The sequence below is a fragment of the Pleurodeles waltl genome, chromosome 5 (assembly GCF_031143425.1).
Source record: "Pleurodeles waltl isolate 20211129_DDA chromosome 5, aPleWal1.hap1.20221129, whole genome shotgun sequence".
NCBI classification, from domain to species: Eukaryota; Metazoa; Chordata; class Amphibia; order Caudata; family Salamandridae; genus Pleurodeles; species Pleurodeles waltl.
This window is the reverse complement of record NC_090444.1, coordinates 1668509371-1668581459: the sequence shown is the minus strand read 5'-3', so window position 1 is coordinate 1668581459 and position 72089 is coordinate 1668509371.

The following is a 72089-nucleotide window of genomic DNA, read 5'->3' as shown; positions in this document are numbered from 1 at the left end:
GACAAAGATATAGGCAAGTCAAAAAGCCCTTTTTCAAAGGAAACTAGGCCCTGACTATAATTACCTACTGGTGATCGCCGTAGGTAATTAATATAGATATACAGGACTATATGTATGTATATATATATATATATATATATATATATATATGTATATATATATATATATATATATTCACTGAAAAAAACAAAGGTTACAGGGACATTATAGTTAGGAAATAGAATCGAAAAAACATAGAAATTCACTTAAAAAAACAAAGGTTCCAGGTACGTTATAGTTAGGCTCACATTTTAAACGTACAAAATCATAGAAATTCACCTGTTATAGTTAGAGTTATCTCAAGTAACTATAACTCGCGCCCCACCATGGACAGTTTTGCTGCAAATATTACATTGATATTATCAGTGTTGTTATCAAAGGTGTCATGAGTGCTGTAATTTGTGGGGTAATTAGCAGTGCAGGGTGAGGGTGTGAGTTATAGATACTTTAGAGCAGGAGTTATAGGGCCAGATGTTGCAATTTCCGACTCGCAAACAGGTATCCAACAAGAAAAAACAACTTCATTTTGCGACTCGCAAATGAAGTTGCACCGCAGATTGCGAGTCCACTGTTTGCGAGGTCGCTGTTTGCGACCTCGCTAAAAACTAACACGCAATTTGCGAGTGGGTGTCGCAAATTGCGACTGTGCCGCAAATTGCATGCAGGTGCAGCAAAACAGTCTGGAAAACACTTCCTGGCTCTTGCTGATGACATCACAGCCAGGAAGTTTACAAATACACCTGGGAGGAGGGAGGACCACACCCATTTCCAACTGCTGAACAACCACCAGGAGGAATAGCAGCAAGAATGGAGGACTCTGGCAGGAAGAGGAAACTAAAATTTTCAGAGAAGGAACTGGAGGTGCTGACAGATGAATGCTGCCAGCACCATGACCAGCTATTTGGAAGGGCTGCTCTCAGTGTGCCAGAGACTGACAAAAGGAGGATTTGGACTGACATACAGGAGAAGGTAAATGCAATCGGTTTGAGCCACAGGAGCATTGAAGAGCTGAAAAAGAGATGGTACAACCTGCGCTCCAGGACCAAGGAGAGGGTGGCAGAGCGCCTCCGGGAGATGAGGGGCACAGGAGGAGGCCCATCTACCGTCCCACCACCCACACCCATGGAGGAACGTGTGCAACAGACCCTGGAGCCAGAGGCAGTGGCTGGAATAGGAGAGCTGGACACGTCAGCTCCAGGAACATCAACAAGTGAGCACCATGAAACATGCATGTACACCCATATCTGCCATACCCCCACCGACCCAGTACACAGCAGCATGCACAACCAAATTAGCTCAATTTCAGAGTAGCAACCACCAGAATGGTGCATTATGGGCAATGTAGTCCAGTAGGCAGCTGATAGGCAACAGTTTATTAGGAAGCATACAACAGATGTTAGATAGTGACAGTGTATTCCCTATGTCCCACAGGTCTTCCACAAGACATCCCCACCAGCCAGTCCGTCCAGGGTGCAGAGGTCAGCCAACAGGCAGCACAAGACTCAGGAGCAGCCCACAGGGCCCAGCACCACCCGACCACAGTCCCCTCCAGATGCACCATTGGACATTGTAGAGATTGACCCAGCACCCGGTCCCAGCCACAGTGCCAGCCAACAGGACCCTGATGCTCCACCACGTCGCAGACGACGTGTCCATGTCCCTGCAGTGTCCCAGGGAGATGTAGGGGACTCCTCCATGTCCGCCGCAGAGGCAGCTCTCATCAGAGGTCAGCGCCTGCAAACAAGGCAGATGAGAGTCATTTCAGGGGCCATGCAGCGTATGGAGAGAAATGTCACAACAGGGCTGGCACAGGTGCACACAGACTTCCAAAGCCTGAACAGTCATGTTGGTGACCTTGCACTCTCCATCAGGCAACTAGTGACTGAACTTGTTTCAGAGAGAGAGAGTGCAAGGCGCCGTGAACGCCAACTAATCCACCGTTTGGACCGCATGGCTGCCTCAATCGTCCGCCTGGCTGTCAATACAACAGGGCTGTCACACCGGACAGTCAGTTTGCAAGTAGACTTGGGCCACTTTGCAGGGGATGTGGCTCATGGACTGGGACGGATAAGCCACGCTGTGGACATGATGGAGGCAAGACAGGTGGCTAGGGGCACGGCAGACACTCCTCAAGCTAGTGAGGAGGACTCCACTGTCAGTAGTGCATCTGCCACGGACACAAGGGTATTGAGGAGTGGCAGTGCACGTCAGGGATCTGCTGACACTCCAGGCACTAGCCATGCTGGGCGTCCCAGGCGTAGGAGTTGAGCTACGCACTGACGGATAATTGAGGCACATGAGGTAAATGTGCCCTCATTGCTGGTGGACATTTACAGCCCCTGACCAACAGTTCAGTTCTTTCGTTATTTGGGTCACTTAATAAAAGTTCTTGTTTGTTCCACTTCACACGCGGGCTCTTTGTGTGTGACATTCATGTGTGTGGTGAAAGGCAGCACATACCTTGCAAAGTATTGGTTTGCAATGTGGTCCCGTCTCTGTCTGCCTTGATTTGCAATGCTTCTATCCCCATGATGGCGATGTGGTAGCTCTTGCTCGTCATCCTCCTAATCTGGGTCTTCTGGGGTGAGATGTAGCCCACGTCTGGTAGCAATGTTGTGCAGTATAGCGCATGCGCCAACAATCTTGAATGCTGTCATTGGGGCATACTGGAGGGCACCTCCACTTCTGTGGAGGCATCTGAATCTTGCCTTCAACAGTCCAAAGGTCCTCTCTATAACATTTCGGGTCCTCCTATGTGCACTGTTGTATCGCCTCTCAGGCTCATTGCTGGGTGTTCAGTACAGGGTAAGTATCCATGGTTGTAGCGCATATGCACTGTCACCTGTTTGGCAAAAATGAACAATGTTAGGAGGGCATGGATGGTTTCCACATTGACCTGTGTGTATGTCTTCAGGGTGTATTCAGCAATACCTAGGAGATATCCGTCTCCAAACTCCCCACGTTCTAGGTCTGAATATGTAAGAGTCATGTGTACTCCCTGGAAATTTGGCTACCATGTCAGTGATAACATAATGGGCGTCACATACCACCTGGATGTTCAGTGAGTGGGTACACTTCCGTTTGCGGAACAGATATTCCAGATTTGCAGGAGGGCACATTTGTATATGTGTCCCGTCTACACACCCTATTACATGGGGGAAGTTGGCAATCCTGTAGAATTCCAACTTGGTGCTGTTGATTTCTGCCTCATTCCTGGGTAGGTATATGTATCTGGACATGTGTGTGAGTATGGCATCTAAGAAACATCTGAAGAAACCGTGAGAGTGCACTTTGGGATACCCCACCTGCCACAGCAATGACCCCCTGATAGCTACCTGAGGCCAAGAGGTGCAGTGAGCAGAGCACTTGCACATGTGTGGGGATGGCGCTGCCACGCACAGTCTGGCGTTGGAGCTGCGGATTGAGTAGATCTATTAACTCTAATATTGCTGCACTGCTGAGTCTGTATTTATCATATATCTCCTCCTCTGTTTGTTGGAAAAGTGTCTGCCTGGTTCTGTATACCCTCTCCTGTCTCTGCTCCTCCTCCTCCTCTGCTGTGCGGCGTGGACTCTCCTCCTCCTTGCTATCACATATATCTCCGCCATCTTGAGTAACCCAGGTGCCTTATGGGTCTCCTTTTATACTTTGGTTCTGGTTACCACCTGCTCTGAGTTAGTGGTAAATTGGGTGTGCAAAATGGGCTTTTTGCGACTAGTCGCAATTTGCGAGTGGCTTTTTCATATCGTTTGCGACTTCCTATTTGCGGGTCGCACAATGGGGTCGCAAATTTTGCGAGTCGGTAATGGCTCGCGTCGCTATTTGCGATTCGGAAATGGGTTTTTTGCTTCCCATTTCCGATTTTGCGGGGTCGCAAATAGCGATTCGGCCATTTGCGACTCGCAAAATTTGGCTACATCTGGCCCATAGTTACTTAACATAACTCTAACTACAACATGTGAATTTCTATGGTTTTGTATGTTTAAAATGTGTACCTAACTATAAGGTCCCTGTAACCTTTAGTTTTTTAAGTGAATTTCACAGTTTTTCGTTAAAATTCTGTTTCCTAACTATAACGTCTCTGTAACCTTCGTTTTTTTCAGTGAATTTCTATGGTATTTTTTTTATATAGTAATTTCCATTACTATACATTAATCCAACCACAGCCGTGCATGGCCTTTGGTTGTGTGCAGTGCCAGATGGCCACATCGTAAAGCCAGGCCCTGTGGTCAAATCCTATAACAACCCAACCTCACCTGTGTACCACAAGCCAGAGCAGGACAACCCCTATTACCACCCAACACTGTGCTGTGCACGGCCTTTGGCTGTGCACAGTGGAGTTTGGCCGCAGGACCTGGCTTTGGCCAGGACTTGCGGCCAACCCCTGATAACTACCTAAACCAGCACCTAACATGGCCTTTGGCCATGCACGGTGGGGATGGCTGCAGGGCCTGGCCTGCATCCAGGCCCTCAGTCAACCCCAATAAACACCTAAGTCCACACCATGCACAGCCGAAAAGTCTTTCTCTTTGTGTGGGAATATGTGTGAGAAGGTATCTCTGGGTGTGAGAAGTCCCATCTGGGAAGTAAAGTGGGTGCATGACTGTCTGAGTGGTTCTGTGAGTGGGTGCGTGAAGGTCTGAGTGGGTCTGTGAGTAGGTGCGTCAGTACCTGAGTGGGTCAATGAGTTTGTGCGTCAGTGTCTGAGCAGTTCTGTAAGTGGGTGTATGAGGGTCTAAGCGAGACTGTGAGTGGATACCTGGGTGTCTGAGTGGGTCTGTGACTGGGTGCATGAGGGTCTGAGTGTCTCTGTGAGTGGGTGCTTCAGTGTCTGAGTGGGTCTGTGAGATGGTGCTTCAGTGTCTGAGTGAGTCTGTGAGGGGGTGTGTAAGGGTCTGAGTGGGTTTGTGAGTGGGTGCATGAGTGTCCGAGTGGGTATGTGAGTGGGAGCAAGAGGGTCTGAGTAGGTCTGTGAGTGGGTGCATCAGTGTCTGAGTGGATCTGTGAGTTGGTACATGAGATCGTGAGTGGGTGCATGAGTGTAAGTGGGTCTCTGAGTGGGTGCATGAGGGTCTAAGAGGGGCTGTTAGAAGGTGCATCAGTGTCTGAGTGGGTGTGTCAGTGTCTGAGTGGGTCTGTGAGTAGGTGCATGAGGGTCCCTGTGGGTTTGTGAGTGGGTGCATGAGTGTCTCAGTGGGTCCGAAAGTGGGTGTGGGAGTCTATGAGTGGGTCTGAGTGTGTCTGTAAGTGTCTCAGTGGGTGTATGATTGGGGGCACAAGTGCCTGAGGGCATGCATGAATGAATGAATTAGTTTATGAATGAGTCTATGAATTTGTTTTAATTTTTTTTTTTTTGCATGTTCGTGATTAATCTCGATTAATCCCGAATATCGTGCATGGTGAAGAAAAATAATTTTAAACCCACAATTTGACCCTCAAATACCCCTATATCACACTCCTGGAGTCAACTTACCTCCACCCTGACCCCTTATGCTACTTTTCACTTTGTTTTTCAGCCCCAGGGACCATGTCCTGAGACCTTAAAATGGAATCTGCAACTTTCTGTTCAGGTTGTGGCTAGCCAATTACAGGACTTCTATTTACACACGCATTCAGGAAAAATTTGGGAATATTTGCGAATTATTCACAACCTCAGATATACAGATGTATTTTCCAGACACCCCAAAGCACAATCCGCGAACCCACAGCTAGCTTTCTGCCAAACTTGGTGTAATTCTGTCCAGTGGTTCGGGCTGTAGCCTTTTCAAAAGTCCTATGGGAATTTAAATGAGGAATACAACTTTTTTGACTTCCCCTTTTTCTCAACCTCTGCTTGACTGATCACCTCAAAACTTTCTGTGTGAAACAAGAATTAGGGGGGCACTTTTTTGGGAAAAGTTTGTGAAGATTCGTCAAATGGTGCCAAAGATATAGGCAAGTCAAAAAATGCTTTTACTATGGAAACATGGTCCTAACTATAACTACCTAGTGTTGAAGCCAGCAGAGACTGTGAAATGAAACCCTAACACAGATGCTTGCTCCAAACTTCCCTCAAGAAGGCTCAAATGTGATTACCAGATGTCAAAGTATAAAGTGACATCCCAGGCAACACAATCATTGGTTGAAGCATCCCAATGCTATGAAATGAAACCCCAAACACAAATGCCTATTTCTGCGCCCACCCCCCCACAAAGTGAGGCCTGTGAATAATTAGCATGCTGTAACAAATATAAAAGTCCCCCTCAGGGATCATATACACAACCACATTCACAAGCCGCTTTGAACTACTTATTTGAAGTTTACGGAGAGCAGGGCTGCCCCAAGGCATCAACAAGAAATGTATGGCTCAGAAGTGCAGGGCGCAAAGTGTTGGTGCAAGCCATCTTCTACTTAAGGTAAATAACTATGGCATGTTTTATATTTACAATGTAGGTTTGAGCCACCTGTGATTGTTAGAGTTGTTTTTAAATTTGTCTCTTCTGCATGCAGGATTTCCCAGAACTAACGTGGGCTCACGAGGAAATGGCTGCCTTTCAGCAACTTACATCTATTTAGGGCTCTATAGTTCGAACACCATTGTTAACCTACCAGTCTCAATAATGCTGTCTTATTTGTTAAATTAGTATTTTCTAAAAATGTTTTCCTGCGTATGTGTGTTTTTTACAGGTTATGATGCCGAAGTACAGATGGCAGTCGACGCCCTACAGCTAATCCTAGACTCAAGACGCAGCACCCATAGTGCAGCAGGATATGGCTCTTGCAGGTTAATAAAAATGGGCACTGGTGTAAACTCTATTTAAGCATCAACCCTGTCCAAAAACTGCATAGAGGACCTGTATGTGGGGCCCTCAGAGAGCATGCCAAGTCCGTGTATTATATTGTAAATGTGACATCTACAGTATTCCTTTTTTCTATACAGATCTCCTGGAGGCATACAAGGACAGCATACCGCTGCAAAAGGTAGAACAGCAAGCAAAAAAGGTGGTTCAAAAAAGGAAGTCTTCAGTGCCTAAAGACACTGCTCCTATAAAGAAAGGGACACTGCAAAGGAACCTATCAGGTGTGTTTTTACAAAATGCACAGTCAAAAGAATCCTAATGCCGTTCTCTCTCAAACAACTTGTTCCTCTAGCATATAGTAAGGGGACTAATATATATTATTTATGTTTACATTGTAGAGCTGCCACAAAAGATCTCTAGAGGAGTCCCATAAAAGGCTAAGCGGACGTTGATGACTCTAAAGGACATCACCAAGACCCTTCCAAACACCCAGCCACCAACAGACGGTGAGAGCTGCACTGTGCTTCAGAACAAAACAGGCAAGGCCTATACAAGCGTACCCCTTAAAGACATTCTTTCCAATAAACACTACAGCTTTTTACAAGTAAAGCCTATAACCACTACATTGAACACTCCTAAAGGAACTCCATTTGTGGAGACACCAAAGGGTGCGCACTTCCAGCCGCAGACACACAATAGCAGGGGCTGTGTAAAACCACTGAAGGGGATCTCAAGCCATGTAAATACTCAAAAGTGAATTGCCCTTCGTCAATGAATCGGAAGAAGAAGCCAGTGGTCCTGGAGCTACAAAGAGTTCCTTTAGATCTATCCATAAAAAATATTGTTATGCCTCAGGCAGGTCCCCATAATCCGCAGGTCTCTAAATGTTCAACGTCTTAAGTGTCTAATGTAGATGTGCTCCCCAGAGGACCATCCCTAAAACCATCTATCACTATCAAGCATAGTCTTTGGGACTCAGGGCTTAAATATGATCACCCCATAGCAGACCCTTGTTCTGCATGAATAGGGCTTCTCTGGGCACTGACAGGGATGATAGAGTGTTCTGAAACACCAGCAGCCTTGCGCACAGTGGTCCTTCTAGTATAGACCCCAAGGGGCCGCAACCACCTTTTCCGCAATCACCTGTTCCCAGTCCTTGTGCTTCCTACACCTTTGCAACCCTGAGCTATTACGACCAGCATTTAAATTTCCCATATCAGAGGTCACTGGTTACACCTCCTGGAACATATGATCCCACCAGCCCCTATCAAGTGTAAATCTACCATCACCCACCTCAACATACCACCACAGTAGTACAGGACAGAGCGGGTTTCAAAATCAGAGTTTTGAAACAGCGCCTAACGGGGAACCGTCCTCCGGAGCACCAGGGTGCTCGCATTGGGACCCTGTTTTTTTGACCTACCCAAGTCATGACCTTCAGAATGGAGGTATTGATGGTAACCAGAGAATTGTACTAGGTGTGCTTCATGGTAATATACACCCCACCTCAACTGCCACAGGTAGTGCCCCAGAATATGATGTTTTGGACAAAGAAAGACATACAGCAGGCTGTCAGAAAGCTAAAATCCAAGCTGAACTCTAAGACCTTAAAACTGGGTAAGGCAGGAAGCGAGAATAGTCCCTTGAAGGATGCCCAGAGGGAGATAATTCAGAGAGTGGAAATGTGTAGAAGAGAGGTGTTACAAGCTTGTGAATCAGCCTTTGCAGACATAGGTGTATTATTCCTGCATAACTAGGGCTACGGCACTCCCTAAAGAGTTGCGGATCCATATTTATTAATAAAGCTGTCCAGAGATCAAAATATAAAAAGACGATTCAAGATATACTTACTAAATCCCTTTGGTTCTTACGAGTCCTCAAGGACAAAAACCAGCTAGAACCCCTCAACCAAGGTCTAAAAGTTCCAGACACATTGACAGCACCATTTAAATCAGCCCGTGTTATGACTCAAAACATACATTTAGGACAGAACATCACAAGCTCCAGACATTTCATGCGTTCATGGGGTAAAGTTGAGAGACTCGAATACCCTGAAACTTAGAAGGTCCTGCAGCTGGGTCTGTAGTAGGGGAAGCTGCGAGGACACCGCTTTCAAATACAACCACTACCATTCAAATAGGCTGTGGGAGGTTGCCTAAAAACGGGTGATCCTGTAAGAAACAAAAGTGGACTAATATCGCTAAGCAGCGCAAGCTTTTAATAAGTAAATTAAAGAAAGCCAGAATATGTGCTACACAGAGGCTTAAAAATACGCCTGCTCAGAACCAAAGTCAGTCATCCCAAAATAATTCACCTGAGAGTTCACCATCCAACACCAATCCCCAATCTGAGGATTCAGAGCCTGTGTTTTTAGAGAGCGTTAGAAGGTACAGGCATACTATAGAGAGATTTAAAGAGTATATTGTGCAGTAAACTCATTGGATAGAAACAGCGTTGGTTGCTCAACTTTACAACGGAATGTCCAACATGTGTCTGGTGGCTAGCATCACCGGGTTACTGCTGGATCGCAGCACCCCGATGTGGATATTATGTCTAGATCGGGTGAAGCCCGTGCGGTGCTTAAAATACTGCACAACAGACTGGTCGGGTTTGGCGACCTAGGGCTTATTGAGAACTAATGTGCCGCACAATAAAAGTTCTTTATCACAACGGATCTTGGAAGTACTTCACAACCCGGGAGCATGTGAAAAATAAGACAGTTTATGTTCTTCACCATAAAATCAATTTTATGGCATCTAGGAGCCAAGTATGTGTGCACCCATTGCGAGCACATCTACAACACTCAATCAACTCACCATTGTGAAATGCACTGTAAAATGTGTCAAAGGGACAACTGCGTTGTAGTCGCCGATCAGAAGGTGAGATGTTGCACATGTAATCTGTTTTGTTATTTACAAAACTGTTTGAGCAAACACAGGTTTGTTCAGCGCATCCTTAAAACAGAATGTAGGGGTGTGGGTGCTAGGTAGCCGAAGATCACAAAGGCAAAGGCATGAAATGTCCCAGGTGTAAGGCGTCTTTTTAGGTGGGAACAGAGCATGTGTTACATGGTGAAAGGGCGGCCCAGACCTAAACAGAAGACTACATAGTGTTCGATATAGAGTGTACACAAGAGACAGGTGTACACCAACCTAACTATATTTATGCTCATCATAACATGATGACATCTGAGAGTTTGAAGGCTGTTCATGTGTGAACAATTTCCTCAGCCCTTTCATTCAGTCAGAATTCAAATAGTATACCCTGATGGCCCATAACTCAAAAGCGTATGACTCATTCTTTATTTTGCAAAACATGATTTGTGAAAAGATGCCTGTAGAACTTATCAGCCAGAGCTCCAAACTGATGCTGTTAACAGCTGTGCCTTTACAAATAAGGTTCATTGATACCCTGAATTTTCTCCCCATGAAATTGAGCAAGTTGTCAAAAACCTTTGGTTTTCCAGGATGTAAAGGTTATGTCCCCCACTTTTTTAACACCTGGGCGAATAAGAATTATGAGGGTCCCATGCCTCTGCCTGACAGCTACTGTGTTGCATATATGACGCCTTTAGAGAAAGAGAGCTTTTTACAATGGTATGGTGAAAACCGTGAAAATAAGTTTCATTTTCAAACAGAGTTGAAAGCGTACTGTCAGGCGGATGTAATATTCTTGCGAAAAGCATGGACTCTCTTCAGAGATGTGGTGGAGATGACTAAACAGGAAAAGGTTTTGAAACCCAACACAGCCAAGTTGACAAAATACATAGAATAAATAGACCCCTTTCAACACATTACGCTGGCTTCCATGTGGATGGCTATCTGCAAGCACATGTTTTTAAAACCTGAAAGCATAGTTCTAGTACCACCCAACCTCTATAATGGTAAACAGAAGTGTTACTCATCCCCCTCTATCCAATGGCTCACATACGTCTCTGACGCGAAAAACATCTTCATTCAGCACACCTTACAGGGTGGTGAATATCGTTTGGGGCCCTATCACCTAGATGGGTATGCTGTAATTAATGGTTTGCCAATGGACTTTTAATACAACGGGTGCTTTTACCACGGTTGTCCTCGTTACAAACCCCACAACAGGCTGTGTTTTACCAAGTTGGCACACTTACAGCCCAGTATTCTGGTGAAGGCGCAATATATTGAAAACTGTAGCTTTGTTATGAGGGCCATTTGAGAGCATGAGTGGATAGATATGCTAACATCAGATGCCGAACTAGGCTCTTTGATTAAGAGTTGCAAGTTACCCAAACCTATGGAGTCCCGCAACGCCTTCTTTTGGGGTGGTATAAACGCTATACAGCTGTACTGGGCCATGGACAAGAGTGATTTCACAAGTCTGTATCTGTTTCTGAACAAACTGAAGGTATACCCCTTAGACCATCCCACCATCATGTATAGGGACTTTAAATCCATAGGCAAATTATTTGGGCTAGTTAAATGCCAAATCTATCCACCCTGGAGACTTTACTTTCCAGTGCTCCTGTACAGAGTCAACAGTAATCTAATATTCCCACCATGATGAACATGCGCTCAAAGTAAAGAGACTAGCGAATGCAGACACAATGATGAGCAAAAGATGTTGGCGGGGACCTGGTGTAGCAATGAGGTACAAGCAGCCCACTTGGTAAAATACTGGAAATATGGCACTTTGAAAGGACTACAACCCAGCTCTATTCTGACTATCTCAACCTATTACTCAGAGACAAGCAGGAGGCATTGGGGTTTCCAGAATGGTGTATTAATGAGACCTCTAAGCAAAAGTACATTGGTGATTACTACTCTCACGAGGGCATTCGCTTGAGATCTGAGTTCATCAAGGTTAACCCAGCCAGGCATCAGTTAGCCAAGCTCTGCCTCAAATCCTTATGGGGAAAATTTGCACAGTGTACAAACTTGTCAAACACAAGCATAATAATAACAGATCCTGACGAACCGTTTTAGTACCTTTTTGCGCCGCAGCTCTGTGTTGGAAATACATAAAAGAGTACCCCACAAAGTGTAATAATATAAACATCTTCATAGGCTGTTTCACAACCACTCACACTCGTTTAGAGCTTTACAGGTTGTTGGATAAGCTTCAGGACAGGTATTTGTTTCACAATACCAACTCTGTTATTTTTGTGAGCAAAGTAGGGGATGAAGACCCTCCAGTAGGTGATTATTTAGGAGATTTGACCAGCGAGCTACAAAGAATGAGTACATAGTCGAGTTCATCTCAGCCATTCCCAAGACCTATTCTTACAAAACATCTAACAATGCAGTGTGTATGAAAGTCAAAGGCATCACCTTAAATGTTAACAATACTGTCAAAACCAATTTTGAAAGTCTAAAGGATCTGGTGAACAGATACGTTCTATTGAGTGATCATAAAAATTATAAAACAACTGTTCTAAAGCAGCCTAGCATAGTCCGGTCCAAAAATCGGTTGGAAATGACAACCCAGCTGTTGCATAAAACCTTATGAGTAGTGTTAGACTTTTGAGTTTATGCAGGGTCCTCCCCAATCTTTTTGCCTCCTGCCTCTTATTTCTTCTGACCTGTTGTTGTTGGCTCTTGAACTCTGAGCACTTTACCATTCCTGACCAGTGCTAAATAGCATATGCTCTCTGTGTAAATTGTATTGTTGATTGCTTTATCCATGATTGGCATATTTGATTTACTAGTAAGTCCCTAGTAAAGTGCACCAGAGGTGCCAGGGCCTGTTAATCACATGCTACTAGTGGGCCTGCAGCACTGGTTGTGCCACCCACATAAGTAGCTCTGCAATCATGTCTCAGACCTGCCACTGCAGTGTCTGTGTGTGCAGTTTCAACTGTAGATTCGACTTGGCAAGTGTACCCACTTGCCAGGCCTAAATCGTCCCTTTTCTTACATGTAAGACACCCATAAGGTAGGCCCTATGTAGCCCAAGGGCAGAGTGCAGTGTATGGTTAAGGTAGGACATACAGGGCCGGATTACAACTTTGGAGGTGGTGTTAATCCGTCCCAAAAGTGACGGTAAAGTGACGGATATACCACCAGCCGTATTACAAGTCCATTATATCCTATGGAACTCGTAATACGGCTGGTGGTATATCCGTCACATTTGGGACGGATTAACACCTCCTCCAAAGTTGTAATCAAGCCCATAGCAATGTGTTTTATATACCCTGACAGTGAAATATTGCTAAATTTGTTTTTCACTGTTGCAAGGCCGGTCCCTCTCATAAGTTAAAATAGGGGCTACCTTTAAATCTGATTAAAGTGTAGATTCCCTTTGGGAGCGGATGGACATGTGGAGTTTGGGGTCTCTGAGCTCAAAATTTTAAAATACATCTTTTAGTAAAGGTGACCTTATGATTGTGTGTTTGAAAATACCACTTTTAGAAAGTGAGCGTTTTCTTGCTTATACCATTTCTGTGACTCTGCCTGTTTGTGGATTCCCTGTCTGGGTCAGTTTGACAGTTGGGCTGGTTGCACCTCACACTAGACAGTGACACAAAGGGAGCTGGGGTGTAGTCTGCATTTCCTGATGAGCCACCTGTTCTAGGAGGGAGGGGAGGAGTGGTCACTCACATCTGAAAGGGCTGTGTCTGCTCTCACACAATGCAGTCTCCGACCCCTTGGCGAGTGTCTGGGGCCTGCCCTGGGTAAGGCAGGATTTCACATTCAAAAGAGACTTTACTTTGAAGTAGGCCTACTTCAAAGGAAAAAATGGTTATAAGAAGGGCACCCAAAACCACAGACTTTAGAACACTTCTGGAAACCAAGAGGAACTCTGCCTTGAGAAGAGCCGAAGAGCTGAGGAAGAAGAGCTGCCCTGCCTGTGACTGTGCTTTGTGGAGCTATCCTGCAGTTGCTGCTTCTGCCAGAGTAAGAGGACAAAGACTGAACTTTGTGTTCCTTCCATCTTGTGAAGATCTCCAAGGGCTTGATTTAGAGCTTGCCTCCTGTTGTTTGAAGTCCCAGGGACAGCAAAGACTTTCTCTCGGCCAGTACCTGGAGTCTCTGGAGAGACTCCTACTCTACCCTGTGGTGCCCATCCAGTTCCTGGGACCCTGAAAGGAGAAGCTGGCAGCCTAAGAAGAAGAAATCCCTGCACAGAATGCCATGCGGGGAAAAGATCGACGCAGCTCCGATCTGCGGCTGTAAAATCGGCAAGCTGCCGGCTTCGCGGCTGAAAATTGCCACTCGCCTGCAAAGCGGCCGAAGAATCGATGCACGGAGCAGGAGCAATGACGTGCAGCATCATTGACGGAGGCTGGTGAGATCGCAACCCGCACTGCGTGTTTTTCGGAACATCGTGCGGATGGATTTCCGTCGCAAACACCGCTGGGCGTGTAGAAACAACGCAAGGCCTGCCCAGACCCGAGAGTGCTGACCGGATCAACGCATTGCTCTCCTGCAGAGAGAAGAAACGATGCGCCCAGACCGGACGAAAGGAGAAACGATGCAAGGTCTCGCTCGTGACTGAAATCAATGCAATGCAAGCCCTTTTTGATGCACACTTGCCCGGGCTGGGTTATTTTTGACGCACCCAAGGTACATTTTCATGCTAACAGTGTTAGTGTGTGTTTAAAAAACTACATAAAGACTCTTTTTGCTTTTTAAATTGATAACTTGACTTGTGTATTCTAGATTTTTGTCATTTTGGTCTTGTTTTGTTTAGATAAATATTTTCTATTTTTCTAAACCTGTGTTGTGTCATTTTGTAGTGTTTTCATTAAGTTACTGTGTGTGTTGGTACAAATACTTTACACCTAGCACTCTGAAGTTAAACCTACTGCTTGTGCCAAGTGACAAGGGGGTAAGCAGGGGTTAGCTGAGGGTACTTCTCTTTTGCCCTGACTAGAGTTAGGGTCCTTGCCTGGACAGGGGGTAACCTGACTGCCAACCAAAGACCCCATTTCTAAAAAGTAGTGTTTGAGAAAAGGGCCCTGCCTGAAGACTACAAAACCCTACTGTACGATTATTAAAGGTACATTAGCATCTCAAATCCCCTCGACTATGGACACCAGATTGCAACATCCATTCTCCTGCGTTTTAGCAGGTCCCGCAAACAGAGGAAAAAGTTATTTTATAAAGAAGCTATTACAAAATGCTCCCGGGTTTTTATCCCAAACCCCTAACAATATTTAAGGGCTTTATTCATGCTGGCAAGATCTTTAAACAGAAATATCTCTATGATTCCCCCACATCAAATTTATAGAAGGCATACCTAGTCATCTCAACAGCCACACATTTTTACCTACAGGCCTTGTAAACATGGTGATTGTAAACAATCTTATGCGTAAAGGTGGGGATCACCCTGAGATAGATAAAGCTTTAACTCAATATTCGCATCATTGCAATCTAAGCATATGCTACATCATGCAGAAGTTGTTTTACAAGGGTAAGAGCAGCCGTTCTATAGCTCTCAACTCCTCATATCTTACTTTATTAAAAAAACTCTTGTGACAAACAGCAGATATCTAACAGAGCTAAACAGATGTATCCCAGAAACACACAGTTTGATTTGGAAGCCTTTAACGATGCTACCTCGAAACCCCACGGCTACTTACTGGTTGACTTAAAACCCAGTACTCTAGAAGACTACAAACTACATGCTGGTATTTTCCCACCTGATCTCCCCGTTGCTAACACACCTACATCCAGACCCAGAGCCTATAAAATGAATCGTTAATAAGTCTTTTGTAACATTTACACTCTAAACCTTATAATGTAAGGTGTTGACCATGTCTGCGCCGTAATTTAGCCCTCCTAAAAACGCTAGTCACAGCAAGGAAAGGCTATCCTGTGCGCAACTTCAGACGAATGGTTGCCATTTCAGAAATCGCCCAAAATACCCTAAAAGGTCATTTCCCTATATCAGAGAGCCAGTTTTGTGTGTTGAAAAAGAAGCATCACCTTATCAAGAAGCTTAGTAATTAAAGGGCTGCCCTCATTTCTAAGAAGAAACTGGTAAAGCAGTCGGGTGGTTTTACACGTTTTTTGTTGGGCATAGCTATACCGTTAATTACAAGTCTCCTAGAAGGCAACTGATGGATTATGCCCAAAAGATGTAGCTGGTGCCGCGCCAGCAGCTAGAACAGTTGGGCCCATCTACGAGCTTCACTTGGGATATACGGAAAAATGAAATGCTACATCTAGATGCCGAGATTAAAGACATTTTGAACCGTACTGATTTATAATCTCACAACAAAGCAGGTCTTTACTCCTGAGCTCTTCAAAACTTTTTACAATATCACAAGCAATGGAATACTGAAAACAATGAGCTGACTCTATACCACCTCCACCAACCCCTGCAATGCCTCAAGATCAACAACCACCACTGCCGTCACCACCACCATTCACAGACGTCTTTGCTGAAGAACTTTAAAAAAATAAAAGTCGAAGGCACAGAGGGACAGCACAAATGTTGCTAAGTAAAATGTCAGCTTCTAAAGACCTAACCTCATGGAATGAGAGGGGCAAATTCCTCTATTAAGGTCAGCCGGTTGTTGGGTCCCACATGTACGACCTAGTCAAAGGTCTCACACACCCCAAAACACTAGTTCTTCAGAACGCTCCTAGAGGTTGGGACTAGTTTCTGCACGCCTCCGCGGAACTCAACATTACTTTGACTATCATCAGTAATGCCGACCACAGACGTATGCTTGAAAGTTTGAAAGCCCCCAGTTGCCAGCAGCATCATTCATTCCCCAGCTATCCACCTCCTGGAGCCCACCTGCTTCTTCTGTGGAAACAAAAAAAAAATATCCTGTCCAAAGCGCATCCGTGGCTGATGTTTTTTTTGTTTTTTTTCTGACTTTCAATCTAATGTATATGCATTTCAATGTTTGTGTGTATAATTTTGCAATGGATAACATATTGAAGGATGTTTTTTCATTTATTTATTTAGTAAGTTTATCAGTGTAATGTTTCAACTAAAAACTGATTGTAATAAACACTTTTAACTTTTCAACACACATCATCTTTTAAAAGCCTTTTAAAAATGTGTGTCCTGGTGTCAGAATAAAGATGTATTGTCTAGATTCAAATGTAAATTATTTTATTGTAGACATTTATCGTTACACATACAGGTGTTACACTACCTCACACTTTTGACAAACACCGTATTCTGTTTTAACAGAGCTAGACACAGACCTGGCATTTTCTTTTACATATTTCACAACAATACTGTCATTGTTTACTAGATCGCTCGAATATAGACTAAAAAACATTTCTAAATGTCATACCCTCAGGCATTTTACAATTAAAATATATACAATGATTCCCACATGTGATGGCTAGAGAATTCTGTACCCGCATCTTGTTATACTCTACCCTAGCAGCAGCTTTTTTTCATACTTGAATATAGGTTTTGTATAGATGGTATTTTCGGGTAACACCACTGACCGGTCAAACATTGAAACTTTGTCTATATCCAAAAGCATGGCCACCCAGTGTGTTCCACCCTTGTAATGCGGATCTGTGTTAAAGACGAGCGTGCGGAGTCTTTCTATCCCTATTTCTCTAGGTAGTCCATCGCTTGGAAAACTCCTAAAAAGCATTTCTTAGCGTATTTATGACAGCTTAAGAACTTGCATATCTGAACAGTGTCCATTGTACAATATTTTAAAGATAGTCGAACAGAATCTGTCGGGCGTGGTTCACCTGAATGACGCTGTTGAATACAGAAAATACAACCATGTTTACATTCGTAGCCAAGGATTGACTATAATGTATTTCAGCTTTTAGACTTCCATTTTTTATCAAATTATAGTGGTCACCATCTTCCATGTCAGGCGTCAGATCGAAAGCGAACAGTGTGTAGCCAGCCCCATATTCTCCTCTTGATACAATGACTCCCGAGTCCCGAAGGTGTTTCCCAGTTATCAAAACCAGACCTAGATATTCCCTGATAAAATTTGCTGTTCCAAAACTAGGTGTGTAAGGTTTTGCAGGAATCACAGACCCCTCGTGGACCAGCGCAGTGTAGTTGATGTCGTAGTGTTTACAATTGAAAGAGTTTGAGGTATAGAGGCCGCTAAAAGCGGTAGTGTCCACAAAACCGATGATAAAAAGTTTTGGTAGTTGCCCCAGAAATACATTTTGATGCTGGGTTAATCTGGTACCTGTTGGGGCGCTAAATATCTTCAGAGCTACTTTTTTAATGGTGTACTTGACGTTCAATAGCTGTAAAGCGTTGGCGTGAGCCAGTCTGTTGCTTGGTGGCACTTTCACTTTATTTACAAACAAGCTAGCGGACAGTATGACCAGTTTATACTGCTCCGCATCCCCACTGATGACACAGAATGAGTCCTTGCTGCGGTTAAGCTTGATCTTAAGGTCAATACCATTGACTAGCAGTTTATCTTGGAACAAAAGGTCCGAATGTATATCTCCAAGGAGATTAAGCTGTCTAGTGCCTGCGGCAAAACTTGCTCTTTTTTTATAAAATCTTGATCGTCCCCGTTTAGCTTCTTATCTTTAAGATGTTCGTATGTATCTGTGTAGAAGAGCACAGCTGAAAGCTGGGTGTCCAGGGTGACATGGCTGTAATTTAGAATACTCTTGATGTAGGCCCTATATGCATACAAGTTGTCACTCTCAGGTCCACAGGTTTAGCCAGTTTCACAGTAGAATTAGAAATGTGATTGTTGGGAAACATATCCTTTGAGGCTTTGGATGACAGAGTAATATATAATGGCATTGTCTCCATCTTGATGCCTACAGTGAGACCTGCCTGTACTCATACAGCATGCCGGGAGCTAGCCAACACCCAACTGTTAAATTTCTCAAGCCATCCCATCCATTTGACAAAGGCCTGCCTGTTAGCCCTGCTACCTTTCCTTTTCAGAATCTTTTCAACTTTTTCATCCTGTGTGGATTGTCAGGTACCTTTTGCAACTTCTCCTTGTAAAAGATACCAGACATCGTTTCCCTGTTGTAGTCCTTTAATCTGTAAATATATACATCCTTTTTAAGCTCCACACTTTGCACTATAAATATCTTGTTGCTAAAAGTCTGATGGTAACCCTTCGTAAAGACCCCTTTCAACTTTGAATCTCTAACTTTCTTTTAAAAGAGGCTTCTTTACACCGGCACCCTATTCTCAAGACCTTTAATTAACTATATGGCGTTTCCTCTACGGAAGACATTCTGATGGTTCTCTGGTAACTGGCATTATAAACATCTATAAAGCCTGTAGAGCATCCATGTGTCGTAGGTGTTGTAGGACGTGAAATATCTCCACATTTTAGACTTTAAAGTTCTGTTAAAATGCTCTCTAACAGCTGCTTTTACCTCCATGTGTGTTACAAAATGATGAACAGTGTGCTGTTTTAATCATTTCTGAAACGATTTGTTTAAAAATTATTTTCCTGCGTCTGAAGTTTTTGAGGGGTTCGACCTTTCCTGAAGATGACTTTAAAAGTCTCCTTGACGCTAGTCCCCCTTTTATCGCTTAGCGCTTCTGCAAAGGTGCAATTGGACAATACATCTATGACCGGTAATATGTATCAAGCTCCGTTATTATGCTTTGCTGAATCCTGAAGATTGATTATGTCCGCCTGCCATTGATAATCTATTTGGCATTAACAATGTAAGTCTCCTCTTAAAACGCCTCCTGGTTTTCTTCAGGAGTGGATACACCTCTTACCCAGATAACCAAGTCTTCACCCACTTTCTGTTTACCGGCTCATTTTCTACTAAATCCCTTTTATTCAGCGCTTGGGCGCTCCTGAAGCTCTCGACCCCTCTTGTGTCACAATAAAGCTTTCTTAACCCGTCCACCGACATGTTATCAGCCGCTACAACTCATGAAATGAAAGGCACTTGTTTTGTGTAAGGACACTTTATTAAAAATAAAGGATGCTAGCAACACATAAATGCGGCATACTTTACAGTTTCTTGGTACACATCTTATCATTGTTGTTGGACAGCTTGCTGTCTTTTAACTACTTATACATAGTATGACACATGCTACATACATTGCTAGGGGCCAGGCCGCTAATCATCCTCAGCGTTACAAGTTTGGATATTTTTACAGAGATACACTCAATGGCTCTAGACACGACTTCTCGCTCACCTCTCCTATAACTTTATACACTGAGGATACTAACGACATTCAAAAGTTCGTACAGTTCTAGGCTGGACAATACAAAACCTTTATTTCTGAAATAATATTCGGTCAGAAGCTCCAAGGTGCTGTGTAACCTGGTTGTCGGTGATAGTCTTAACTCCCGCGTACAGCATTTGTACGTGCTCCAGTATTCATCCTTTGTAGGTAGCCACGCGTTTATACACCATTTGGCGATACACTCAGGACTGTCACACTGCATCGTCATGGGTGGCTCACAAAGCTTCAGATAATGTAGATTTACAGGGTGTAGTTCAGTTATTCTTCCTTTAACCAGCACACATACCAATCTGGCAATACATATGTATCCTGGGTGTAACTCATAGGCAACTTGTGCAGTAACATTCTGATGCTCGTTCTAAATGTGAGTAAGTATGTAACATTAAATAATACAATGTGGACCCACTACCGTCGGACTCAGCATTTTGTAAAACAGCCTTGGGGGGGGTTAAAGATACGTTTTTTCTATTTTTAAAATGAATGTCACACATACATCTTTCTATGACCCTTTCTATTATCCTTCTATTAAAAATACGTACACATCCACTGCATACGCTCGAGTTTTGGACCTGGTTTGCTTGAGTATCGGATCTCTTTGAGCGTGGTTGACAAGACCTTCACTATATCAGGTGGACATATTTCCTTTCCTCAGACTGCCCATACACCACCCTTAACAGCTTGTATACCTTGTATGTGTCTAGCATGCCACATATATGGTGGATTGTTCTTGATGTGTATGAGTCGTATAGACACTTGTGAGCCTCCTGCTGTGGATCATTAACTTTATGACCATAACAAAAGTTATAATAGTCACTTTTGACACAAGTGTTAACAACTTCCTCTTGAAAACCCGTAACGTCATAACCCCCATCTTTAAGGGCACTCTGTTTTGCGTTCTCATCCAATACCGATGGTATTAGGCTACCATAATATCTATTGATATTGTTCAACCCACCATCAGAGGCTGCCTTTTTGATGAGGAGGTTGTATCTCTTCATAATGACCGAAAGATCTCTTTCAGGATGGTGCACCTCGGTTGGGCATAGGCCGCTTAGGAGGCTTCTTATATGCATTATACAGATCAAAAAGGGTGTACTCCTCTACAGCACATCTTGCTCTCCAGGGGGGCTCTGATTCGTTGGGGGCTGGCGCATAACCCTGACCACGTGGTAGAACACTGACACATGACTAACACATGTTCAGATGATGTAACGACCCTTGTGACCCCACCTACACCTCTGTCAGTTCCAGGGAGGGCTCTCAGTCATTGATGATGTAACTTCCAGGGCGTGGCACCTGTCACTTTTGAGTTTGATGAGTAAGGGTATGCCAGTATTCTACTGCTTCTGTAGTTCATGTTGCCTATTATCTGTCTTGAAGATGTTTTTTTTTGTTTTGTTTTTTCATTTTATTTTTGGTTTGCTTTTTGTTTTGTTTGCTTGTTTGTTCGTTGTTCCTTTGCAACCCCTTCTTCTTAGATTTTCTTGATTTTTCTCTTCCAACATACACTTTTCATTTATTTAAGGTGCACCCTCCTTTTTAAAATCTGCATTTCTTAGACCTCCTTTGAATAAGCGGCTCTTAGTGACTCACTGAAAATGTCAGCATATTGCACTTTTGCTTTTCCTTGATATGTGCTAAGTTTTTACTGTATTGTTTCAAGTGCAGTATCTAGGGCTGGCTTTAGTGCTGGTGGTGCCCAGTGTGACCATCATTTTCACCCTCCTCCCCCAACCTCCTGCTCGGGTTCCCTCACTACCACATGGCAAAGGTGCCACTCATCTCTCCATAGCCCCTCTTTCACATACATTTCATTTGTTTTGATACACTGGTAAAGGCTGGCTTTCCTAATAAAAATGTTTATCTACCCAAACAAAACCTTTTTAGCAAGATTAGGATTAGATAGTAAAGAACAGGGAGGAAAAAACAAAACTTCCTAACCTATTTTTTGCAGTTTGCATGCAGCTCTTTGATGACAGTTCATAAGCGTCACTGTTCTGTATTAGGGTTGTATGTTAAGAACTGCGTTAACAAAAGGATCCCTGTGACAAAAGCGGTAATCCACTCACCTGCCTACATAAGATACAGATCTGTGATTTGCACAGTATGCGTTCTCTGCAACAGGTGAGTTAAAACTGCCACTAGACAAAACTTCGATCACTTTCTGTTTAGCAGGAACATTAATCACAGGAGTTATATTGACATTTTATTGCTGGCTGAAAGCTGGATGCACAAGGGACGAGGTCAGCACTCCTCCTCCCTAGGTCAGCCCCCAGTGCGGCAGCACCGGTCGCATTGCCCTTAAGCTGGCCCTGGAGTATCCGCTCATGAATCTTTTCGACAACCTCAGAGTGAAGAAAGCTTGTAGGTTTGTGTATATTAGCTGTTCTAAGTAAGGGGAGATTACATTTCATTATCTCATGTGAAAGATCATATTGAGGTTTGCAGTGCTTCATTTGTGAAAAGAAAGAGTGTTGGTGCCCAAATCTCCACTCAGAATGCCGCGGCCGGTGCAATAAACATTGGCCAATTGATTTCCAAGTCTGGTAGTGAGGGAATTCAAATTTTATTATTATACAAAAGACAAAGAAGTTAGCATATGGTGATTAATTAACGTGCATTTAAAAGCCTAACCGAGAAATTAATGTGGAAATTTAAAATGTATATGTTGGAATAATGGTGGCCCATGTGGCCACCATTTGTATTGTGCACCACATTTTAACATGAGAGTTTTGCATTTTATTAAATGAAAGTACTAAAATGAGCTAACGTTGAGTGTTTTCATTAAAATATAGATTACAAATTGAGAGCATTAAATGAATATTAATTACAAGTGCTTATATTGAATTAAATGGATTTTACTAATGTGAGTTACATGTGTGGAGAAAAATAAACGAACATTTAAATTAGTTTAATCTATTATAAATAATGGTTCCAATTAAATAATATTGAATTGTAAGGTGTGCAATGTGTTTATTAATGCATTAAGTATTAATGTGTATTGGGGCTTCTTAGCCTGACTAGGCCTGAAATAATTATTTTGCAGCAGTAATGGAAAATCACTTGTTTATTCTGTTTCCTCTGACCTGAATTATTTTCCTAGGATATTAATGTGATGTTGAATTTCCCTTTGTATTAAAGGCAAGAACCATGCTTGTTGATAACGATGTTGCATTATTTGTTCTAGCTGGCGAACAGGACAGGAAACTCATGATTCCTATGTGAAATAGGTTTAGTTTCGTGAGAGAAGAGCCCAATGTTGCAAGCTATTAGGGAATGTAATATTTTGTGGGAATTGTATGAAATCATGGAAATGACAATGCACTTTTGCTGAGAAGATCTGCAAAAATAGCAGAATTGGCGGTACCCTCAACAGCCATTGGTCATCGAATCTGACGTCTGAAGTTCACCCACATGAAGGACCAATCTAGAGGATTGTGGTTGTTTTAAATTAGTGAGAAACTTTGCACTTGGAGTCAGTCACGGAGTTGTCCTGTCCCCTGTCTCGATGTTGTTCAGAGCTCTGTCGGAGGCTGTCTATTCTAGCTTAAGTTTGTTATCACCCTCTGTTTCTTTGAATCCTAGATGAGTTTTCTCATCTTAGTCCAATCGTCTTATTTTGTTATGTGGTTCAATATTAATAAGCTCAACTAATTTTGAACATCTGATTCGTCCTATGTACAGCCCATGTTCTGCACTGCCTTGATGCTGCTGTCAACTGTTGCCAGAAGAAGGTGACTGCCTGATGAACTATTATTGTTTTCTATCCCATGAGGAGAGGTATAATTTAATGTGGTTTCTTGTTTCTGTTTCATATAGATAATAACACCAGCGTCATTTTTATAGTGAGTTGTCCTAGCTTAGATGTTTCAAAATTATTTTTGTCTTTCTTATAGTTTTGCTTTTGTCCACATGTTGGTCTGCTTCCCCACATGCAATCCAAATTTGTGTTAGTGACAGGAATGGCACTGCCCTGAAATCTGAAGTTGAATGCCAAACTGCATTTGGATGATTTACTGATGTCATTTTCATCCACTTTGAAATTTTATAATAATGTGCATATTGTGTTGTTGCTAATACACATGTCATCCTTTTGGAGTGGATAACAGTGTTGATCTTTAGTAGGTTAAATCTTTTCAGACGTTTTGGTCAGAATATGGTTTTCATGTATGTTTATAATTTAGTATTGTGCACTGTATATGTGTCATTGATTTTGGGATTGTAATAAAGCTTTGAAACTTGATTCAGTTTGATTTAGTGTTAAATTGTTTATGGTGTCTAGTATTGTTTATGGTTTAATGCCATTGATTTGTGATTGAATGATTCTGACTACTGCACTCTTTGCCAAGTCCAAAGATCTAGTTGACCTCAATAGGTGAGAATAGTGATGGTGTCTCACTTGCACGTGTGTGGTTTATGAACCAGAAGCGGGGAGAAAATCTTCCCGGCACAGTGCGCCTAGAGTAGCCTTGAATTCCCTACCAGATACTCCCTTCCCCTTTATCTCTCCTTTGCAGGTTCCTGCTTCACTGTACCTGTGTCCCTGCATGTTCATATCCCTGACTCTAGAACTGAGAGCATATCTGAGTGTGTGTGGGTATCCTTGTACTTGTGTTGCACACCCACTGCCTCCCTCTACCTTTACCTCCATAGGGGATGTTCACATTCACTACAGTGTGAACGCCTCAATGCCTCCTACTTGAAGAGTGACAATGCATGTGAACTTGTACCTTTGGTGCACACCCACAGACTCACTGAACTATGCCTCCATAAGAGTGTTCGTATCCCTAAGTGTAGCCATGTAAGTGTATCAGAGTGTGTGATTGTGCATGCTTTTATGCCTGTGTTGAATCCTCTATGCTGACCTGTACCTGTATCGCCATCAGAGCTTTCATTTCTCTTAGTGTAGTAATCTGAGTGTGTCTGTATGAGTGGTAGCGTGGGTGAACTTGTATCTATTTTGGACACCCCAAGCCTCTCTGTATTTATGCCTCCATCAGTGTTCATATTCCTGAGCATAGCCCTGAGAATGCATCTGATTATGCAGTGGTATGCTTGATACCCACTGCCTCACAGGATCGCTGTCTCCATTTGTAGGAAAGTCCTCCTTTTTTTGCCTGATCACCCCCACACTTTTTGGATAGGTACTGGTGGTTACTGACTCTTGGCTGTGCCCTGGGTACTGCTTACCAGTCCCAGGGCCAGTGCTCTGTGTAAAATGGATATGCAAATTAGGCTAATTATAATTGGCTAAGTTAACCTACCTATAAGTCCCTAGTATATGGTAGGGCATGTAGGTTAAGGGACCACAGCATAGGTGGTGCACACCTAGGTGCACTGCTGAAGTGCCCAGTGTCATTTTAAAAGCAAGCCTGCCTTGCTGGCTGCTTTTAAATTAAAGTTATATGCAAATTCGACTTTGGAATTAAAAGTACTTCCAAAGTCTTAAACGACCTTATTTTTACATATAAGTCACCCCTAAGGTGTGCCCTATGTGCCCCTAGGGCTGGGTGCCATGTAACTATAAGCAGGGACTTTATAAAAATAGATCTATAAGCCCTGGTGAGGTAAAAACAGCCAAATTCGTTTTTTCCCTCATTGAAGTAAATGGCCTTCATAGGCTAGAATGGGGAGACTTTATTTTAAATTTTAAAGTCTCCTTAAATGTTGCATACCAAGAATTTGGTATCAAATTAATTGTTGTAATAAATCCCACAACTTCCAGTTGTTGGATTTAATATAACTTGTTCAGGTAAAAAGTTTAGACTTTACCTAAAAAGTTGCCAATTTCAGCTCTGCATTGTTTTTGCTGCTGTGCTCTGATTGGCCAGCCTGCAGCAGCTTTTGCCAAGCTGCCTTGATGAGGTGTGAAGTGGCCTGGCTTCACACAAAGGAATGTGCTTGGGGGAGAGAATCTCCCCTCAGCAGATGGTGAGGCAGGAAGGGGGAGGGCTGCCAAACTGGTCTTCAAAGGCAGAGAAGGACATCTGGAGCACCCAGCAACACCCCCACATCCTGCAACCCCAGACAACTAGGTGCCCCCTTGATTAGATTAGGAGAGGGCAGGAGAGGGGTGTGTTTATGATTTTTAGCCACACCAGTGGGTGGGCTTAGCCAGATGTAACCTCCAAAAATCAGATTCAGCCATGTTGGATTTTTAGAGACTGTTGCCTTTTGGGATGGATTTTTGCCACACTTCCCAGGAAGTGGTCATCACAGGGGGACGACCCTGTACCTGATTGGAGGACCAGGACCCCCCTGCTTTTCACCCAGGAGCAAGGATAAAACTGGCAGACCTGCCCCCACACCTCAGATCCCCGCCAGATTTCAAGAAGAAAAGAACTAAAGGAGAAGAAGGACTGCCCTGCTGGACCCCTGACCTGCACCTGGAACCTGCACTCAGAAGGACTGCACCAGCTGCACACTTGGGCTTCACCACAAGAAGGACTTTGCCTGGCTTCAACTGGTTCAAGGAGGGACTCCCTGTTTGCTACAGGTGAAAAATTGCTATCCAGAGTCCCCCTGCACCAACTCCTGAAAAGTGACCAGCTGACCACTGTCCAGTGGCCAAAAAGGAGGTTGCGCCAGGTGCATTCTGGGAGTTGAAGTCCGCACCCCCCAAGGACCATCACAGAACTTCTGGACCCTTGGGGTGAGCTGTGGACCCCAAAAGAACCTTAAAAGAACATCTGGGTGAAGCCCCAGAAGTTTGGAAAAGATTTGAGAATTTTTGAAAAAAAGCTCCAGAGAGGGACCGACCCGCCGCGGAAATTCTAGCCGGCTTGCCTCAACCGCGACCCGGCCTGACTTAGTGGTTCGTCCCGGTAAAGAAAAACCTCAGAAAAAGAGACTAAGTCCGAAGGGAAAAAGTTGACCGGGACCTCCCAGCCATCGTATCCGAGAAGGGCTCCACGGACGTCGGATCAAGATCCAGGTTTACCCCGGTCGAAGGATTTTCATCTCGAAAAAACGACTAAGTCCGAAGGTAAAAGTCTCCACCGAGGAAACCCACATCGCGTATCCGGACAAGGGCTCCAGGAGGTCGGATTCAACTGGCAGGTTCGTCCCGGTGAAGAAAAACTTCAAAATAAAGACTAAGGCCCTCATTCTGACCTTGGCGGTCGGCGGAGAGGCGGCGGTCGGACCACGAACAGACCGGCGGTATTAAAAATGGCATTCTGACCGCGGCGGTCACCGCCGCGACCGACTGCCACTTCCCCACACCGACAGCCACGGTGGTCATGACCGACGGGCTGGAGTCTGCACACTCCGGTCCGGCGGTCGACCCAAGACCGCCAACGGTATCATGACCCTGCTTACCGCCGCGGTTTCTGGCGTTCGGGAACCGCCATGCGAACCATGGCGGTAGGCACTATCGGGGCCAGGGAATTCCTTCCCTGGCACTGATAGGGGTCTCCCCCACCCCCCACTGCCCCCCCGAGTCCTCCCCCCACACCCTCCACCCCCCTGCCACCCCCCAGAGGTGGTACGAACCCCCTCCCCACCCCCACCCCGACATGCACATACACGCACCCCGACATGCACACACCCCCAACATGCACATATACACACCCCCTACACACACACATACACAACGGGGACACATACCCGCACACATACATGCCGACATGCGCACCCGCCGAACTACACACATCGCCCATAGGCACAGCAGCACTCCCCGCCCGCATGCACGCACTCACACACCCCCTCTACACACTCACACGCACTCCCCCATGCACGCACACATCACACAACACCCCCCCACCCCCTCCCCTCACGGACGATCAACTTACCTTGTGCGTTGGTCCTCCGGGAGGCGACGGGAGCCATAGGGACGTGACCGCCAACAGAAGACCGCCAACAGAAGACCGCCACACAGAAATGTGGGTCGTAATTCTGGGGGCGGTGTTCTGCTGGCGTGGCGGTGGAGGTTGACCAGTCTCCACTTTCCCACCGACCGCCAGTGTGGCTGCTGGCGGTATTCCGGCGGAACGCTCCCAGCGGTCGGAATACGCGCAGCGGCATACCGCCGCGGTCGGCGGTCTTTACCGCGGCGGTAACTCGGCGGTCTTGCGAAAAGACCGCCAAGGTCAGAATGAGGGCCTAAGTCAGAAGGTAACTTTTTAACCGAGGCCTCCTGCGACTTGTAGCCGAGCAGGGCTCCATCGCGGTCGGCCTGAAACTTTGACTTTGCCCCGGTCCTGTTGCAACCAGATGACCCGATTGGCACTTTTTGTTTCTAAGCGCTAGAAAAATAATAATTCTTTAAAAATTCATATCTCCGGTTCCCTTTATCCAATTTTATTCGTTTTTGTGTCATTTTAAAGATAAAAATATAAACTATTTTTATAAATTGGTTTTGGATTTTTAAACTGTTTCCTGTGTTTTATTTAATTACTGTTTTGCTTGTTGCTAGGTGTAGGTACCTACCTGCCCTTACCAATAACCCATTTTCCAACACCATTGGAGTATGCATTTTCCAAACTGTGGCCCTCAGTTTGTCACTGAGTGAGTGGTGGTGGTTGGGAACCTTTACCAGTGTTAGATACCTTCTGCCTCCCTGTTCATTTGCCTACATGGTAGTGTTGACATCCTTGACTCCAGCCCTGAGTGTGTTTCTGAGTGAGTGTCAGTGTTGGAAATCTTGTATATGTGGTGCTCCCTGACTATGTCACACTACCTTTGCCTCCATTTGAAGTGTGGAGAGTTCTGAGTGAAGCTGAGACTGTAGACCTGATTTAGAGTTTGACGGAGAGGGTACTACATCACAGTGGCTGTATTACAAACCCACTGCTTCCCTGTCCCATTGCCTTCATTGCCGTATTCATATCTCTGACTGTAGCCCATAATGTTTATCTGAGTGAGTGATGGTGTACATGGAAGCGTGCCTTTGTTGAACACTCACTGCCTCACTGAATTTCTGCCTTTATTTCATTGCAGTGTCCATAGCCCTGACTGTAGTCTTGAGTGTACATCTGTGTGAGATGTGGTGTGTTTTTAATTGCAACTGTGTTGAACACCCAATGCCTCAATGCAGTAGTCATATCCTGCGTTTAGCCCTCAGTGTGTATCTGGGAGAGTGGTGCAAAACTGTATTACTCTGAATTTCATCAATACTTCATTGATTTATTCACATTTCAGGCTGTCCTAAACAATTTTTAAAAATAAAAAGGTCGTACTTGACAAAACCCGCATGACACATGGCAGATCAAAGGGTAGGTGAAAGTGGTAGACGGTGAAGAAACAGAACTTTAGAAAGCTTAATCACAAATAAAGAGTAATAATGGAGGAATATTTCCATTCGGTGGGTTATCTATGTTGGAGCCAGGGAAATTATTATTGCATACCTCTTTTAGTAATGGGTCTAGACGAAGCCCATATGCTGCTCCAAGAAGCGTACAAGTCAAAGAAAGTGTTGGGACACAAAAATCCTCTGCATGGCAAGAGATGTACCCCTGCCCTGCCCAACTGTACTATCGTCTGGATTCCTAATGCCATAGGTGATCACAGATCATATGTGTGAGCTAAAACAAAGGCCTGTCTCACTGATTGAGGTATTGTTGGACTGGGAGGGGCTCCCAAAGCACTACTCTCACAGTGGCCTCATAGCAGTGGAAAGCTACCCCCTTCCCCAGGAGTTATGCAGCAGTGGTGGCAACATACCTTGTAGTGATGAGCAGTAGTGAACAGAACCAGGTGGATGTGGAAGGGAATGCATGATGGAAGCATTTGTTGAGTGCACAAGTGCTTTCAAGAAGTACACTACACAAAAGATGAAGTGTGGGACAGTGCACACATGGTAAATGTGTTAATGCTGGCAGTGTGTGTTTTTAGAATAATACACTCTGGCACAATACAGAAAGGCTGCAGTACTGAATAATGCATGCAGACTGAAGGCATCCGCTGCATGTAGTTATGCTTGTGGTGGCATAATACATTCAGGCTGTATGGGAAGGTAAAACTCAGCAAAACTTCTGCTTGTGACGAGGACAAGGGGCCCAATCCTGCTAGTTTCCCTGCTGGGTGAAGGGATATCACCCAGGGAAACGAAGACCACCAGCCCTGGAGCACCAACACCTGCCTGCTCGTTAAGACCAGTATGCCCTGTGAAGAAGAGGAGAGGGTTGTAAGGAGCAAGGTCCCGCGGGAGCCCTACAGTGAGGACTACCTGTGCAAGGCGGGAGGGATCCATTCTTGAACCAATCAGGTCAGATTCTGTATGCGATTTGGTGACCCTGGTGTGCCAGGAGGGGCCACCATGGACTGAGTCGAGGAGCAAAGGTTGTGTGGAGGATGCCATCCCTGCATAACTTTGTGGTGGGTGGCCCTGTGTGCCAGAGAGGATGCCACCGTGAACAGCAACACCAGATCAGCGCAACCAGACTTGTTAGTGCTGTGGTGGTGACCTTGTAGGCCAGGTGGGACCGCCAGAGATGCTGGAACCAAGGGTTTGGGTAGTCGCCCAGGACCAAGAAAGTGCTGCTGTGACCAAGGTGTGTTCGGCAGTGCCGGATTAAACCCTGTGAAGGCCCCTAGGCAGTCACAATTTCAGCCCCCCCTTCGAAAATTATCTCCTAATACGTTTTTAATTGTACCAACCAAAAATTTTAATAAACCAATTTTATTACACCAAACTAAACATTACACGTACTTAGTTTGCACTGAATTTTTCACAAACTGACATAAGATGAGCTTTTAAGAGACAAACTGTTATGTGAATCTGATGTCTGTGGTTTATGTACTTTAAGCTGTTAATGGGTGCATTACTTTAATACAGTATTTTCTCTATAGAGTCTTTAATGTAAAATGTTAATTTCTTTGTGTTGATTAATGTTTTTCTATCTTTTGGAAACAACTTGAGAAAGCTTTATTGTAATTTTCTTTCAAGATCAAATCAATTTTATTTTGATCCGTTGTCACAGGGCCCCTGTAAGTAGTAGGGCCCATAGGTCAATTCCGACTTTGCCTATTTCGTAATCTGGCACTGGTGTCTGGCCCACATACTACAAAATGTACCAAAGGAAGCCCAAGGATCACGGGACATCGCCAGAGCCTCTTCAGAGCAAGAAGATCAACCTTCCCCCTCGCGAAGGGAAGTGAGGGTTACCATGGATCACCAGAGCGGGCACAACCCCAATCGCTAGAACCAGCTGGTAGCACAGCTCAGAGGAGAGAGTGTACAGCTCGACTTTTGTGAGCTGGCACAGGACTTTCCTGTGCCACTGAGGAGTTCCTTACCACCAGAAGAGCGAGTAAGCCAAGAACTGGGCCTTTGGGGGTCTGGGGGACATACTAAGATCAGTACTGTAACCCCGTAGACTCTTGTGACTGAACTTCCAAAAGGAGTGAGAGGGGAAAACTCTTAAGCACGACCACATCGTTTACATTCCCTGGATGTGGCCAGCAGTGAATGGGGAATAACATCAAATCCATTGCACTAAAGTTAGTGGGACATGGAGTGGCCTAAAGGGAGACAGTGCTATTGCTTTTGAATGTTGTTTATATTTGCATGTGTAGAATTCACAATACTTCTTTTCATTGATTTATTTTCCGCGCTGCTTGCACATTGAGTTATGAATCATGTTCAATGATCTGTATCTACGCTCACCCACCAGGTCCCCCCAAAAGGGAAGCCTTGACTGCTTGTCTGGCACTACCCAACTGAGAGTCAGGTGCAGAAGGGGTTCTTGGTTCAACTGAGCGGGATCCATAGGGCTGGGACATCAAGAGTTAAATACCTCAATCACTAGAGGTGGGCCCAGTGACCCCTGCTTAACCTGTGGCCCATTGAAAGGGGTTCTGACTGAAAGATTATTCATAGAAAGAGGCCTAGTGCATCATAATAACGTAAATAGCAGACAGCTTCCTAGCAGAGATAACACCCATTCTGAATGCTTGAGTGAAATGTGGAAGTGCACCCCTAGGTGTGGTCTGCAAGGCATCATTCAGCGGAAAGATTTTACGCTCTGATATTGGGCACGTTCTTTGTTTGTTTGGAACCAGACCTGTCTCCAAGGACAACAGCCTGACAACTAGCCTTCTCCCTTTAATGTGTCCTATTCATTTTCTAAACTGTACACGCCTGAGGGAGAGCTTCTCAATCCTTTATTACTTAATTTTAAAAAAGTATTGCAGATTTCGGGAAATAACTTCTTACCTTTTATGCCTCATACTTCCTTCTGTAATATGTGAACGTGTGTTTTAACATGAATTATGTGGTCAATAATGCATAGGCCAGTCCTATGTCAAAAAGCCACGTGTTTTCCCACAATTTGTGAGACAGATATATTTTTTCTGTTCCTCTTGCTGATGTGCGGCTTGTGACGATTCCATAAATACAGAGGAATAATACTATGCTACTTAATATTCAGTGGCAAAAGTAGTGGCAAAAGTATTTTGCGCTGGAAAGGAAAACTTTTCAAAGTGCAAACAAACACTTAGCGCTACTATATGCCGCTGTACTCTGCTTTGCGTCATGGGGTGTTACTAGGGAAGATCATTGCAAAGCCCATCAAATAGCAAGACTAGGCTAAAAAACGAAGACCTACTTGAGGCAAGCACAAACAAGGGGAAAGCACATGCTCATTGCGTTGGACCGTCTAGCTTGTAGGAATTTGTGCTGGAAGGGCAAAGCACGGGCTCTCGGCGCACACTCACCTCCAGCACATGGCGCAAGGCTCTGCATCCTGCAAGTTAGCCTGTTTGTGCACCAGCACAGGCGATGACATCAGCAGCAGGCCATTCCTTGTAGATATGGTGTAGTGCTGTGTTTTCCCCCACTGAAGAAAGCAGCAAAGCAAATTTGAACGATGTGGTGCGTTGCGGAAAATGTTGTAAATCTGGACCTTAAAATGCTTGAAATGGCTTGCAAAAATAATTGAAAATTAGACAAATAGTCCAAAGAGGCTCATTTTCCAAGGTGCAGTGTCCTTAATATTTGACAAACAGGCAAGCTAAATTTGTAAACTAAAACAAATAAATTCAGGGACCAATGTTTACCATAGGACCGTGCTTCCTGCCACCTAAGCAGCTGAATACCAGAGTGGTTGAATTTTTGGCTGTCACATTTTCTTCCACCACCCTACAATGTCTGTCTCTTTATTTTAATCTTGCAAATTTTTCAAGCCTTGCTTCTTTACTTTGTTAATGTTGTGCAGGGGCGGCTCCTTCGCTAAGGCGAAGGAGTGTTGCTCCACTGGCTGTGCCAGAAGCAGAAAAATAAAACGATAGTTTACTATTGTTTTATTTTTCTGCTTCTGGCAAACAGCCAGCAGTGTCGGGAGGGGCGGGGTTAGTCCACGGAAGGAGGGGAGAGTGTACCTAAGTGCGCATGTGTGTTTGGCCGGCCGTCTGAGGCCCTCTGAGGTGCACTTAGGTTTCTCCAGCCTGGATGTTTTTACCAGCCAGGCTGGAGAAACTGCACAGACCCCAGGGCTGTGTCTGATCCGCAGTCACTGCCGCGCAGACCAATCATGGCGCTGCTTTCATGCAAGGTTTTACATGAAAAAAGCACCAGGAGTGCTGGGGAGACTGTGATGGTGTCCCAGCAGTGAATGCTGGGACACCAGAAGAGGATGGAGGGGTCAGGTGGCGGCGGCTGCGACGGGAAGAGGTAAGTTATTTTTTTAATTATTTGTAATTGTTTTTTATTATTTATATCATTTCCTGCACAAAAAAATCGCCCCCACAGTGCCAATGCGCAAGGCTGGCTGCGTTGGTGCTCAGCAGCTAAGTTAGTGCCGGCACATGGGGAAATACAGGGATGCTCTGTATTCTAGTAAATGTGGCGCATCTTATTTTAGAAGTTATGTAGTATGGCGCTGCCAATTTTGGCGCAGCGCCTGCGCTGTACCACTCCTTGTTAAAATGCCCCTAAGTATTTTAAAGAGTCTCAACAGTAAATAAAATATGGAAAGTAGACTAAATCCAGGATATGCAGCAAATTGATAAAACGTTGGCAGCATCCCTACAGGCTCACTAAATAGTCATGATTCAACCCTAAATCAAAGGCCTATTATAATGATTTCCACAAAAGAAAGCAATGTAAATTCCATAGTCAGCATCGAGTAAGCAGATGTACTAATACCATATCAAATCAAAATACAACATTATAAAACATCATGTAATACCACCATCATAGCACTATTCTGTTAAAAAAAAAAAAAAAAATCCCCCTCTGGACTAATGTTGTCAGAGATGTCAGAACACGTTTTGTTACATAAGCAATGAAAAGATTCATAGATGAACGGCCTAAAGTGAGCGAGCAGGAAGGGCCTTTAAAAGAATCTAAAAGCTTTTCTGTGAGTTCTTGAAGAACAACATGTCATTGCAAAAACAAATAATGCACATTTTACCGAAAATGGTGTCAATGAGATATATAAACACCCAATATATATTTTGAAGCATCAACAGTTACAAAAACAAAATAGAGGTGAGACCTTGCCAAACATAGGTCATAAAAAATGGTTCTGCACATCACAGCACTATTATTTCAATTACAATGGATTAATGGTAATATGCAAATTTGATTTAAATTGGATAAAAGTCTCATTAAATCACCCCTCTGGTAACTACAATCATCCCTAAATTTTCAAGACTGCATTCATTGTACAGTCAGTATCACTTCTGTCTTTTCCACCTCGATTCCTCCAACATCTTAATGTCATTGCAGGCTTGAGCTTTGATAACTTCATTTTGTAAAGGTTACCCTTGCTGTTATTCACCAACTTTGCTAACTCACATTTTATAAAATATTGCTTTAAACATTTTAGGCAAAGGAATGCAACCAAATGCACAAATTAACACGATTATCATTCAGATTAGAATAGAACGCAACATACTCCCTCCTATTGTATCAAACTACTAATCAACCTTTCTAAATGTCTTTACACCCTCATCAAACAAGGAGCCATCCAATTCTCATTAGCTATACTCCTCAAAAGCTCTTGCTTCATGAGAGATATTATTCATGTATGTTATATAAGCATCAATTAGCTTACTTTTATCAGTTATAATGTTACAGAACTGTTGTACCTTCAACACATGGCGGATTCTGTCTACCTTTTCCAGAAGGATATTTAAAGCACAGCAGCTTTGCACAGTCATAACACACATAGTCATACATTCTGCATTGATTCTAGGTAATGCTTTGATTTTAGGTAATGCATCAGCAATGTTAGAAGCAAGGTGATCTAGAAGTGTTGGCAATTTTCTATTTTTCACATCATTGAAAGCCCTACTGGTGCAAAAATGGTTCTGCCAATTTGTACACCTGGATGTTTTGCTTTTTGATCATCTGGTTTTGGCTTTTTTTTTACTGTGGGTGAATGTCACTAAATGGGCCCAACCACCATATTCACACTATAACCAGCCAACACGTTTACCACCAGTGTCTGCCTTTTAACATAAGACCTCTGTGACACAGCTAGGGTAAGTGGCAAATGCCTGCTTACACGTGAACACGAGCATACACGTGTGTGAAACTCCTGTGGTGGACAGCCTGGTAACGCTCACAGGTAGCATGGAGTAGAGGGGACTCTCTAGGGTTAGATATTGACCTAGGCCATGCCTCATAATATTAGTGGGCTCTCAGAGGTAAAGTCAGCATGGTTTACTGTTTTGTCTGCAGTGACACTTTATTATACATCGAGGGGGAAATCTTCCCTAAAACCTACAAGGTTCTGTATGAAGCTGGGGTGGAAAGTGTGCATCCAGTTCATATATGCAGGTCCCAAGCTCATACATGTACACTTAACAGGCCGTCCAGAACATTAATCTTTCCCTGGCTCAACTCAGGATCACAGTCCTGGCCCTGGTGGGTCAAGTTAATTACATTTTTCCCCAGCAGATGGAACAGAGGCCTCCCCACACAGAAGTATTTAACAGTGCTTCCCTCACTTCCTCTGGAGGAAGGGGTACAGAAGACAAACTACATCTGTTAATTACTAGGGACAGCACACACCCACCACAAATGAAGACCAAACAAATTGAGCCATTACAAAAGGGGGTTTCTCTTTGAGGTTTTGGTGAGAAAGGCCCTGGCAGTGATGTTAGCAAGAGGCAGGACTGAGGCCCCCAGAGGAGATATAACCAGTGACGTCTGGACGGCGCCATCTTAGACTGTACCAGCTAGCTGTGCAGGAGGGTTGGTACAGGGGTGGAGAGCTGATATGGACCCTCAGATTGGCTTTGGGGTGCCTGGCTTCTACTACCCCCTTTTAAAAACTCTTGCACAAGGGAGAGAGAGTTCATTTGTCCTTTAAATGTGCTTTTAACTGGGCCTGCAACAGTGACAACAGCCATGGACTACTGGAAGGACAAGCCCCCAGATTACTGAAGGACTAAGGACTTTGCCACAGTCGACTGCTGGACCAGTGGATCTCTTCAAGGGCCAGTGAGGGTAGCCCAATTACACCCCCTGAGGACAGTTTGGGGAAAGGTTATGTCTTCTGCACCCAGAAGGAGAGTAGAAGACAAAGACCAGGAGAAAAGCTGGAGCAAGGAGCCAGCTTCCTGCAAAGTTCACCACCTTGGAGGCTCAGATCAGGAGGCCAGCAGACTGGCCCTTTGAGCCACTCTGGGGTCCTGAGTTCAAGATGAGCTGCGGGTCCAGCCCCTCATTCCCAGGCAAGAAGGTTGCAGGCAGCAGGTCAGCACAGCATGGCACTAGCGCCATCAGAGTAACAGTCCAGCAGAGCAGCAGTCTCTTCAACAGCAAAACACCCCTTCTTCCTGGCAGAGTATCAATAGGTCCAGAAGTGTATTGAAGAGTTGGTGTCTGAGGTCCTTCTTTTATACCCTTGTACCCTAGTTCTGGAAGGTGGGAGAAACTTCTAGACAGTGTCTTTGAAGTGCATGGAATTCCCTACCTTCCCTGCTCTGGCTCAAGCTGGATGAAGTGACAATTCACAGTCATTAGGCCCTTTGTGTTAAGACAGAACTAGATGCAGGGTAGGCATTCCCGTCCAGAAAAGGACGATACGGGCTTAGCGCCATATTTATCCCCGTGCTAAAATCCAGCACGGTGGAATGGGGGCCTTAAATAATGGCACTAAGCTTGCTCAGCGCCATTATTTAATGCCTGGGTATGGGCAGGTGTTAGGGGACCTGTAGGCATATTTCCATGGTCAAAGACCATGGTAAGAGCCCACAGGAGCCCTTCCCTGGCCCCAGGGACACCCCCACCCACCTCCACCCACACCAGAGGGACATCACAGGATAGGGGACCCATCCCAGGTAAGTCCCGGTAAGTATTTTATTTTCATGCTCAGGGGCCCTGACTCAGGGCCCCCTGCACGGCGTTGGCCCCAATGACCATGCCCAGGGGGCGTTTGTCCCCTGGGCATGGCCATTAGGGTGGTGAGCATGGCACCTGTCTTTACTAACACAGGAACCATGTCCATGGGGAGTTGTACTCCAGAAAATGGCGCTACACTGCTTAGAGGCATTTTTTTGCCTCTAAACAGTGTAGTGCCATAATTCGGTGCACAAGCTCCAGTTTCCCCTACGCCTCCCCACCATGTTTGCGTCCTTTACAAGGATTTGTGCGCCATAATTCAGCACACAAGCTCCGGTTTCCCCTACACCTCCCCCACCCTGTTTGCGTCCTTTACAAGGACGCTAACAGAGCATTAGCACTGGCTAGCGCCATTCCATAAATATGGCGCCCAGCCGTCGTCTTGCAATGGTGCTATCCGGCGCTATACTTTTTCACGCAAAACTGCGCTAACGCAGTTTTGCGTGAAAAAGTATAAATATGGGCCCAAACGGCTAAGGCAAGAAAATGCCAACTTTCTAAAAGTTACATTTTCAAAATTGTAATTTGAAATCTGACTTCACCATAAGTTATTTTTTTAAATTAGAATTCCAGAGACACCAAACATAAATCAGTTATTTCTTCCCATTTGGAAATTACACTTATAATATTTAATACGCCAACTCCAATGTTACTCTCTGGGAGAGATAGGCTATACAGTACTGAAAAACGAATTTAAGAGTTTTTCATTACTAGGCCATGTAAAACATTTTTTTTTTAAATACACTGCACCCTGCCCATGGGGCTGTCCAGGGCCTACCTTAGGGGTAAGTTATATTTATTAAAAAGGGAAGTTTGGGCCTGGAAAGAGGGTTAACTTGCCAGGTCGACCTGATAGTTTAAAGCTGCACACAGGTTCTGCAATGGCAGGCCTGAGACATGCTCAAAGGTCTACTTGACGGAGTGGCAAAATCAGTGCTGCAGACCTACTAGTAGCATTTAATTTACAGGCCCTGTGCATGTGTAGTACCACTTTACTAGGGACTTTTAAGTAAATTAATTCTGCCAATTGGTTATAAGCCAGTTGTACCATGTGTTAAGGGTAGAGCACACGTACCTCAGCACTGGTTAGCAGTGGTAAAGTGCACAGAGACCTAAGGCCAAAACAAAACAAATTCAGCAACAAATAGGAGGAAGGCAAAACGTTTGTGGGTGACCCTTCAGAGAGGGTAAGGTCCAACTGAAACAAAAAACTCATTGCTCCCACACAGAGGGGGAGCATGCCAAAAGCAGCTGCTCCCTCCGGGCGGGAGCACTACTGACTCCCACACCATGCGGAGAACCGACTGGGCCTGTGGGGGCCTTGGGGCTCCCCACTGGTCTCCAATGTGATGCTTGCTGAGTGCCCTGGGTGGGCATCGGGACACCCACCTATTAGTAACGGTGGCCCTGGGGGACTGGGCCCTTTTAATAAATGGACCTCCTCAGAGGATTGGGTCTCCATGGCTTGAGAAGGCTCAGTCAGGGGAGCTGCTTGCCCCCTTCCCTTAATATTTATGTTTTGAGATGGGGTGCCTGGGGTTAAAGGCCAAACCTATGCTGCCACTCCAAAGGCTGTGAAAGCGTGGGGTTGGTAGCCTGTCGGGGGTTTGGCCAGAGGGCCTGGCGGGCACTGTTAAAGGCCGTTCACAGTTGGAATTGGCTGCCTGTGGGGGAGTTGCTAGTGGCCCTGGCCATATGCAGTGCACAGCTGAACGCCATGTGCGGTGGGGCAGTTGGCTTTACGTATGGTAATAAAATATTAATTTACATTAAAAACCTGCAGAAATTCACTGAAAAAAAACAAATGTGAGAGTTAGGTGAATATGTCAGTGACAACAATATGAACTCAAAGAAGCCACACAAATTTACCAGTTATAGTCAGCAGAATTAACTATAACTTGTGCCATGCCCTCGCCATGTGCTGCTTATTATTTCACATATTACAGCTCTCATGACATGTTCTGTGACATCATTAATGACATCTCAAATGAGAATGAATTTCTGTGTTTTTTTTAGTTCAAAACACTAATACTGTTACTGATATATTGATTTATCTGTAACATCACTTTAACATTCAGTTTTTTTCAGTAGGGCACCCAGTGACAATATTGGAGACTGCAGGGGGAGCCTGAAGGTTTCCGCAGTCCCAGCCAGTTCCCCATCTCTTGTGGGAGTGGGCATTGATGTTCACAAGGAGGGAGCTGCTTGCATCTCTGTGGGCAGGGAAACAGAGGAAACCTCCGCTCGCAGTGAGGAAGAGCTGTTTGACAGCTCTCCCTCACTGCAAGCGGAGTGTTTGTCTGCTCTGACTTTCAGCTTCTGCCAAGTCACTGCAAACAGGTATGTCCTGGGAAGGGCACCCCTAGACATAGCAGGAGCCCCCTCCAACATCAATAGCCCTTGGGAGGTGGTGGTCTCCGGGGGGTAGCGGGCAGGCACATTAGTTTGCCCAGCCCCCACATTACTTTTGATTAATGCCCCGGGGAGGTGGTGGTCCCCAGGGCTGCGGGTCACCGGGCAGCCTCCCGCATTAGTTTTACATTGGTACCCCAGGGACCTGACAGTCCCCAGGGCTGCAGGGGGCAGAGCAGCGCCCTACAATAGTTTTCACAAGTACCCCCGGGAGGTGGCAGTCAGCGAGCGTTGTAAACTCCTAACCGGACTTTTCTGGCTACATAAATTGAAAATTAAAAGTAAAACAGTTTCACATAAGCAAACTGATTCAAGGTGCCACAGCCACTATGAGCATCAGCCTGAAGAGACATAAAAGGGAAAAGAAGTTCATTCACAGCCAAACTAATCGGCAAAAGTGCAATTAGCCATGTAATAGGGACGATGGCCAGGGCGGTAACAAAACCAAGAATGGACAAACCGAAAGCATTTACCAATATCATCAAAGGACTTTTGAAGGGCAAGCCCACGCCCACGAGTGAGTGGTAGTGGTGAGCGTGGTTAAAAGCCCAGATACATCCCAACACATCGGAAAAGCAGCGCTCGTGCGCTGCTAAGTTTGACCTAAAAAGGGCACTTTCTGAACCAAGAGCTATCTTTCTGTCAAATTTGGTGTAATTCTGTCCAGTGCTTCAGGTGCTATCACTGTTCAGAATCCCTATGGAAAAATTAATGGGGACCAAAGAATCCTGCTACTCCAATTTCTTTTCCTCTCAGCAGGAATTAGGCGGCACCACAGGCATGGATTCAATATTTTATGTAGGTTTTCTCACCGACAATGCATACAAATAGGGGACAGTCGACACCTTTCGGCGGTTGTCTTCAACAGGACCATAGAGTCCCAATGTCTAGATTGTCCTTTTTAGAATGCCCTTAACCACATAGTCCATTATCACTTCTTATTCTAAAAAAGAAACTAGACTGCATATTTTTTTCTAAAAAATTGACGACTATCATCCACTATTTTAAAACAGATCTTTTTTGCATTTTTTAATTTTACCGGTAAAGTACATGATTAATTTATTTTCAATCCAGATTCACGCAGATGACTACTAACCATAACTCATGAAAGGGCTGAACTTACATATACATATATATATTCTGAGCCACCTTCCTTTTCCTACTATCTCCAGTTGAGCACTGTCCCAAACACAGAACAAGAAAGGCGGCACAACAGTCCAGTATTCAGGTGAATTGCTTTTCATTTTTTCAAAGTTCAGGTATGGCGGAAGCGTTTGGGCAACAATCCTCCACTGGGCCATAGAGTCACAACATGCAGACTGTGTTTTAACCCCTTCGCTGCCAGGCCTTTTCCCCCTCAGTTGCCAGGCCTTTTTTTGGCTACTTGGGGCAGGTCACGCTTAGGCCCCCATAACTTTTTGCCCACATAAGATACCCATGCCAAACTTGCATCTTTTATTCCAACATCCTAGGGATTCTAGAGGTACCCAGAGTTTGTGGGTTTCCCTGGAGGAGACCATGAAATTAGCCAAATACAGCAAAAACCTTTTTTTTTTTTTTTTTTAAAGGGCTGAAGAAGAAAGCTTGTGTGTGAAAATGGCATTAACAAAAGGTTTGCGGGTACTAAAATCACCATCTTCTCAGCTTTCAGGAATAGGCAGACTTGAATCCGAAAACCACATTTTTCAACACAGTTTTGGCATTTTACTGGGACATAACCATTTTTACTATGTTTTGTGCTTTTAGCCTCCTTCCAGTTAGTGTGACAGAAATGAGTGTGAAACAAATGCTAGATCCTTGACAGCTAAACATTTCTAAAAAGTAGAACAAATTCTGAATTCAGCAAGGGGTCATTTGTGTAGGTCCTACAAGGTTTTCGTACAGTAAATAATAGCTGAAATGAAAAGAAATTGAAATTGAGGTTAAAAAAACAACAGCCATTTTTCTCTGTGTTTTACTTTGTAACTATGTCTTGAGATGTCAGATTTTCAAAAGAAATATACAGTTACATATGCTGGACTCTTCTGGTTGCAGGAATATATAGGGCTTGTAGGTTCATCAAGAACCCTAGGTACCCAGAGCCAATAAAGGAGCTTGCAATAGGTTTTCATTGTACACCCGGTATACAGCAATTCATTTGGTGAAATATAAAGAGTGAAAAATAGGTGTCAAGGAAACCTTTGTAGTCCCAAAATGGGCACAAGATAAGGTGTTGAGAAGCAGTGGTTATTTGCACATCTCTGAATTCCAGGGTCCCCATACTAGTGCGAATTACAGGGAATTTCTCAAATATACGTCTCTCTTACACACTGTCTTACATTTAGAATAAAAAATGTAGAGAAAGATAAGGGGCAACAACACTTGTTCTGCTATTCTGTGTTCCCCTAAGTCTCCTGATAAAAATGGTACCTCATCTGTGAGGGTAGGCCTAATTCCTGCGACAGGAAACGTAACATGGACACATCACATTTTTACAAGTGAAATCTGATGTGTTTTTTAAAAGTGCCTAGCTGTGGATTTTGGCCTCTAGCTCAGCCGGCACATAGGGAAACCTACCAAACCTGTGCAGTTTTTCAAAACTAGACACCTAAGGGAACCTAGGATGGGGTAACTTGTGGGGCTTTCACCAGGTTCCCCCAGAATCCTTAGCAAACCTCAAAATTTGGCCAAAAAAAAACACGTTTTCCTCACATTTTGGTGCTGCAAAGTTCTGGAATCTGAGGGGAGCCACAAACTTCCTTCTACCCAGCGTTCCCCCAAGGGCTCCCAATACAAATGGTACCTCACATGTGAGGGTAGGCCTAGTGCCCGCAACAGGAAATGCCCCAAAACACTCTGTGGACACATCAAAACTATCAAATACAAAACTACCTGTTTTTGCCGGGGGGGTGAGGGGGCAAGTCTTGGACTCAGCAGCCATCTAGGGAAACCTACCAAACCCAGACATTTCTGAGAACTAGACACTCGAGGGAGTCCGGGGAGGTGTGACTTGTGTGGATCCCTCAGTATTTTCTTACCCAGAATCCACGGCAAACCTAAAATTTAGCTAAAAAAAATAAAAAAATTCCCACATCTCTGTGTGGGATCACAGCACCGGCACAAAGTTCCTACCACCCAATGTTCCCCTCAGTCTCCCGATAAAAATGATACCTCACTTGTGTAGGTGTGCCAAGTGCCTATGACATGGAAGAGCCAAAAACATGGAGAAATTGAGGGGGAACCAAAGCGGGTCCAAAATGGCAGTTTGAAAAAAAACGTTTTTAGACTGACAAGTGGGGCAGCATAGATGTGACAATGCTGGGTGGTAGGAACTTTGTGGATTCCTGCAGATTCCGGAACATTTCATCACAAAAATGAGGGGAAAATCTGTGATTTCAAGCAAAGTTGGAGGTTTGCAGGGCATTGTGGGTAGGAAAATGGTGCAGGGTGCATATGAAGCATACCACCCTTGACTCACCCAGATGATTAGTTTTCAGATGTTTCTAGGTCTCGTAGATTTTTCAACATGGCAGCGTCCCAAAGTCCAAAAAGTGCAGCCCTCACCATTCCAAGTGGGACGATTTTGAAAGTTAGACAACCTCTCATGGCCCAAATATAAAACCAACACTCAAAATATTCAAATGCCCTCTTGTGTGCCGTGGGATGAGATGTTTTAGTGTACAGGGGGAGAGCTGAAAGACTTTACCCCCTTCAGTTGGGGTGGGGGCATAACGATGCCCATACTGGTTGGTAGCCACCACCCCACTGTTTTTATTTTTTTCAATTCTCTGACATCTAGTAGGTTTTCTGTCCCCCCGTCCCCGGGGAGTGGATCGGGGTTAATTGCCCCATCTGCCCACTGGTGGGCAGAACAACTTTGTCCTCATTTATTTGGGGTGGGGGTATGGCCATACCCCCACCCTCTTTTAAAAAATAAAAATCCCTGGTCTCTGCTGGGCTTTCTGCCCCCCTTGGGGGCAGATGGTCCTTACAAAAATAGGCCGATCTGCCCCCAAGGTGGGCAGAAATGGCCAACAGTAGTGTGCCCCAATGGGGGGGTTGGGTGGAAGGGAAGCGACTCCCCTTCCATCCCAAATGGGGGTGTGTGGGTGGGAGGCCCATGGGGGGAGCGCTAGCACTCCCCCCGGGTGCCGGGTGCAGGACGAGTTGGTCTCATCCTCGGCACATGGCAACTGTGGCCGAGGACGAGGCCAGCTCGCCCCAGGCACCCGAGGGGTTAAAGTAAAATCCTCCCATATACCACCACCATAAGTAAAAATAACTAGACTACATATCGTTTCACATTCAGGTTTTACTCTGTTTCCACTACTTTGGAAATCTTCCTTTACACTTTTAAAATTGTTAACAGTATATTGTCTGGAAACCCAATACATAACACACCTAGGGTCGGTAACAATTTTCAACACATTTGATCCATTTAATATTTAATATCTAATATTCCCTGGGTGAAGTACCCTTCTAAGTTCACATGTTCGTGAACAGAAGTATACTTGTTTGATAATCTGATATACATTTCTCATTGTAGGTATCATGCTGGCCAGGAACCTTACCATCAACCATGTTAAAATAGTCCTAGTGTCATTTGCTCTATCACAGATCACACATTTTATAATATTCTTATTTTCACATTTTCCTATATTCAACTTCACATTTGGGGTATACTTTCATATGCTTTGTTGTTATGTGCACATGGGTATGTCTTGCTCAAAATGAAGCGATGTTATACTCACTGTCCCTAATCAAATCAAAGTCAAGATGTTTGAGATTTTCCAAAGTTGCAGACTCTAAGCTCACCCCTTAATCTACAGCATAGAATGCTTCTAAAATGATGTGAAGTGCAGCACCACTTTTCTTGAGCCCCTTAGCATCCCCCTAATGCCACCATGTGTGCGCCGAATCCAAGGTACGGTGCAACATGGCAGTGGTTTGGGAACTAGCGTCAAACCACATAGTCCATCATCACTTCTTATTCTAAAAAAACAACTAGACTATATACTTTTTTACATAAAATTGGCGAGTATCATCCACCATTTTAAAACAGATCTTTTTTGCATTTTTTTATATGTCGGTAAAGTACATAATTAATTTCTTTTCAATCCAAATTCATGCAGAAGACTACTAACCATAATTCATGAGATGTCTGAACTTATATATATATATATATATATATATATATATATATATATATATATATATATATATATATATATATATATATATATCTATATGAGCCACCTTCTTTTTCCCACTATCTCCAGTTGCCCACTATCCCAGACACAGAACAAGAAAGACGGCACAACAGTCCAGAATTCAAGTGAATTGCTTTTCTTTTTTCAAAGTCCAGGTATGGCCGATGCGTTTGGGCAACAACCTTCATTGGGCCAGAGAGTCACAACCTGCAGACTGTGTTTTAAAGGAAAATCCTCCCATCTACCACCACTATAAGATAAGTTAAAACAACGAGACCACATATTGTTTCACATTCAGGTTTTCCTCTATTTCCACCACTTTGGAAATCTATTTTCACACTTAACAAACTGTTCACAGTATATTGTCTGGAAACCCAATACATGGCAAACATATGGTCTGTGACAATTTTCAACACATTTGATCCATTTAATATTTAATATTTAATATTTAATATTCCCAGGGTGAAGTACCCTTCTAAGTTCACATCTCACAGCTCCAACCGGGGCTGTCTGGTCGTGCTAGACAGGGGTAAATCCAAAAGTTGAGGCCAACCGAGATGAAGTGCATGGCGGCTACATGGACCAACCTTGCCCTGCTCAAAAAGTACCTTGTGAGGAGGATTGCGTCAATATCAGCGATCTGATACGAGGAACAAAGGGGACAATGCAAAGGGAATGCATTGGTTTACGATCTGTGTAGTCAGCGATGTGTCATCGTTGAGCTACTTTGTCGTGGATGTGATGTCCTTGAGGAGCAGTGTGGTGTCGAACCCTTTGTGATGATGGCGATGAGTCATAGTCAAGCCGTGCAGCTGGCAATGCAAAGGCTTTGCAGGGGACTAAGGGTGATACACCAGTTCCGAGCAGTGCACTTGGTGTTGCAATGTCTGTGTCCTCATCGGCAGTGGTGATACATCGGCGTCAAGGAGAGATGCAGCGTTTCTGATTGGTGCAGTGATGTTGATACATGGATTTCTGTATGACACAGTTGCAAAACCCACTTCCAAAGGTCCAGGACTGGAATGACACCACTTGACAGGGTAGAACTCACAGTTGGCAGAGTCCAGGAGAAATGAAGGTCCAGTCCTTCTCACAACCAGGCAAGCAGGGTAGCAAGCAGAATGGCAGGCACAGCAAAGCAGGTGTCCAGCAAAGTCCAGCATATTTCTAGGAGAGAGGTGGCACAGCAGTCCTTCTTTCTGGCAGAATGTCCTCAGGTCCAGAAGTGTACTGATTTGGTAGTATCAGAAGACCAATTCTCATACCCAGTGGTGCCTTTGAAGTGGGGGAAACTTAAAAGAGAGTTCTTTGAAGTGCACAAAGTCTCTGCTCTTCCTGCTCTTCGTGGCCTGGCTCCAGACACACTACAGGGGGTTATGCAGCACTTTGTGAGGGCTTAGGACTAAGCCCATTCAGGTGTGTCAGCTCCTCCCTCCCATCCTGCTTAGAATGGGTCATCAACATGCAGATGGCAACTCAGTCACACCTAAGCTCCCATTGTGGGGGGCTGCTGGAGGGAATGAACAGGAGCCAAGCTGTTACCCACTGGGACTTGTATTCAGGGACAGTCAGAAGGCATTAGCTGACTTAAAGTAAGAAAATATGAATTTCCTCAAGTGGCATTTTCAGAATTACAATTTAAAATTTGACTTCACCATAAGTTCTGATTTTAAATTGTGATTCCAGACACACCAAACTTGGGGGTCCCATCTCTTCCTGTTTGGAAATCTCACTTAAAAACATGCAATAGGGCAATCTCAGTGTTAGCCTGTAGGAGAGGTAGACCTTGCAGTAGTGAAAAACACATTTGAGAGTCTATAAGCTTCTGAAATGTATTTATCACAGTCCATTATCACAATATTCCCATCCTTATCAGATGCCTTAATTATTATGTTCTGATCTTCCTGATGGTCTTTTAGGACTGACCAATATCTTTTGTTACTTTGTTCTTTTTGTGATTTGTCTTCCTTTTTTGTGATTTTTTTTAAATTCCGTTCAGACAGCCCACCCTAATTTCTTGAAACAAATCAGTTTTGTTACCTGCTGGTAACTGTGGGCAAAGCTTCAATTTACTGTCTATCGCTTCATCTGTAGGAATTCCCATGATACCACAACAGTCCAGATCTGAGAACTCTTCCATCACCAAAGGTGTCTCATTTTGACTAGATGCCTCCTCCAGACTTAGCAAGGACTTTCAATGGCATAAATCTTTCACTGCTATGACAGACATATCTGAGTACTCCTGAGTTTTGTGTTTACATCCTTTTCGTAAGAAGTATTTCTTAAGTTTCCCAGAGAACTGATATGGATCGATTCCTACAGTTGGCAAGCTCATTTGTGTATATGGATAAAAGGTTAAGCCCTGTTCAATAGTTCAAGAAGTTTGGTTTCTAATTCTTTAATAGATAGATTGATTACTAGGTTCTCCCCTTTTATAAACTCATTCATTGCCTTTTCCCTTTCCCTCGTTTTCCCTTTCTGTCCTCTTTTGGATTTCTTGGTTTTTGCATGTTTGGATTCATCCTGTTCGAACCCCCCGCCGCACCTTCTTGTACTTGTACTCATTTGGTACAATGTCATCTCCCCAGAAAAAAATCCAATGTAGAAATTAGAGAAGAGGGACCTTCATCTTCTGTGCTGACGTCAGAGCTCTCTCCATTGGAGAGGACCATCTCTTTTGCTAATGTTTTATCCACTGCATGTCTACTGGTTAAGGAAACATTTTTTTCACAAATGTGATGACTCTTCCCATTGCATAATCAATTCTGTCCCTGTTGAACAGTGGTGTAACAAAGACCTCCACAGCCCCTGCGGTGTTGGGGCCCCCTCAGCACAGTACAGTGTGCATGGGCGGCAGGCTCCTGACTGGGCCCAGGGGAGAGGGATTCCCCTCAGGGTACTTTGCAGGGCCCCCCACTGACATTTCTGTACACCACTGCTGTTGAACCTTTTGGTTTTCTTGTTTGTGTCTCCATTTCATGTTTCTCCAATTTCTGGGGTGTATTTATTATCTCGTCTGAGCCTTTCTTGTGTCCAAATACTTCGTTTGATTTCTTGAATGTTTTCCAATGCTCCTGCTAATCTACATTCCACATGCTTGATTAAAGTTTCCATGAGTCTCAAGGAACACTCAACCGTGTCTGACTGCCAGTGTTTCAAAAGATCTTCATTCAGATCATTAAGCATGAGTAACACAAAAATCCTGAGCCTTCTTGGGACCTGTTTACATTCCATATATTTTTTGATTACAGTCATCTCCCACCAATAATTTATTTCAGTCATACGAGCTTGTTCCAATTCCTTTATTAGTTTGCTTGGTGTTGCATCATCCACCTTTTGTGATGTGGATTGTGTAGCTAAACTCCTAGCATGTTCTGCAAACAATTAATTGACTATCTGTTCACGTTTAGACAGTCTGTTTGCCATATTTAGATTACAAAAATCGACTCCTCCACCTGCAATTTAGTTTATGTTTTTTTGGCAGTACCCTTGAACTGTAATTCTTTGGTTTTCAATATTTTCCAGTTTCTTAATCCTTCGTTTCTTTTAGATCTTTTTTAAATATCCTTCTCCACTGGGAAAAGGCAGATTGCCATGTAATACCTTTCCTCAGCCCAATCTGCCATCTTCCTTGGACACCGGGTCAGGAGTGGGAGATTGCTCCTCCCACCACGTCTCTTCTGAGACACATGCAGTAGCGTTCAATCCGCCTGTCCCCATTTCCCGCTTACCGCAATCGTTTTCAACACTCCTCGGCTTACGGGCCATCATGACACAAGTGTCAGAGATGGAGACCAGCCACTTGCATCTCGCATATCCTGATCACCTGAACAAAACAGGTCTCCTCCTGTATACTTTAAAGTCTTTACTCAAAGTGTTGCTTCCACCAACCGGCTGGTGCTCCATCTCTGGGCGCAAGCCCCCATTTACATTATTACTCAAAAATGACAGGCACACCAGTTGTTAAACAAGGGTGTCTGATTTGACGCTAGACAGCAGTCAATCAGCACTGGGAGAGAGCAGAAATGCTCCATATCTTTGTAAGTATGAATCATTGTTGCTCCCTTCCATTCATGCAACGCAGCACAGCCAGTTCTCTTGCTTTTTACAGATGTTACACAGCAGTTTTGTCTTGGGCAGACAAATAAAAGAATGCGTGTATTATTGGGAAGCACCTCTGCATTATTCATGTTATATGGTGGCTTCTGTTGCTTGGAATGACAATAAAACTTTACATCCTCACATTCCATCAGCATGTTTGAGCCATAATAACTTCCTGAAAGAGGATCACGCACAACTTATGGGATTTTTTTAAAGTGTAAAACCGGATAGGTACTGGTTTCAAATCAGTAGTGACATCCCAAGACTGCACGACTGACAGCATTTCTCAATACTGACTGGTTTGTATTTTTCACATATTGACTGGCTGCAAGCAAGTGTGAACCAGTTCATTTTTTATGTTTAAGTTAGACATATGATGTTTGTTTTTGAAAAGAAAGATGACTAACAGGAAATGATAGAATTTCACAAACTCAGGCATCCTTGTAAAAATATCCCTCCAGCAGAAATTGCGTTTTCTGGTGATATTTACTGACATTGTTAGTTACCCTCCATCTATCCAACGCCTGTGAACATTACATTAAATAGTATTTTATGTTGAATTGTACACATTGCCTTTTTAATATTGCGTTGCAAAAACATATAAGAGATTAATTGATAATATTTGCACTTTTGAACCAGAGAAGGTTGGTACCCACCTTAAAAGGAAGAGCTTCGGTTCTTTGAAATAATCTGGCATTTAGAATATACCACAGAATCCCAGGACAGTTAGAGGCAATGTGCATGTGTAATTGACGTCTCCTCATTTAAAATGCATTTCATTGTTTTTAGTATAGCCTAGAGACAGCTCTAGCTGTCTTGTCAGCCGTATAGCATCAAAACTGTTAATGCAAAAAATATATTTACATACACAAGGGGCATTGAATCAGCATTCTTCATCTGGTTAAATGTCAATGCCATTTTCCTTCCTCGCATCACCAGACAGCAGGGGACAATGGGCCAGCCTGCTTCACCAACACGGGGTACTCATTAATGAAGACTGATATTTTATAAATATTTGGAAATGTTTTGGGAAATGACTATTGATACAAAGAGTCTGACATGACAACACCACTAGGACAACAGCTTCAAAGTCCAATGTTAAAGGGAACAAGATAAAGTATTTCCGGTGCCCTTCAAACGCCCATAGAAAACCTATTAGAGAATGGAAGTGTATAGAACTGAATAGAGTAATTCTTTGGTTTTCAATATTTTTCGGTTTCTTAGGGCCAGATGTAACAAAAAAGGCATTTGCAATTCGTAAATAGCGATTTTCAAGAAATCGCTATTTCTGATTCGCAAAATGCAATGTATCATATTTGCGATTCGGTAATAGCGAGTTCTTAAAAATCGCAAAGGCTATTACCGAATCGCATGCTGCGATACCGGCCCCATTCACACCTATGGGCCTGTAGGCCCATATTTGTGAATATTTTGCATTTTCCAAATTGCAAATTCATAACTGGAATTTGCAAATTTGGGAAATGCAAACCCTAGAGTGCTGGGGGCCTAAGGCCCCCTCTGTTGCACCCCAAGAAGTTTTTTAAGGACATGTAAGGCGCACACATGCCAAAGGGGCATGTGTGCGTTACATGTCAATTTTAAAAATGCATTTTTAATACATTTTTAAAATTTGCACATGGTTACCACTTGGTGGTAATAGTGATTTCTTAATGCCCAATTCGCATTAGGTAATTGCTTGTTCCATGTGGTTTAGAAATCGCAAATAAGGATTCCTTATTTGCGATTTCTTATTTAGAGAATCGCAGTTTGTGATTCTCTAAACAGGCTCGCAAATGTAAGGAATCGCTATTTTAGCGATTCCTTAAATTTGCGTTGCGAATGCCTTTCATAAATACTGAAAGTCATTTTTGCATTCGCAAACAGGCATTCGCACAGTTTGCGAATGCAAAAAGGACTGATACATCTGGCCCTTAATCCTTTGTTTCTTTTAGATTTCTTTTAAATATCCTCCTCCACTGGGAAAAGGCAGATTGCCGTGTAATACCTTTCGTCTGACAAATCAGCGGACTTCCGTGGTGACCGGGTCAGCAGCGGGAGATTGCTCCTCCCACCATGTCTCCTCTGAGACACATGCAGTAGCTTTCAACCCACCTGTGCCCGTTTCCTGCAATCGTTTTCAACACTCCTCGGCTTACGGGCCATCATGACACATGTGTCAGAGATGGAGACCAGCCACTTGCATCTCGCATATCCTGATCACCTAAACAAAACAGGTCTCCTCCTGTATACTTTAAAGTCTTTACTCAAAGTGTCTGCTTCCACCAACCGGCTGGTGCTCCATCTCTGGGCACAAGCCCCCATTTACATTGTTACTCAAAAATGACAGCCACACCAGTTGTTAAACAAGGGTGTCTGATTTGACGCTAGGCAGCACACAGTCGATCAGCACTGGGAGAGAGCAGAAATGTTCCATATCTTTGTATATATGAAGCATTTTTGCTCCCTTCCTTTCATGCAACGCAGCGAAGCCAGTTCTCTTGCTTTTTACAGATGTTACACAGCAGTTGTGTTTTGGGCAGACAACTAAAAGAATGCGTGTATTTTTCGGAAGTACCTCTGCATTATTCATGTTGTTATATGGTGGCTTCTGTTGCTTGGAATGACAATAAAACTTTACATTCTCACATTCCATCAGCATGTTTGAGCCATAATAACTTCCTGAAAGAGGATCACGCACAACTTATGGGAATTTTTCAAACTGTAAAACCGGATAGGTACTGGTTTCAAATCAGTAGTGAGGTCCCAAGACTGCACGACTGACAACATTTCTCAATACTGACTGGTTGGTATTTTACACATACTGACTGTTTAGCTGCAAGCAAGTGTGAACTAATTCATTTTTTATGTTTAAGTTAGATAAGTGATGTTTGTTTTTGAAAAGAAAGATGACTAACAGGAAATGATATAATTTCACAAACTCAGACATCCTTGTAAAAATATCCCTCCAGCAGAAATTGCGTTTTCTGGTGATATTTACTGACATTGTTAGTTACCCTCCATCTATCCAATGCCTGAGAACATTACATAAAATTTTTTTTTTTTTTGAATTGTACACATTGCCTTTTTAATATTGCGTTGCAAAAACATATAAGAGATCAATTGATAATATTTGCACTTTTGAACCAGAGAAGGTTGGAACCCACCTTAAAAGGAAGTGCTTCGGTTCTTTGAAATAATCTGGCATTCAGACTATACCACAGAATCCCAGGACAGTTAGAGGCAATGTGCATGTCTAATTGGCGTCTCCTTGTTTAAAATGCATTTAATTGTTTTAAGTATAGTCTAGAGACCACTCTAGCTGTCATGTCAGCTGTATAGCATCAAAACAGCTAATGCAAAAAATATATATACATACACAAGGGGTATTGGATCAGCATTCTTCATCTGGTTAAATGTCAATGCCATTTTCGTTCCTCGCATCACCCGCAGAAGGGGACAATGGGTCAGCCGCTTCACCTATTGCATGTATTGCACTGTGAGTGACAGTTTTTTGTGTGATTACCTGTGCACATCCACAGAAAAAGAAGTGCATTTCAGAGCCATGGTTAGTTCAATAATTCTATAATTTGCCATGTTCCCCTTGTATCTATTTATTACTTTTGTCATACTTGTGTGCTTGAATTGTCCCTTCCAATGGCAGTAGTTTAAAGCACATAGTACCTGCTGTTTGTGTCAATGCAAACTATACTTTCCTGTAATGTGAGTGAATACTAAAACGTTTCTATCCCTATTCTGAATACTCCATCTTGCCAGTAAGCTCCACTATTGTTATATTAGAATTGTATGCAATGGCCACTTGTTTGTGGTGCCATTTTGTATTTCTTTTCATTCATTTTTGTACCATATGCTAAATGCTAAATAATCATCAAATCAGCTTGCCAAGGGCAATCGCATTGACTGTGCCAGTGCTTGTTTAACTTTATTTTATAAAAAGAATACATTTTGCACGAAAGTGTAAATATATAGGTCAGAATGTACACCAAGCTTACTATTGCAGGGAAGAAAGTCTTCAACTTTTTTTCTAAAAGTCAAAAAGGAGTGTTCTAACACAAGTTCATCAGGTATGGTGTGTTTGGAGCAGGCCAGGACTAAAAAGGAGCAGCTGCCCTTCATGCCTTGTGACATGAGGAGTACCTATGGCTTAATCAAGACTGAAAGTTCTTAACTAGGAGTGGTCGGTGAACTCCGCTCTGCTCGCGGAGTTTGTAGAGTTTTTCCCACTCCGTATAGAGCACGGAGTTTTTCCCTCACTCATGCTCGCCAAAGTTGAGTTGGCTACCGTGAGCAAGGAAAATCTTACTCAAGACAACTTCTCGGAGAAATTTTGAAACGTAGACATTTACAGATGGTTGCGACTGCTCGCTTGAGAAACCTTCCGTTACGTTGAGGAAGCTGCTGTTCAAGTAGAAAACTCTACTCGAGCAGCAGAAGAGAAAAAGAGCCCTCTTGCGCTGTATCAAACACCTGGTGCTCAAGAAATCAGTGCGAATGACGCAACCTAACACACTCCGCTGCTGAGTTTTTTGGGCACGTCGTGGAGCTCCGCCTAGTGGAACTCCCCAAGCTCCGCCCATGCCTATTATTAACTTGCCTTTTGAAAATGGGGATAATGGTTCCAAATGCACCTATCTGTACTAAGAGAAGAATTATGAAAATGATCCCCAGCTAATTGATGTACTGCAACACAATTTGGACTTCCTAACAGCCATGTGCTCCCTCTGACTCAATGAAATTACTTTTTGTTGTCAAGAAATGATACAAATGTCAGTACCCCATAAAAATAGACAGCTAGCTTCATGTCATCCATGACTCTTATGCCAATTTTAGACAAAGCGTGATTTGACGTAAGCTGCTATGCCTAGAGAAGGGAATCGCCCACCTTTTCACTAATAAGAGCTAATTATGTTTGATGAAAACCGCCAAAGATCAACTAATATTATTTGTGATGTAATAGTGACAATATCAGACATGCTTACATTAGTAGCGACCAGATCACCTGCAGTGGCCACTTGACATCCGACACTGTTACCAGCAGTCATGTAAAAAATGATTTATCAGTCTGGGATGGCTCTACATGGATAATACCTAACAGACATAGCTACAATGCCCTGGCACCAGGTTCACAAGAAATATGTCTGCCCAACACCACATGATTTATCGCTCAAATAGCTTGAAACTTAATTTGAAAATTCAACCACTTTTTCCAAACATCAGGTTACGAGTTCTAAAAATATACGCTCTTCATGTGTAATGAACTGGAGACTGGTGGGGGCCGCCATATCTCTGTCACATAGACAAACAATAGGTTTTCTTGGCTCTGGAGGTACTGTTCTAGTCTAATTTATATTTCCGTTGTATTCTGCTTTCAGTCTGTGTTTGAATCATTCCACGACATTCTAGAGAAATAATTGTGGACTCAGTTCCAAATATATGCACTAGTAATTATAAATGCAATCTAAGTATATTACACAGGTGATTGTTTAACATTGCTTCTCTGACTCATACATTGGGCACAAAGAGATTTATGAAGTTGTGTTGCATAATCGAGCAATAGATGCCACACAACTCAGTCTGTGGCATCTAGGTCTGAGGCCCCTGAGGTCTTTTTGGTCAGCAACTTATTACAGAAGCTTCCGAACACCAGTGTCAACTACTTCAAACGATTGCTTCATCTCAGTCTCATTAACCTTCAGGCAATACAAAATAGGAAGTAATCAATGTCAGATGTGGCTATTCTAGAGAGTGTAATAGAAGTTATTAAAACTTACCACAATAATACCCTTGTGCAAACTAATTATTACACAGGGAACTCATTAATGAAGACTGATATTTTATAAATGTTGAAAATGTTTTTAGAAATGACAATTGATACAAAGAGTCTGGCATGACAACACCACTACGACAACAGCTTCAGAGTCCAATGTTAAAGGGAACAAGATAAAGTATTTCTGGTGCCCTTCAAAGGCCCATAGAAAACCTATTAGAGAATGGAAGTGTATAGAAGTGAATAGAGTTATTCTTTGGTTTTCAATATTTTTCGGTTTCCTAGTCCTTTGTTTCTTTTTGATCTCTTTTAAATATCCTCCTCCACTGGGAAAAGGCAGATTGCGAGTAATACCTTTCGTCAGACGAATCAGCGGTCTTCCGTGGGGACCGTGTCAGCAGCGGGAGATTGCTCCTCCCACCATGTCTCCTCTTAGACACATGCAGTAGCTTTCAACCCGACTGTGCCCGTTTCCCGCAATCGTTTTCAACACTTCTCGACTTACGGGCCATCATGACACACGTGTCAGAGATGGAGACCAGCCACTTGTATCTCGGATATCCTGATCACCTAAACAAAACAGGTCTCCTCCTGTATACTTTAAAGTCTTTACTCAAAGTGTTGCTTCCACCAACCGGCTGGTGTTCCATCTCTGGGCGCAAGCCCCCATTTAATTTTTTTCTCAAGAATGACATGCACACCAGTTGTTAAACAAGGGTGTCTGATTTGGCGCTAGACAGCAGTCAATCAGCACTTGGAGAGAGCAGAAATGCTCCGTATCTTTGTAAATATGAATCATTTTTGCTCCCTTCCTTTCATGCAACGCAGCGCAGACAGTTCTCTTGCTTTTTACAGATGTTACACAGCAGTTTTGTCTTGGGCAGACAAATACAAGAATGTGTGTATTTTTGGGAAGTACCTCTGCATTATTCATGTTGTTATATGGTGGCTTCTGTTGCTTGGAATGACAATACAACTTTACATCCTCACATTCCATCAGCATATTTGAGCCATAATAACTTCCTGAAAGAGGATAACGCACAACTTATGGGAATTTTTCAAAGTGTAAAACTGGATAGGTACTGGTTTCAAATCAGTAGTGACATCCCAAGACTGCACGACTGACAACATTTCTCAATACTGACTGGTTGGCATTTTTCACATACTGACTGTTTAGCTGCAAGCAAGTGTGAACCAGTTCATTTTTTATGTTTAAGTTAGATATATGATGTTTGTTTTTGAAAAGAAAGATGACTAACAGGAAATAATAGAATTTCACAAACTCAGGCATCCTTGTAAAAATATCCCTCCAGCAAAAATTGCGTTTTCTGGTGATATTTACTGACATTTTTAGTTACCCTCCATCTAGCCAACGCCTGTGAACATTACATTAAATAGTATTTTATGTTGAATTGTACACATTGCCTTTTTAATATTGCGTTGCAAAAACATATAAGAGATTAATTGATAATATTTGCACTTTTGAACCAGAGAAGGTTGGTACCCACCTTAAAAGGAAGAGCTTCGGTTCTTTGAAATAATCTGGCATTCAGAACATACCACAGAATCCCAGGACAGTTAGAGGCAATGTGCATGTGTAATTGACGTCTCCACATTTAAAATGCATTTCATTGTTTTTAGTATAGCCTAGAGACAGCTCTAGCTGCCTTGTCAGCCGTATAGCATCAAAACTGTTAATGCAAAAAATATATATACATACACAAGGGGTGTTGGATCAGCATTCTTCATCTGGTTAAATGTCAATGCCATTTTCCTTCCTCGCATCACCAGACAGCAGGGGACAATGGGTCAGCCTGCTTCACCAACACGGGGTACTCATTAATGAAGACTGATATTTTATAAATATTTGGAAATGTTTTTGGAAATTACTATTGATACGAAGAGTCTGGCATGACAACACCACTACGACAACAGCTTCAAAGTCCAATGTTAAAGGGAACAAGATTAAGTATTTCCGGTGCCCTTCAAAGGCCCATAGAAAACCTATTAGAGAATGGAAGTATATAGAACTGAATAGAGTAATTCTTTGGTTTTCAATATTTTTTGGTTTCCTAGGGCCAGATGTAACAAAAAAGGCATTTGCAATTCGTAAATAGCGATTTTTAAGAAATCGCTATTTCTGATTCGCAAAATGCAATGTAACATATTTGTGATTCGGTAATAGCGACTTCTTAAAAATCACAAAGGCTATTACCGAATTGCAGATTGCGATACCGGCCCTATTCACACCTATGGGCCTGTAGGCCCATATTTGCGAATATTTTGCATTTTCCAAATTGCAAATTCCTAACTGGAATTTGCAAATTTGGGAAATGCAAACCCTAGGGTGCTGGGGGCCTCTGTTGCACCCCAAGAAGTTTTTTAAGGACATGTAAGGCGCACACATGCCAAAGGGGCATGTGTGCGTTACATGTCAATTTTAAAAATGCATTTTTAATACATTTTTAAAATTTGCACATGGTTACCACCAAGTTCAACTTGGTGGTAATAGCGATTTCTTAATGCCCAATTCGCATTAGGCAATTGCTTGTTGCATGTGGTTTAGAAATCGCAAATAAGGATTCCTTATTTGCGATTTCTTATTTAGAGAATCGCAATTTGTGATTCTCTAAACAGGCTCGCAAATGTAAGGAATCGCTATTTTAGCGATTCCTTAAATTTGCGTTGCAAATGCCTTTCATAAATACTGAAATTCATTTTTGCATTCGCAAACGGGCATTCGCACCGTTTGCGAATGCAAAAAGGCCTGATACATCTGGCCCTTATTCCTTTGTTTCTTTTAGATCTCTTTTAAATATCCTCCTCCACTGGGAAAAGGCAGATTGCCGTGTAATACCTTTCGTCAGACGAATCAGCGGACTTCCGTGGGGACCGTGTCAGCAGCGGGAGATTGCTCCTCCCACCATGTCTCCTCTGAGACACATGCAGTAGCTTTCAACCCACCTGTGCCCGTTTTCCGCAATCGTTTTCAACACTCCTCGGCTTACGGGACATCATGACACACGTGTCAGAGATGGAGACCAGCCACTTGCATCTCGCACATCCTGATCACCTGAACAAAACAGGTCTCCTCCTGTATACTTTAAAGTCTTTACTCAAAGTGTTGCTTCCACCAACCGGCTGGTGCTCCATCTCTGGGCGCAATCCCCCATTTACATTGTTACTCAAAAATGACAGGCACACCAGTTGTTAAACAAGGGTGTCTGATTTGACGCTAGACAGCAGTCAATCAGAACTGGGAGAGAGCAGAAATGCTCCATATCTTTGTAAATATGAAGCAGACGCTTTTTTGCTCCCTTCCTTTCATGCAATGCAGCGCAGCCAGTTCTCTTGTATTTTACAGATGTTACACAGCAGTTTTGTCTTGGGCAGACAAATAAAAGAATGCGTGTATTATTGGGAAGCACCTCTGCATTATTCATGTTATATGGTGGCTTCTGTTGCTTGGAATGACAGTAAAACTTTACATCCTTACATTCCATAAGCATATCTGAGCCATAATAACTTCCTGAAAGAGGATCACGCACAACTTATGGGAATTTTTCAAAGTGTATAACCGGATCGGTACTGGTTTCAAATCAGTAGTGAGATCCCAAGACTGCACGACTGACAACATTTATCAATACTGACTGGTTTGTATTTTTCACATATTGACTTTTTGGCTGCAGGCAAGTGTGAACCAGTTCATTTTTTATGTTTAAGTAAGATAAGTGACGTTTGTTTTTGAAAAGAAAGATTACTAACAGGAAATGATAGATTTTCACAAACTCAGGCATCCTTGTAAAAATATCCCTCCAGCAGAAGTTGCGTTTTCTGGTGACATTTACTGACATTGTTAGTTACCCTCCATCTATCCAACGCCTGTGAACATTACATTAAATAGTATTTTATGTTGAATTGTACACATTGCCTTTTTAATATTGCGTTACAAAAACATATAAGAGATTAATTGATAATATTTGCACTTTTGAACAAGAGAAGGTTGGAACCCATAAATAATCTGGCATTCAGAGTATACCACAGAATCCCAGGACAGTTAGAGGCAATGTGCATGTGTAATTGACGTCTCCTCATTTAAAATGCATTTCATTGTTTTTAGTATAGCCTAGAGACAGCTCTAGCTGTCTTGCTAGCCGTATAGCATCAAAACAGTTAATGCAAAAAATATATATACATACACAAGGGGCATTGGATCAGCATTCTTCATCTGGTTAAATGTCAATGCCATTTTCCTTCCTCGCATCACCCGCAGCAGGGGACAATGGGTCAGCCCGCCTAACCTATTGCATGTATTGCACTGTGAGTGACAGTTTTTTGTGTGATTACCTGTGCACATCCACAGAAAAAGAAATGCATTTCAGAGCGATGGTTAGTTCAATAATTCTATAATTTGCCATGTTTTCCTTGTATCTATTTATTCTTTTTGTCATACTTGTGTGCTTAAATTGTGCCTTCCAGTGACAGTAGTTTAAAGCTGTAGTACCTGTTGTTTGTGTCGATAAAAATTATACTTTCCTGTAATGAGAGTAAATACTAAAGTGTTTCTATCCCTATTTTGAATACTCCAGCTTGCCAGTAAGCTCCACTATTGTTATAGTAGAATTGTATGCAATGGCCACGTTTTTGTGGTGCCATTTTTTATTTCTTTTAATTTTTGTGCCATATGCTAAATACTAAATAATCATCAAATCACCTTGCCAAGGCCAATTGCATTTACTGTGCCAGTGCTTGTTTAACTCTATTTTATAAAAAGAATGCAGTTTGCACAAAAGTGTAAATATGTAGGTGAGAATGTACACAGAGCTTACTACTGCGGGGAAGATAGTCTTCAACTTTTTTTCTAAAAGTCAAAAAGGAGTGTTATAACACAAGTTCATCAGGTATGGTGTTGTGTTCGGAGGAGGTCAGGACTAAAAATAGGCACCTGCCCTTCCTGCCATGTGACATGAGGAGTACCTATGGCTTAATCAAGACTGAAAGTTCTTAACTAGGGGTGGCGGTGAACTCTGCTCTGCTCGCAGAGTTTGTAGAGTTTTTCCCACTCTGTTTAGAGCGCTGGGTTTTTCCCTCACTCATGCTCGTCAACGTTGAGTTGGCGAGCATGAGCAAGGAAAATCTTACTCGTGACAACCTCTCAGTGTGATTTTGAAACATGGGCGGTCCCAGATGGCATTGACTCCTAGATTTGAGAAACCTTCTGTCATGATGAGGAAACTGCCGCTTGAGTGAAAAATCTACTCAAGCAGCAGAAGAGAAACAGTGCCCTCTTGCGCTGTGCGGGGAGCCGTTTGCGCAGATTTTTCAGAGTGGGTCAAGCATCTTGTGCTAAAAATCAGTGCGAAGGGCGCAACCTAATACACTCCACCGCTTGCAGAACTCTGCTGCTGAGTGTTTTGGGCACGTCGTGGAGCTCCGCATAGCGGAACTCTGCAAACTCAGCCCATGCCTATCCTTAACTTGCCTTTTAAAAATGGGGATAAAGGTTCCAAATTCACCTCTGTGTACTAGGAGAAGAATTATGAAAATGATTCCCAGCTAATTGATGTGCTGCAACAAAATGTGGACTTCCTAGGAGGCATGTGCTCCCTCTGACTCAATGAAATTACTTTTTTGTTGTTAAAAAAGTATACAAATGGCAGTACCCCTCAAGCATAGACAGCTAACTTTATGTCATCCATACCTCTCAAGCCAATTTTAAACAAAGCCTGATTTGACATAAGCTGCTATGCCTAGAGCAGGGATCGCTCACCTTTTCTCTAACAAGACATACTTATGTTTAATGAAAACCACCAATGATCAACTAATATTATTAGTGCTGTAATAGTGACAATATCAGACATGGTTACATTAGTAGCCACCATATGTAAGATCACCTGCAGTGGCCACTTGACATCCTGTACTGTTGCCAGCAGTCATGTAAAAATTGATTTATCAGTCTGGAATGGCTCTACATGGATAATACATAACACACATAGCTACAATGCCCTGGCACCAGGTTCACAAGAAATATGTCTGCCCAACACCACATGATTTATCGCTCAAATAGCTTGAAACATATTTTGAAAATTCTGCCACGATTTTTCCAAACATCAGGTTACGAGTTCTAAAAATATGCACTCTTCATTTGTATTGACCTGGAGTCTGGTGGGGGCCGCCATATCTCTGTCACATAGACGAACAATAGGTTTGTTGGCTCTGGAGGTACTGCTCTAGTATAATTGATATATTTTTAGTTGCATTCTGCTTTCAGTCTGTGTTTGAACCATTCCACGACATTCTAGAGAAATAATTGTGGACTGAGGGGATTGTTTAACATTGCTTCTCTGACTGCTACATTGGGCACAAAGAGATTTATGAAGTTGTGTTGCATAAACGAGCAATAGATGCCACACAACTCAGTCTGTGGCACCTAGGTCGGAGGCCCCTCAGGCCTTTTTGGTCAGAAACTTATTACAGAAGCCTCCGAACATCAGTGTCAGCTACTTCAAACAATTGCTTCATATCAGTCTCATTCACTTTCAGGCAATTCAAAATAAGAAGGAATCAAGTCAGATGTGGCCATTCTAGAGAATGTAATAGAAGTTATTAAAACTTTCCACAATAATACCCTTGTGCAAACTAATTATTACACGAGGTACTCATTGATGAAAACTGATATTTTAGAAATTTTAAAAATATTTTTAGAAATGACAATTGATACAAAGGGTCTGGCATGACAACAGCACTACGACAGCTTCGGAGTCCAATGTTAGAGGGAACAGGATCTCGTGCCCTTCAAAGGCCCATAAGAAACCTATTAGAGAATGGAAGTGATAAAAAAAAAATCAATTAATTGAAAATAGTCATCATTGAGCAGTAGGTGACTTCAAAACTGCCATTCAGACCCTCTCACACGGGGATGGTGGTAATCATCTACTGCATGGCCTTCCAGACTCCATTTTGAGTCCCCTTAAGAACATCCTCCACACTGCAGCATTTCCCATCCAGGGCCTGAAGAAATATGATAGCATTACTTGCATCCTAATTGAACTACAATGGCTCCCACTGCTGACTCGCACCATCTTCAAAGCCAGCTGCATCATTTACAATATCATCATTTACAATATCATCATAATAGCCGTTAAACACCCCCACCCCCCTTGTCTTGCAGACCTGCACCATCAGACTGGACTAAGAAGCCTGAAGTTTACCAATAAAAAAGGCTCTGTGTCTTTTGTATTTCTGCACCCAGGATCTGGAGAGCTTGAACAACATCAATCAAGAGTGCCCAAACATTGCTCCAATTTAGGAAAAAGTTAATGACACACCTCTGTAAAGGACTTTACATCACAATGCAGTTATGAAACACTTCTTAAACCTAAGCTCTTAAACTTAGGGCCAGATTTAACAGAAACTGACGGAGCACAGCGCTGTGCCAAAGTTGGCAGCGCTGTGCATTGTCTTTTTCAAAATGCAGGGATGCGCCATACTTACTAGAATACAACGCACCCCTTTGTTCCCCTGCTGTGCGCCAATGCAGCCACTCTTGCACCTTAGTGAAGGATGGCTGCGTTGAGGGAGAGATAGTTTTTGTGCAGGAAGGAGCACCTTCCTGCAGAAAAACAATCTTAAATGACGATTTGCTCTTTCTATGTGTGCTGCAAAATGCATGCATGTGTCATCCTAACTCCACACCTGGGTTAGCGCTAGATTTTGGCGCTGCATCAGTTTACAAAAACCTGTAAATCTGAGGCAGCATCAAAATGCATTGGGTATTGCTTTGGCACACCCACAGAAGCATCCATTGCACGCTCCTTCCACGCAAAGTGGTGCGTGTGAAAGGGCCGCATTTACAAGGTGGCCTTAAGCCACAAAATGTGGCTTAACGCCACCTTGTAAATACGGTACAGTGCATAGCGCCACCGGAGCGTCACAAAAACGAACGCTCTGGTGGCACTAGGGGCTCTTAAATATGCCCCCAAGTATTCAGCTGTTTCTTGATCCATCGAATCAGCCACCGACTGCAAGCATCAAAGCAGTATGACTCCTTGACGACAGAGATACTGTGGTCACTGTACAGACAATATGAGGACCTGTCTTATGGGAATTCGCTTTCTTCTTTTATCCGATCCAGGGCAGGGAGCTGTCACCAGGACTAGGCTTCTCACATTCGGATTCAACACATCACTCCTAACCTCTTGATAGCTAATTCTGAGTAACTCCAGGGACGTCTACGGACCATGATTACCAGCTCGTGACCTCGATGGATGACGAGGTGCTTTTCTCAACATCTGTAGAACAACGGATTAGCTGCTAGCCAAGTTCATTTATTGTGCTTAAAGAAGAACATTGTTTCATGGTTTGTATAAAATAATTGGTTGCCAGCGCAGTTCAGCAGAATGTTCTGCCTTTTTCAAAGAATTCCCATTGTCCTAGCAAAGGCTATAAAGAGTGAGAGTAAACAGCCTTGTCGATGATTTTTCAATGTTTTAGTTCTGCACCGCTCCCAGTCACTGGTAGTTAAAGCGTGGTCACATTTACTGTTGACGCCTACTGTGCAGATATTTTACTTCCTCAGAAAGCAGTGAGCATAATATCTTTACAAACTGAAGAACGACCAGAATACAAAACTAGAACAAAGAGTTATTTTATCATTTTCTTGGACCACGGATTTTTGGGAGATGTGTTGCAAAGAAATCCTTCGAAATTAACATATAAGGATTACTGTTTTACTTTCTAAAACAAATTAGAATATCTACACCACGTTTGCAAATAAAACCTTTTGATTTCAATATGATGTGAATTTACGCATTTAGGTATTAAGGTTTTGTTTTATTTACATATATGTTTCTAATAAAAAGGAGCAGTGCTCTCTACACTGATAATTCTGGGTAATATTAGTGATCCCTGATAAGAACATTTCCATTGTAGGGTATCCTCCTCCCCGGCTGGCTAAATGACCAGATGTTACCCAGGCAGGAGCGCAGTAGGCCTCCATGAGCTACTGGATCACACACTTTGGAGGCAATAAGAACAATGCACCTGATGGTGGGCAAATTCTTTGCCCATCTTAAGGCGTGCACCTCTATATTAAAGACCGTATGTATTCATACATTGCAATTTAGAATTATTTTACGGTTGTTCCTTGCTATTCTGAGTCTAAACTCGCAAAGTGGTCTAGCATCTCACTGGTATTATGTAGCGATTAATCTGTATAATTTATCAGAAGAACACAAGCACTGAGTGGCCCAAACCGCCACGATTTCAAAGACGCTTTTTGGAACCTGTTATCGCTCCCTGGACCTAAAATGTATCCAAGGCCTGACCTTCACCTGGGACTGACTTGAGTCTCTAGCTGCTCTGAATGATGTGATAACCAGCACTTCCCTGCTCAAGTTACCCCCTAACTCTTGTTAGTGGCTCCACTTAGGGTCTTTGCACTCACCAATTGTACTTTAACTAAGTTCCAGGAACACTACTGCTTCTTCCAATGGTACCTTCATTCTCGTAATTGTTTTTTGCAGGTGTCACTTCCTGCACAAAAGCAATCATCCCTGCATCCCAGACACTCTTGCACCATGGTGCAAGGGTGCCTGCATTGCCGCATGGCAGCCGATTGTGCACCAGCACAGGGGAAAAGGACAGTAATGAGCCATGTCTCATAGATAGGGCTCATTCCTGCCCTTTTCTTTTGATGCAGGGCAGCGCTGCAAGAAGGCTTGCAGCACAGCCCACAAACTTGTAAATATGCCCCATTGTGTGCAAAGTGACTTTTCTGCAGGCAAAGTCCATAGAGCGGTAGGATGGAGATAAAAGTGCACATCAATTGACTGTGTAACTGGAAAGTTTATTGTTATCAACCTTATTTAAATATCTTATGGCACAAATATGCTAATAAAGATGATGATCGCAGTACACCTCTCACCACATTGGCATGCGGAAGCCTTGATGGCACCACAAACTCTACTCTTTTCTCCGACCCTGGTTTTCTGAGTCAAAACTTCGGCTTCCAATTTGATTCAGCTCTTCCCATAAATTGCCATGCTAAAAACTGTCTTGCACTTGTGTTTTTTTCTTCTGAGACATTTAAGCAAAATTATTTTTTTCTTCCTCTTTATTTATCTGATGGCGGTTCAGGTGACTATTCACATTGGACTACTGTAAATCTCTATTTTTGAGGTCTTTAATTGGCCATATGCAATGGTTCCAATGGATCCAAATCACAGCTGCCAAGTTTGCTCCTCAGTTTCAGTGGCGTTCATCGTCATTCCTTTCCTGGAGAGCCTTGCGTTCAGTGGCAGTTGCCAAGTGGGTTGGTTTTAAGGCACTTTGGGCCTTATTTATACTTTTAGATGCAAAACTGCGCTGATGCAGTTTTGCGTCAAAACGTTTAATGCCGGCTAATGCCATTTCCTTGCGCCACCCGGGGGTCAAATTTATACATTGATGCTCGGTGGCACAAGCCACTGGTTCGAGTAATTTATTTTACCCAAAGCAATGCGCCACGTCGTAAAGAAAAACTACATTACACGGGGAAAATGACTTTAATCTGGTTTAAGACGTCGTAAACCGGATACAAGCCATTTTTCGCCGCAATAGCGTCAAAAAGCGGCGCAAACACAGCAAAATGTACAAAGGAGCCCCAAAATGGATCCCAGAAGCCATGAGAGACCCCAGGAAGATGACAACTGACCAGGAACCAACAAGGAGGACCCACACAAGACCCAGAAGAGGGAGAAGAAAAAAAGGAAGTGTCGGTTCAGGGCAGAGGAGCATGAAATACTAGTGAAAGAGGTGACGGAACACTAGCATCAACCTTTTGTCACCTCTAAATTGCCAATTGGGAGGAGAGAGGCAATTTGGCAACAAATTGTTGATAAGATCAACAGTGTGGCAGAACTACGGAGAACAGTCACTGAGTGCAAGAAACAATGGCATGACTACAAGCGCAGGACCAAGGAAAAGATGGCAAGGAACAGGAAGGCAGCACTGCAGACTGGAGGTGGGAGTCCAGCACCGCAGGAGGCCCTGGACCACATGGAGGAGATGGTGGCAGCCATCATCCCTGAGGAGATCATCATAGGGATTCAAGGACAGGGCAGCGCTGACTACCAGGATACAACACAGATGCAGGGTAAATGGCATGGGGAACAAAAATGCCTAATTGTTAACTGCAAGCGGGGGGCATACCTACTACACAATGCATGTCAGCCATGATAATCAGTTAGTGGAAAGGGCAAAGGGGCACGGCACTGGTGCATGGGCTGTGCAGGGGAAACCTGGGGTACAGCACAACACTACACCAGCAACCGTTGCATGGGGTACTCTGCCATGCCAATGATGTTGGAAAGGCAAAGCCAGTACAGGAGGGTAGGGTACAACGTAAAACTAGCCTGCTGTCACACAACACCTGGTATTGTCGCTACATGAACTAGGGCTCAATTTCCAGCCTCAGGCCATATCCGCAAGTGGTACTTACCAATGACAACAGTTGCCACTACCACCTTTGCCGTGTGTTCAGGTCAAATAGCTAACGGCAGTTACGTGCCCATGGATCAAACACACCCTAATTAGTTATCGATTCCCTGTAATTAATATAAATGTGCAAATCCTGTCAAATGCTCATGTCTATAGGCGCTACAAACATAAGTATTTTATTTAACATCATGAGGTACACAGCAGTAATGTCATACCCATGCTACACATCAGGGTCTACCCTGTGTCACAATAGCAACAATGCCACCATGCAACATCTCAAGTGTCATAGTGTTAAGACAACAGCACTGAGGGGGAGTACATATGTTTCCAGCTAGTGAAACACACCCGCGCAGTCATAAGAGGAAATGGAACACTGCTAGGACCATCAGTGCAATCAAATGTACCACATATTCCCCAACATCAGAAGTACACACTACCAATGCTTACAGCTTTATCGTGCCATCCTAATGCTATACATAGTATATGGTATATGGTAGGTCTCAGCAACATATCAGTGGATGTGAAATATCAGAGACTGGGTCAGTTCCAGATTGTTAAGTGTGGTGCAAGTGCCATCAGAACACCCACAGCCAGTGCAAGGCCACACCATGATAATAGAAGTAGACGCAGGGTTGAGTAGGACAATAAGGTGGCAACATACAATTTGGACAGAACCTAAACCTAGAGGATGTGACGCAGACAATTCCCCAAACTGCCCTCACTACACGTGACATGCAGATGGGGTATAGGCCTGGGAGAATCCTAATCTTTATGACAGTAACAATGAACAGGAACCAAGATCACAATGTGCAACTAATTGGAAGTCAGGTACGTCACATTACAAATGCCACAACACAGACACACTAGACCCCATATTTATACTTTTTTAGCACCGCATTTGCGCCGCTTTTTGACGCAAAATCAGCGCAAACATACAAAAGACAATAGTGTTTTGTAAGTTTGCGCCGATTTTGCATCAAAAAGCGGCGCAAATGCAGCGCTAAAAAAGTATAAATATGGGCCTAATTGTACAATATCTCATTACAGAGGATGATGGCTCTCCTGGGGATATGCCTGTCCTGGACTTCCCTGATGACATGGATGACGAGCTGACAAACATTAGCCAGCAGACCCTCCAAGATGTCCTTGGAACTCTCCAGACCCCACCTTCCGTCACAAGGAGGAGCACAGAAGTAGCAGCCATCACAGATGATCCACCCACCACCCCAATTGTACGACCTGCTAGCTCCAACCTAGCTGAGGACTCTGAGTACACTAGCACCACCTTCGAGAGGACTGTAGTTGGAGTACAGCGGAAGCTGGCCAAGGAGGTGAGGGTGGGGACGCAAAATATGGCAGCCAGCCTTGAGGATATGCGTTTGTGCATGATGTCATCTGCAGAACAGGCAGCAGCCATGCAAGCGCGAACATCTATCCTGCAAGGACTTCAACAAAGTGTAAGGAAATCACCACTGAAGGAAGGGAGTTGCCACAACACCTCGCACACCAAACCTTTCACTACGTGCACGAATGCAATCATGACCCCCTCAGGGCCTACCTGGCTGCCTACCACAGTGATGTAGCTGCTATACTTAAGAACCAGCAGCTCCTCCTTGCTGCAGTACTGCCCTTAGTAGCCCCACAGTTGGCAGCTACCGGGATTTCTGACTCCACGTCTTCAAACACTGAAGTGTGTGTTGCCCCTTCAAGACCACCACCACCAAGGGCAGAGGAGACGACACACACATCAGAAGATGAAGACGTAGAACAGATCACCTTCACCCGAAAGAGTACCCGGTAGCACAACTGTCCATGCCAAATGGGCACTGATATCCTAGGTCCTGTGCTTGTTAACATGCCAGTCTTGCAACAGCTGCTCACATGCACTGTTCTCCAGCCCACTGTTTACCTTGACACTATGCTCTGTTATTGTCCCTCACTACCTCATTCGCAATTCATGTTCCTCTGCACTGTATGACACTTCACCCCAGAATGTCCAAGGACATGTCCCATTGCACCTGTGTAGTGTCACAATAGAAGGCGTCACACTAATGGACTCACAATCCTGGACTATGTAAATATTGCACTACAGCACTTTAAAATAAATAGCACTTACACAACCACTTTGTCTCTGTGTAATGTGTAATGTGACACATCAACTGTGTAGGATATTAGTGACGTATGTCACATGTCAATGGCCATAGAATGTCAATACAACTGCCTTGAAAGATTGTGGGCTGGGGTCTGGATTGTATCATCATCTGCGCTTCCTGAGGCTTATTTCTGAAGTAAATAGAAAACTAACAGTATAATGCTGTGTTGGACTGAAAACGTCTGCTTCAGGGTATGTTTAAGTAGAAAATCAATGTGACTATAAACATTCATCACCCACACACACCATACAGCAGGAATGGATGTGTACGAGTATATGGATAAAAATGTAACCTGGGAGTACAATGTAAGAAACGATAGGTATGAGTTATGTATACAATACTACATAAGATTATACCATCACCCACCTTATCAGGGTTCACATGAACATCAGGCTGCAGGCAGACGTACCACAGTGCTCAAGATTCTAAATCAGGTCTCAAACGTTGACAGATTTAAAACACAAAATCCAAACTTAACAACAGATTGGGAACCATAGTAACCTTGAGGGGTGGGTGCAATGGATGGCAGATGCATAGAAAAGTAGCTTTGGTGTAGCTGCCAATGTTACAGCTCATTTGGAATTGGGAATAACCATGTCAATAATGGGATTTGGATGCAGGATAGAACACAAATGCAAATAATAAATTTACACTGTTCACCCATGCCAAGGCCCTGATCCCCAAGCATATGACACATACTATAGAGGAGTACCTGAATATTTATTTAACAGTAACAAAGGATACTAAAACTAGGGGAAACACCTTAACTAACGTAACCTATCCAAACTACACATTACCCACAACTGGCCCTAACTACCCTTATCTAAACTTACTTATCACATTTAACTAAACACTCTAAACATCAACCCCCACCCTCCTTATATGACGGGGCACATGTAGGACAACATATACTAACCTAAACACATAGGGGCATATTTATACTATCGGCGCAAACCCTGCCCCATATTTATACTTTGACGTCCGACGCCGCGGGTGTCAAAATTCCACCATGTGCTTCATTTTTTGGAAGGGGGAACCAGCCTTGCGTTAATGATATGCAAGGTAGGCGTTCCCTTCCAAAAAATGACTTTAAGGCCTGTGCCCCATATTTATACTCTGACGTCATTTTGACGCACAGGAGGGGGCAGGCTTTAAAAAACGGCGCACAGCCTGATGGGCGCCGTTTTTTAACGCCTGGGTCAGGGCAGGCGTTAAGGGACCTGTGGGCTCAGAAGGAGCCCAGAGGTGCCCTCCCATGCCCCCAGGGACACCCCCTGCCACCCTTGCCCACCCCAGGAGGACACCCAAGGATGGAGGGACCCATCCCAGGGAAGTTGAGGTAAGTTGGGGGTAAGTATTTTTTTTCGGTTTTTTTTGTGGCATAGGAGGGCCTGATTTGGGCCCCCCTACATGCCATTATGCCCAATGGCCATGCCCAGGGGACATAAGTCCCCTGGGCATGGCCATTGGGCAAGGGGGCATGACTCCTGTCTTTGCTAAGACAGAAGTCATGTCAATGGAGGTTGGGCGTCAAAAAAAATGGCGCAAATCCGATTTGAGGCCTGAATTTTGCCTCAGACCTGACTTGCCCCATTTTATGACGCCCAACCTCCATTTTCCCGGCTAACGTCATTCCATAAATAAGGCACCTGCATGGTGCGTTGGAATGGCGTTAGCCAGCGGTAAAATGTTTGACGCACAACTGCGTTGGCGCAGTTGTGCGTCAAAAAGTATAAATATGGGCCATACTATCTTATCCTAAACAAATATATATTTTTATTGGTTTTATATATTTTTTTTTATTATTTTTATTTTTATACACATAGACCCCAACATCATCATCCACCCACCCACCCACAAAAAAAAACACATGTAAAAATATGATCCCCTCCACCCCCTAACCCACTTATACTAACTAAACTAACAGCCTGTTCTAACCTAACACTAAGCCCCCTAAGCCCACTAAATTTAAGAACCAGGAAGGAGGAGGGAGGGGAGGGAATCATGGCTGAGGGTCCCAAAGTCACAAGTTTCCCCTCCGCAGGACCTTCTTTGTCCCACGCAGTCTCCTGCTATTGCGGGACAACTCCTGCTGCAGCCTGTCCATCTTGCGCAACATCCGTTGCATGTCACGTCTCATCTGTTGGAATTCTGCATTGTCTATCACTGCAGCAGGGGTTGTCTGTGTGCCACTGGTGGATGGTTGTGCTGGTGCCGGTGCCCTGCTTGGAGAGGGGGGTGCAGGAGCTGCTGTTTGTGGGCCTGGAGCTGATGATGTAGAGGGACCTGCAACAGTGGCTGTCATCCTTGGTGCGACTGTGGTCGGAGTGGTTGTGCTGGTGGTGGTGGCTGTTGTGGGCAAGGATGGCCCCCCCTTGGGGAAATGCCCTCCAGACTCCACATCTAGAGTGTGGTGGTAACACATCACCCTACTCTAGAAATTCCCTGATGTGATTGCCATCCATGTTGGTAGCTGTAAAAATAGAGAAAGCCAAACATTAGTTACATCATTGTGTGATACATCTACTGATGATATTCTAACACTTCCTAAAAATTAGCTTAAACAGTCCAAATCACAGTACAGATCATAGATTGTCCCTAAGGAATGACATGCCAACGCTGCCTACACATCTCCTATCTAACAACACAGCAATGCTCAAAAAGCTGTGTACCTACTTAAATAATCTGTGCATCATTGTTCTGCCATTAGTCACATAACAAATGCTGCAAGTACTCCACAGGCCAACTAATGACTATCTTCTGGATGACAATGAAGGACCACAAGATCTGTGATTTGTAAATGGAATTGCCAGGGTGGTATGCAGTTGCTAAGCATGATGGGGTATCCTAAATTGGAACAAAGGAATGTTGGAATTCCATGTCCGTCTACACTGGGATCCTCACACCTAGGTACACATATTTCATAAACCTAACCCTGTGCCTCAGGGGGTGATGGACATGCAACACATACTTTCAAACATCAAGGACAGCCAGGAAGCTTTGAACAGCTGTCCAGGGGTTTAGTCAGTCCACCACAGGTAAGGAGGGCTGCCAACTAGGATAGACACAACATTGGACAATCACATCCACATTTATGTTCCTAATTGCGGACAATTGTCAACATCATTTGCACTCACTAATACCTTTCCAAAAACAAGCACATAGATGCAAGCACCCATCTGGGCTTGAGCTGCATGCATACCTATGACATTCTACTCAAGTGATACATGAACGTAGCACAACATGTGGAGCTAGATGCTGGTAGGAAGTCAAACATACAGTCCTACATGTTCATTAGTTAACAAGGAGGCTCAAGTCTGTGGATGATACTTCTGCATCACTGGTCTGTGTGAATCAGGGTATGACTTGCTGACTAAATCATGAAACTGGCTACCTCCAAGTTTTTCATTGTCATAAATGTAGCAACAAATATCACCCATGCCTACAGCGCAGCACTAGATTCCCACAATATGACTCTCCGCCACTGATTGTCCAACTCAAAAATGGGTCACAAAAGGGAGTACGGGGTTACAAATGTATTGGGAGTGTGCTAATTGCGTCACTCTACCAATCCTAAATCTCAACTAAAGATAAGACGAGGGGTGGTTTGAGGTCTGTGGAGGGGGATTTCCTTTACGGACTAGGTGGTCTCACACACTATATAGTGTCATGCTTCATCATATGACCATCTAGCCCCACCCAGGTAGGACAATACCACCTGGGCGGACTCAACCTCGC